General features: G+C 46.7%; 1 protein-coding gene across 1 annotated transcript; it reads left to right on the top strand.

Moving 5' to 3' along the window:
* The first annotated feature begins 16962 nt into the window (after positions 1 to 16962).
* On the top strand, positions 16963 to 35246 carry LOC134984859 (zinc finger protein 271-like). Its single transcript, XM_063950336.1, has 2 exons — positions 16963 to 17982; positions 32076 to 35246. Exons 1-2 carry the CDS (start codon positions 17010 to 17012, stop codon positions 34145 to 34147), a joined length of 3045 nt encoding a protein of 1014 aa, XP_063806406.1. The 5' UTR covers positions 16963 to 17009; the 3' UTR covers positions 34148 to 35246.
* The last annotated feature ends 36843 nt before the right edge of the window (positions 35247 to 72089 follow it).

A 72089-nucleotide genomic window follows, 5' to 3' on the forward strand; every position in this document is an offset into this window, starting at 1 on the left:
AGCTGTATCCGTGCGGCTGCAGCAAGCCGACAATTTATATCAGCCTTTCTCTCCAATTACCTGCGGACGGTGCACGTCTATAGAGAGGTGTTTTATCCACAGCGGTATCCGTGCAGCTGCAGCAAGCCGACAATTTATATCAGCCTCTCTCTCTCCAATTACCTGCGGACGGTGCACGTCTATAGAGAAGTGTTTTATCCACAGCGGTATCCATGTGGCTGCAGCAAGCCGACAATTTATATCAGCCTCTCTCCCTCCAATTACCTGCGGACGGTGCACGTCTATAGAGAGGTGTTTTATACACAGCGGTATCCGTGCAGCTGCAGCAAGCCGGCAATTTACATCAGCCTCTCTCTCTCCAATTACCTGCGGACAGTGCACGTCTATAGAGAGGTGTTTTATCCACAGCGGTATCCGTGCAGCTGCAGCAAGCCGACAATTTATATCAGCCTCTCTCTCTCCAATGACCTGTGGACAGTGCACGTCTATAGAGAGGTGTTTTATCCACAGCGGTATCCGTGCAGCTGCAGCAAGCTGACAATTTATATCAGCCTCTCTCTCCAATTACCTGCGGACGGTGCACGTCTATAGAGAGGTGTTTTATCCACAGCGGTATCCGTGCGGCTGCAGCAAGCCGACAATTTATATCAGCCTCTCTCTCTCCAATTACCTGCGGACGGTGCATGTCTATAGAGAGGTGTTTTATCCACAGCGGTATCCGTGCGGCTGCAGCAAGCCCACAATTTATATCAGCCTCTCTCCCTCCAATTACCTGCGGACGGTGCACGTCTATAGAGAGGTGTTTTATACACAGCGGTATCCGTGCGGCTGCAGCAAGCCGACAATTTATATTAGCCTCTCTCTCTCCAATTACCTGCGGACGGTGCACGTCTATAGAGAGGTGTTTTATCCACAGCGGTATCCGTGCGGCTGCAGCAAGCCAACAATTTATATCAGCCTCTCTCTCTCCAATTACCTGCGGACAGGGCACGTCTATAGAGAGGTGTTTTATCCACAGCGGTATCCGTGCGGCTGCAGCAAGCCGACAATTTATATCAGCCTCTCTCTCTACAATTACCTGCGGACGGTGCACGTCTATAGAGAGGTGTTTTATCCACAGCGGTATCCGTGCGGCTGCAGCAAGCCGACAAATTATATCAGCCTCTCTCTCTCCAATTACGTGCGGACAGTGCACGTCTATAGAGAGGTGTTTTATCCACAGCGGTATCCGTGCGGCTGCAGCAAGCCGACAATTTATATCAGCCTCTCTCTCCAATTACCTGTGGACAGTGCACGTCTATAGAGAGGTGTTTTATCCACAGCGGTATCCGTGCGGCTGCAGCAAGCCGACAATTTATATCAGACTCTCTCCCTCCAAATACCTGCGGACAGTGCACGTCTATAGAGAGGTGTTTTATCCACAGCGGTATCCGTGCAGCTGCAGCAAGCCGACAATTTATATCAGCCTCTCTCTCTCCAATCACCTGCGGACGGTGCACGTCTATAGAGAGGTGTTTTATCCACAGCGGTATCCGTGTGGCTGCAGCAAGCCGAAAATGTATATCAGCCTCTCTCTCCAATTACCTGCGGACGGTGCACGTCTATAGGAGAGGTGTTTTATCCACAGCGGTATCCGTGCGGCTGCAGCAAGCCGACAATTTATATCAGCCTCTCTCTCTCCAATTACCTGCGGACGGTGCACGTCTATAGAGATGTGTTTTATCCACAGCGGTATCCGTGCGGCTGCAGCAAGCCGACAATTTATATCAGCCTCTCTCTCACTCCAATTACCTGCGGACAGTGCACGTCTATAGAGAGGTGTTTTATCCACAGCGGTATCCGTGCGGCTGCAGCAAGCCGACAATTTATATCAGCCTCTCTCTCTCCAATTACCTGTGGACAGTGCACGTCTATAGAGAGGTGTTTTATCCACAGCGGTATCCGTGCGGCTGCAGCAAGCCGACAATTTATATCAGACTCTCTCCCTCCAATTACCTGCGGACAGTGCACGTCTATAGAGAGGTGTTTTATCCACAGCGGTATTCGTGCAGCTGCAGCAAGCCGATAATTTATATCAGCCTCTCTCTCTCCAATCACCTGCGGACGGTGCACGTCTATAGAGAGGTGTTTTATCCACAGCGGTTTCCGTGTGGCTGCAGCAAGCCGACAATTTATATCAGCCTCTCTCTCCAATTACCTGTGGACAGTGCACGTCTATAGAGAGGTGTTTTATCCACAGCGGTATCCGTGCAGCTGCAGCAAGCCGACAATTTATACCTCTCTCTCTCCAATCACCTGCGGACGGTGCACGTCTATAGAGAGGTGTTTTATCCACAGCGGTATCCGTGCAGCTGCAGCAAGCCGACAATTTATATCAGCCTCTCTCTCTCCAATTACCTGCGGACGGTGCACGTCTATAGAGAGGTGTTTTATCCACAGCGGTATCCGTGTGGCTGCAGCAAGTCGACAATTTATATCAGCCTCTCTCTCTCCAATTACCTGCGGACGGTGCACGTCTATAGAGAGGTGTTTTATCCACAGCTGTATCCGTGCGGCTGCAGCAAGCCGACAATTTATATCAGCCTTTTTCTCCAATTACCTGCGGACGGTGCACGTCTATAGAGAGGTGTTTTATCCACAGCGGTATCCGTGCAGCTGCAGCAAGCCGACAATTTATATCAGCCTCTCTCTCTCCAATTACCTGCGGACGGTGCACGTCTATAGAGAAGTGTTTTATCCACAGCGGTATCCATGTGGCTGCAGCAAGCCGACAATTTATATCAGCCTCTCTCCCTCCAATTACCTGCGGACGGTGCACGTCTATAGAGAGGTGTTTTATACACAGCGGTATCCGTGCAGCTGCAGCAAGCCGGCAATTTACATCAGCCTCTCTCTCTCCAATTACCTGCGGACAGTGCACGTCTATAGAGAGGTGTTTTATCCACAGCGGTATCCGTGCAGCTGCAGCAAGCCGACAATTTATATCAGCCTCTCTCTCTCCAATGACCTGTGGACAGTGCACGTCTATAGAGAGGTGTTTTATCCACAGCGGTATCCGTGCAGCTGCAGCAAGCTGACAATTTATATCAGCCTCTCTCTCCAATTACCTGCGGACGGTGCACGTCTATAGAGAGGTGTTTTATCCACAGCGGTATCCGTGCGGCTGCAGCAAGCCGACAATTTATATCAGCCTCTCTCTCTCCAATTACCTGCGGACGGTGCATGTCTATAGAGAGGTGTTTTATCCACAGCGGTATCCGTGCGGCTGCAGCAAGCCCACAATTTATATCAGCCTCTCTCCCTCCAATTACCTGCGGACGGTGCACGTCTATAGAGAGGTGTTTTATCCACAGCGGTATCCGTGCGGCTGCAGCAAGCCCACAATTTATATCAGCCTCTCTCTCTCCAATTACCTGCGGACGGTGCATGTCTATAGAGAGGTGTTTTATCCACAGCGGTATCCGTGCGGCTGCAGCAAGCCCACAATTTATATCAGCCTCTCTCCCTCCAATTACCTGCGGACGGTGCACGTCTATAGAGAGGTGTTTTATCCACAGCTGTATCCGTGCGGCTGCAGCAAGCCCACAATTTATATCAGCCTCTCTCCCTCCAATTACCTGCGGACGGTGCACGTCTATAGAGAGGTGTTTTATCCACAGCGGTATCCGTGCGGCTGCAGCAAGCCGACAATTTATATCAGCCTCTCTCCCTCCAATTCCCTGTGGACGGTGCACGTCTATAGAGAGGTGTTTTATCCACAGCGGTATCCGTGCGGCTGCAGCAAGCCCACAATTTATATCACCCTCTCTCCCTCCAATTACCTGCGGACGGTGCACGTCTATAGAGAGGTGTTTTATCCACAGCTGTATCCGTGTGTCTGCAGCAAACCGACAATTTATATCACCCTCTCTCCCTCCAATTACCTGCGGACGGTGCACGTCTATAGAGAGGTGTTTTATCCACAGCGGTATCCGTGCGGCTGCAGCAAGCCGTCAATTTATATCAGCCTCTCTCCCTCCAATTACCTGCGGACGGTGCACGTCTATAGAGAGGTGTTTTATCCACAGCGGTATCCGTGCGGCTGCAGCAAGCCGACAATTTATATCAGCCTCTCTCCCTCCAATTACCTGCGGACGGTGCACGTCTATAGAGAGGTGTTTTATCCACAGCTGTATCCGTGTGGCTGCAGCAAACCGACAATTTATATCACCCTCTCTCCCTCCAATTACCTGCGGACGGTGCACGTCTATAGAGAGGTGTTTTATCCACAGCGGTATCCGTGCGGCTGCAGCAAGCCCACAATTTATATCAGCCTCTCTCCCTCCAATTACCTGCGGACGGTGCACGTCTATAGAGAGGTGTTTTATCCACAGCGGTATCCGTGCGGCTGCAGCAAGCCCACAATTTATATCAGCCTCTCTCCCTCCAATTACCTGCGGACGGTGCACGTCTATAGAGAGGTGTTTTATCCACAGCGGTATCCGTGCGGCTGCAGCAAGCCGACAATTTATATCAGCCTCTCTCCCTCCAATTACCTGCGGACGGTGCACGTCTATAGAGAGGTGTTTTATCCACAGCGGTATCCGTGCGGCTGCAGCAAGCCGACAATTTATATCAGCCTCTCTCCCTCCAATTACCTGCGGACGGTGCACGTCTATAGAGAGGTGTTTTATCCACAGCGGTATCCGTGCGGCTGCAGCAAGCCGACAATTTATATCAGCCTCTCTCCCTCCAATTACCTGCGGACGGTGCACGTCTATAGAGAGGTGTGTTATCCACAGCAGTATCCGTGCAGCTGCAGCAAGCCGGCAATTTATATCAGCCTCTCTCTCTCCAATTACCTGCGGACGGTGCACGTCTATAGAGAGGTGTTTTATCCACAGCGGTATCCGTGCGGCTGCAGCAAGCCCACAATTTATATCAGCCTCTCTCCCTCCAATTACCTGCGGACGGTGCACGTCTATAGAGAGGTGTTTTATCCACAGCTGTATCCGTGCGGCTGCAGCAAGCCCACAATTTATATCAGCCTCTCTCCCTCCAATTACCTGCGGACGGTGCACGTCTATAGAGAGGTGTTTTATCCACAGCGTTATCCGTGCGGCTGCAGCAAGCCGACAATTTATATCAGCCTCTCTCCCTCCAATTCCCTGTGGACGGTGCACGTCTATAGAGAGGTGTTTTATCCACAGCGGTATCCGTGCGGCTGCAGCAAGCCCACAATTTATATCACCCTCTCTCCCTCCAATTACCTGCGGACGGTGCACGTCTATAGAGAGGTGTTTTATCCACAGCTGTATCCATGTGGCTGCAGCAAGCCGACAATTTATATCACCCTCTCTCCCTCCAATTACCTGCGGACGGTGCACGTCTATAGAGAGGTGTTTTATCCACAGCGGTTTCCGTGCGGCTGCAGCAAGCCGACAATTTATATCAGCCTCTCTCCCTCCAATTACCTGCGGACGGTGCACGTCTATAGAGAGGTGTTTTATCCACAGCGGTATCCGTGCGGCTGCAGCAAGCCGGCAATTTATATCAGCCTCTCTCCCTCCAATTACCTGCGGACGGTGCACGTCTATAGAGAGGTGTTTTATCCACAGCTGTATCCGTGCGGCTGCAGCAAGCCCACAATTTATATCAGCCTCTCTCCCTCCAATTACCTGCGGACGGTGCACGTCTATAGAGAGGTGTTTTATCCACAGCGGTATCCGTGCGGCTGCAGCAAGCCCACAATTTATATCACCCTCTCTCCCTCCAATTACCTGCGGACGGTGCACGTCTATAGAGAGGTGTTTTATCCACAGCGGTATCCGTGCGGCTGCAGCAAGCCGACAATTTATATCAGCCTCTCTCCCTCCAATTCCGTGGACGGTGCACGTCTATAGAGAGGTGTTTTATCCACAGCGGTATCCGTGCGGCTGCAGCAAGCCCACAATTTATATCAGCCTCTCTCCCTCCAATTACCTGCGGACGGTGCACGTCTATAGAGAGGTGTTTTATCCACAGCGGTATCCGTGCGGCTGCAGCAAGCCCACAATTTATATCAGCCTCTCTCCCTCCAATTACCTGCGGACGGTGCACGTCTATAGAGAGGTGTTTTATCCACAGCGGTATCCGTGCGGCTGCAGCAAGCCGACAATTTATATCAGCCTCTCTCCCTCCAATTAACTGCGGACGGTGCACGTCTATAGAGAGGTGTTTTATCCACAGCGGTATCCGTGCGGCTGCAGCAAGCCGGCAATTTATATCAGCCTCTCTCTCTCCAATTACCTGTGGACAGTGCACGTCCATAGAGAAGTGTTTTATCCACAGCGGTATCCGTGCGGCTGCAGCAAGCCCACAATTTATATCAGCCTCTCTCCCCCCAATTACCTGCGGACGGTGCACGTCTATAGAGAGGTGTTTTATCCACAGCGGTATCCGTGCGGCTGCAGCAAGCCCACAATTTATATCAGCCTCTCTCCCTCCAATTACCTGCGGACGGTGCACGTCTATAGAGAGGTGTTTTATCCACAGCGGTATCCGTGCGGCTGCAGCAAGCCGGCAATTTATATCACCCTCTCTCCCTCCAATTACCTGTGGACGGTGCACGTCTATAGAGAGGTGTGTTATCCACAGCGGTATCCGTGCAGCTGCAGCAAGCCGGCAATTTATATCAGCCTCTCTCTCTCCAATTACTTGCGGACGGTGCACGTCTATAGAGAGGTGTTTTATCCACAGCGGTATCCGTGCGGCTGCAGCAAGCCCACAATTTATATCAGCCTCTCTCCCTCCAATTACCTGCGGACGGTGCACGTCTATAGAGAGGTGTTTTATCCACAGCTGTATCCGTGCGGCTGCAGCAAGCCCACAATTTATATCAGCCTCTCTCCCTCCAATTACCTGCGGATGGTGCACGTCTATAGAGAGGTGTTTTATCCACAGCGGTATCCGTGCGGCTGCAGCAAGCCGACAATTTATATCAGCCTCTCTCCCTCCAATTCCCTGTGGACGGTGCACGTCTATAGAGAGGTGTTTTATCCACAGCGGTATCCGTGCGGCTGCAGCAAGCCCACAATTTATATCACCCTCTCTCCCTCCAATTACCTGCGGACGGTGCACGTCTATAGAGAAGTGTTTTATCCACAGCTGTATCCATGTGGCTGCAGCAAGCCGACAATTTATATCACCCTCTCTCCCTCCAATTACCTGCGGACGGTGCACGTCTATAGAGAGGTGTTTTATCCACAGCGGTATCCGTGCGGCTGCAGCAAGCCGACAATTTATATCAGCCTCTCTCCCTCCAATTACCTGCGGACGGTGCACGTCTATAGAGAGGTGTTTTATCCACAGCGGTATCCGTGCGGCTGCAGCAAGCCGGCAATTTATATCAGCCTCTCTCCCTCCAATTACCTGCGGACGGTGCACGTCTATAGAGAGGTGTTTTATCCACAGCTGTATCCGTGCGGCTGCAGCAAGCCCACAATTTATATCAGCCTCTCTCCCTCCAATTACCTGCGGACGGTGCACGTCTATAGAGAGGTGTTTTATCCACAGCGGTATCCGTGCGGCTGCAGCAAGCCGACAATTTATATCACCCTCTCTCCCTCCAATTACCTGCGGACGGTGCACGTCTATAGAGAGGTGTTTTATCCACAGCGGTATCCGTGCGGCTGCAGCAAGCCGACAATTTATATCAGCCTCTCTCCCTCCAATTACCTGCGGACGGTGCACGTCTATAGAGAGGTGTTTTATCCACAGCGGTATCCGTGCGGCTGCAGCAAGCCGGCAATTTATATCAGCCTCTCTCCCTCCAATTACCTGCGGACGGTGCACGTCTATAGAGAGGTGTTTTATCCACAGCTGTATCCGTGCGGCTGCAGCAAGCCCACAATTTATATCAGCCTCTCTCCCTCCAATTACCTGCGGACGGTGCACGTCTATAGAGAGGTGTTTTATCCACAGCGGTATCCGTGCGGCTGCAGCAAGCCGACAATTTATATCAGCCTCTCTCCCTCCAATTCCCTGTGGACGGTGCACGTCTATAGAGAGGTGTTTTATCCACAGCGGTATCCGTGCGGCTGCAGCAAGCCCACAATTTATATCACCCTCTCTCCCTCCAATTACCTGCGGACGGTGCACGTCTATAGAGAGGTGTTTTATCCACAGCGGTATCCGTGCGGCTGCAGCAAGCCGACAATTTATATCAGCCTCTCTCCCTCCAATTCCCTGTGGACGGTGCACGTCTATAGAGAGGTGTTTTATCCACAGCGGTATCCGTGCGGCTGCAGCAAGCCCACAATTTATATCACCCTCTCTCCCTCCAATTACCTGCGGACGGTGCACGTCTATAGAGAGGTGTTTTATCCACAGCTGTATCCGTGTGGCTGCAGCAAGCCGACAATTTATGTCACCCTCTCTCCCTCCAATTACCTGCGGACGGTGCACGTCTATAGAGAGGTGTTTTATCCACAGCGGTATCCGTGCGGCTGCAGCAAGCCGACAATTTATATCAGCCTCTCTCCCTCCAATTACCTGCGGACGGTGCACGTCTATAGAGAGGTGTTTTATCCACAGCGGTATCCGTGCGGCTGCAGCAAGCCGACAATTTATATCAGCCTCTCTCACTCCAATTACCTGCGGACGGTGCACGTCTATAGAGAGGTGTGTTATCCACAGCGGTATCCGTGCAGCTGCAGCAAGCCGGCAATTTATATCAGCCTCTCTCTCTCCAATTACCTGCGGACGGTGCACGTCTATAGAGAGGTGTTTTATCCACAGCGGTATCCGTGCGGCTGCAGCAAGCCGACAATTTATATCAGCCTCTCTCCCTCCAATTACCTGCGGACGGTGCACGTCTATAGAGAGGTGTTTTATCCACAGCGGTATCCGTGCGGCTGCAGCAAGCCGACAATTTATATCAGCCTCTCTCACTCCAATTACCTGCGGACGGTGCACGTCTATAGAGAGGTGTTTTATCCACAGCTGTATCCGTGCGGCTGCAGCAAGCCCACAATTTATATCAGCCTCTCTCCCTCCAATTACCTGCGGACGGTGCACGTCTATAGAGAGGTGTTTTATCCACAGCGGTATCCGTGCGGCTGCAGCAAGCCGACAATTTATATCAGCCTCTCTCCCTCCAATTCCCTGTGGACGGTGCACGTCTATAGAGAGGTGTTTTATCCACAGCGGTATCCGTGCGGCTGCAGCAAGCCCACAATTTATATCACCCTCTCTCCCTCCAATTACCTGCGGACGGTGCACGTCTATAGAGAGGTGTTTTATCCACAGCTGTATCCATGTGGCTGCAGCAAGCCGACAATTTATATCACCCTCTCTCCCTCCAATTACCTGCGGACGGTGCACGTCTATAGAGAGGTGTTTTATCCACAGCGGTATCCGTGCGGCTGCAGCAAGCCGACAATTTATATCAGCCTCTCTCCCTCCAATTACCTGCGGACGGTGCACGTCTATAGAGAGGTGTTTTATCCACAGCGGTATCCGTGCGGCTGCAGCAAGCCGGCAATTTATATCAGCCTCTCTCCCTCCAATTACCTGCGGACGGTGCACGTCTATAGAGAGGTGTTTTATCCACAGCTGTATCCGTGCGGCTGCAGCAAGCCCACAATTTATATCAGCCTCTCTCCCTCCAATTACCTGCGGACGGTGCACGTCTATAGAGAGGTGTTTTATCCACAGCGGTATCCGTGCGGCTGCAGCAAGCCGACAATTTATATCAGCCTCTCTCCCTCCAATTCCCTGTGGACGGTGCACATCTATAGAGAGGTGTTTTATCCACAGCGGTATCCGTGCGGCTGCAGCAAGCCGACAATTTATATCAGCCTCTCTCCCTCCAATTACCTGCGGACGGTGCACGTCTATAGAGAGGTGTTTTATCCACAGCGGTATCCGTGCGGCTGCAGCAAGCCGGCAATTTATATCAGCCTCTCTCTCTCCAATTACCTGCGGACGGTGCACGTCTATAGAGAGGTGTTTTATCCACAGCGGTATCCGTGTGGCTGCAGCAAGCCGACAATTTATATCAGCCTCTCTCCCTCCAAATACCTGCGGACAGTGCACGTTTATAGAGAGGTGTTTTATCCACAGCGGTATCCGTGCGGCTGCAGCAAGCCGACAATTTATATCAGCCTCTCTCCCTCCAATTACCTGCGGACGGTGCACGTCTATAGAGAGGTGTTTTATGCACAGCGGGATCCGTGCGGCTGCAGCAAGCCCACAATTTATATCAGCCTCTCTCCCCCCAATTAGCTGCGGACGGTGCACGTCTAAGGAGAGAAAGAGGTGATCTATATACAGTGGGTCCCTCGCGGCTAACAACACACCTGCCGCCCTACTTCTGAATTTGCAGCGGGCGACGCACGCCCCAGGGAGTGTGAGGAGACCTTCAGTTGCGGGATCCCTGTGGACATTCAGCTGGCACACAAGCCACACTCTCCAGCACCATCACAGATTGGGTACACAGTGGACTTATAAGCATTATGCCACAGTGATTTATGGTAGTTGCAACTACCCACTTTTTTTATTTTTTATATAGTATTTTATATATATATATATATATATAATGAGCATTTTTTAAAGATAGTGTTACTTACTATCTCTTTTTTAAAATAAAAATACATTTTGAGCCTTTTGACTCCTTTGGTAGTAAAATCTTTTCAGGGATTTCAATGTTCATAGTGTTATGAGCGCTTCTATTATTCCCCTTTCTTGAGTTTTTTTCATTCTTAGGAGTATCACACAACTCCTTATAGAAGTGTACGTGCACCTAACATTACCTGTATAATAATAACCATACACAAAAACCTGCTCCCCCAGTATTATACTAATAACAACAGGACACCCCATTCTGCTCTCCCTTTATAGTAATAATAACATGACACCACAAGCTGCTCCCTCTGCAAAAAAATAATAATATTAGGACACAACAGGCTGCTCCCCCTGTATAATAATAATAACAAGACACCACAGCCTGCTTCCCCTGTATAATAATAATGACAGGACACCACAGGCTGCTGCCCCTGTATAATAATAATAAGCGGACACCACTAGCTACTCCTTCTTTATAATATTAATAATAGGACAACAAAGGCTGCTCCCCTGTATAATAATAATAATAATAACAAAAACAACAACGGCACACCACAGGCTACTCCCCCTGTATAATAATAATAATAATAATAATAATAATACTTCCCCTGTATAATAATAACAGACCACAGGATGCTCCTATTGTATAATAATAATAATAATAATAACAATAACAACAGGACACCATAGGCTGCTCCCCCTGTATAATAATAACAATAATAATAATAGGACAACACAGGCTGCTCCCCCTGTATAATAATTGGACACCACAGGCTGCTCCCCCTGTATAATAATAATAATAATAATAATAACAACAACTGTACACCGCAGGCTACTCCCACTGTATAATAATAACAGGACACCACAGGCTGATCCTCCAGTATAATAATAATAATAATAATAATAACAACAGGACACCACAGGCTGCTCCCCCTGTAGAGTAGGATGCCACAGGCTGTTCCTCCTGTCTATTATGACAACGCAGGATGCTACCCCTGTATATTATGACAACACAGGCCACTCCCCCTGTACACTATGACAGCACAGGATGCTCCCCCTGTATACTATAACAGCACAGGATGCTCCCCCTGTATACTATGACAACACAGGCCGCTCCCCCTGTATACTATAACAGCACAGGATGCTCCCCCTGTATACTATGACAACACAGGCCGCTCCCCCTGTATACTATGACAGCACAGGATGCTCCCCCTGTATACTATGACAACACAGGCCGCTCCCCCTGTATACTATGACAACACAGGCCGCTCCTCCTGTATACTATAACAGCACAGGATGCTCCCCCTGTATACTATGACAACACAGGCCGCTCCCCCTGTATACTATGACAGCACAGGATGCTCCCCCTGTATACTATGACAACACAGGCCGCTCCCCCTGTATATTATGACAGCACAGGATGCTCCCCCTGTATACTATGACAGCACAGGATGCTACCCCTGTATATTATGACAACACAGGCCGCTCCCCCTGTATACTATGACAGCACATGCCGCTCCCCCTGTATATTATGACAACACAGGCCACTCCCCTTGTATACTATGACAGCACAGGGACAACACAGACCACTCACCCTGTATTCTATGACAGCACAGATCGCTCCCACTGGATATTATGACAACACAGGCTGCTCCTCCTGTATACTATGACAACACAGGCCGCTCCCCCTGTACAGCACAATGCCAGAGGACACAACACCTGTAATGTCCTGTGTATAGAATTACGTTAACGGTGGGGTCTGCACCACATGTATCACGGTAACTGCAAGGTCTGCGCCACCTGTATTATGGTAACGGCGAGGCCTGCGCCACCTGTATTACGGTAACGGCGGGGTCTGCACCACCTGTATTACTATAACGGCGGGGTCTGCGCCACCTGTATTACGGTAACGGCGAGGCCTGCGCCACCTGTATTACGGTAACGACAGGAGCTGCGCCACCTGTATTACGGTAACGGCGGGGTCTGCACCACCTGTATTACGGTAACGGCGGAGTCTTCGCCACCTGTATTACGGTAACGGCAGGGCCTACGCCACCTGTATTACGGTAACGGCGGGGTCTGGGCCACCTGTATTACGGTAACGGCGGAGTCTGCGCCACCTGTATTACACTAACGGCGGAGTCTTCGCCACCTGTATTACGGTAACGGCGGGGTCTGCGTCACCTGTATTACGGTAACACCGGGGTCTGCACCCCCTGTATTACGGTAACGGCGGGGTCTACGCCACCTGTATTACGGTAACGGCGGGGCCTGAGCCACCTGTATTACAGTAATAGGACACTAGAGTGTCAGCCACTTGTACAGGGATAATGCAGCACCAGAGGCTGCTCCAGCTGCACTATAACAAGGCACCAGAGGCTGCTCCCCCTGTAGTACAGAACCTGACACCAGAGCTGCTCAGCCTATAGAATAATAATAATAATATCATTACCTGCTGCCAGACACAGCAATGGCTGCTCTCTGCTCCTGCTGCCTTGTGGGAATGATAGAAGGAAGGCGGAGCTCAGACCAGGGGAAAATGGCCGCCGCTCCTGACGTCACTACACGGCCAGGAAACCTATTGCTGCTGCCGGACTGGTCTACAAGAAAATGGCCGCCGGCCTCCTGCACTGAGGACATGTATGGTAATAGTCATTACAGATGAAGGTATGTAGTAGAGGAGGGGCCAGTAACCAGGAAGCAGCTTTTGCCAATCATGCCCTACTTCCTGTCTGTGCGTTCCAGCTTACTTCCGTATTGTGCGTTCCACATGCAAGAAGTGAGTTTTCATCGACTGCTGCAGCCTCACAGTGTCCGTGGAGATCAGGTAATGGCGTCTTACTATACAGGGGGAGCAGCCTGTGGTGTCTTGTTGTTATTATTATTATTATACAGGAGGAGCAGCCTGTGGTGTCCAGTTATTATTATACAGGAGGAGCAGCTTTTGGTGTCCTGTTATTAAACAGGAGGAGCAGCCTGTGGTGTCCTGTTATTATAATTAATTGTAATTTTTTTTACAGGGGGAGCAGCCTGTGGTGTCTTGTTATTATTATTATACAGGAGGAGCAGCCTGTGGTCTGTTATTATTATATTATTATTATTATTATTATTATTTGTTATTATTATTATTATTATTATACAGGGGGAGCAGCATGTAGTGTCCTGTTGTTGTTGTAGTAGTTGTTGTTGTTGTTATTATTATCATTATTATCATTATTATACAGGGGAGCAGTCTCTAGTGTTCTGTTGTTATTATTTTTTTATTATTATTATACAGGGGGAGCAGATTTTAGTGTCCTGTTATTATTATTATTATTATTATTATTATACAGGGGAGCAGCCTGTAGTGTCCTATTATTATTATTATTATACAGGGGGAGCAGCATGTAGTGTCCTGTTGTTGTTGTTGTTATTATTATACAGGAGGAGCAGTCTCTTGTGTTCTGTTGTTGTTATTATTATTATTATTATTATTATTATCATTATTATTATTATTATTATACAGGGGAGCAGTCTCTAGTGTTCTGTTGTTGTTGTTGTTGTTATTATTATTATTATTATTATTATTATTATTATAATACAGGAGGATAAGCCTGTGGTGTCTTGTTATTATTTTTAGTATACAGAGGGAGCAGCAGCCTGTGGTGTCCTGTATTTATTATTATTATTATTATTATTATTATTATTATTATATAGGAGGAGCAGCTTGTGGTGTCCTGTTATTATTGTACAGGCTGAGTAGCCTGTGGTGTCCTGTTATTATTATACTGGCTGAGTACCCTGTGGTGTCCTTTTTTTTTATTATTATTATTATTATTATTATTATAACACAGGAGGAGCAACCTGTGGTGTCCTGTTAATAAAGACATATGTTATTATTTGTATACTGGATGCAGCCTTTAGTGTCGTTATTATTATTATTAATTTTATTATATGTAATTGTGGGGATTGAAAATATTGCTCAAATTCTAGGATATATTAAAGCAGAAACCATAATATCCCTGGCATGTGTAACAGATGATAATTGGAGCAGTGTGAAGCAAATGTATATCACACTCCTGGGAGTGTCACTGTGACATCACTTATATCTATAGTAATACAGGGACATGACTGGGGAGGTGAGGGGATCTGGGAGCGTCACAGTGACATCACTTATATCTACAGTAATAATACAGGGAAATGACTGGGTAGGTAAGAGGATCTGGGAGTATCACTGTGGCATCACTTATATCTAAATTAATAATACAAGGACATAACTGGGGAGGTGGGGGGATCTGGGAGTGTCATAGTGATGTCACTTATATCTATAGTAATAATACAGGGACATGACTGGGGAGGTGAGGGGGTCTGGGAGTGTCACAGTGACCTCATATGTATAGTATTAATACAGGGACATGACTGGGGAGGTGAGGGGATCTAGGAGCATCACTGTGACATCACTTATATCTATAGTAATAATACAGGTACATGATTGGAGATGTGAGAGAATCTGGGAGTGTCACAGTGACATACCATATATCTATAGTAATAATACAGGGACATGACTGGGAAGGTGATAGGATCTGGGAGCGTCACAGTGACTTCACTTATATCTATAGTGTTAATACAGGGACATGACTAAGGAGGTGAGGGGATCTGGGAGCGTCAGAGTGAGGTCACTAATTTCTATAGTAATAATACAGGGACAAGACTGGCGAGGTGAGGGGATCTGGGAGTGTATATATTGATATTTGATGTCTCCACCATTACACAGGATTACACAATAGTGAAGAAGACATCCAATAAGTGTGAGATAACCAGCAGCCATCCCCGTGTGTCAGGAGGACTGAGTAGAACACAGAGCCCCATCACGGTGCCTCCACCTCACTCACTGACACCTGAGAGACACAATGACCAGAAGATCCTGGAACTCACCAAAAAGATCATTCAGTTGCTGACTGGAGAGGTGACTGCTGGGAATGGGACATTATACAGTAACACCAGGGGACGTGTCTGAGTGATGACTGGAGAGGTGACTGCTGGGAATGGGGCATTATACAGTACACCAGGGGATGTGTCTGGGTGATGACTGGAGAGGTGACTGCTGGGAATGGGGTATTATACAGTATACCAGGGGGGCATGTCTGGGTGATGACTGGAGAGGTGACTGCTGGGAATGGGGCATTATACAGTAACACCAGGGGATGTGTCTGGGTGATGACTGGAGAGGTGACTGCTGGGAATGGGGCATTATACAGTAACACCAGGGGACGTGTCTGGGTGATGACTGGAGAGGTGACCGCTGGGAATGGGACATTATACAGTAGCACCAGGGGATGTGTCTGGTGATAACTGGAGAGGTGACTGCTGGGAATGGGGCATTATACAGTAACACCAGGGGACGTGTCTGGTGATAACTGGAGAGGTGACTGCTGGGAATGGGACATTATACAGTAACACCAGGGGATGTGTCTGGGTGATGACTGGAGAGGTGACTGCTGGGAATGGGACATTATACAGTAACACCAGGGCATGTGTCTGGGTGATGACTGGAGAGGTGACTGCTGGGAATGGGACATTATACAGTAACACCAGGGGATGTGTCTGGGTGATGACTGGAGAGGTGACTGCTGGGAATGGGACATTATACAGTAACACCAGGGGATGTGTCTGGGTGATGACTGGAGAGGTGACTGCTGGGAATGGGACATTATTCAGTAACACCAGGGGATGTGTCTGGGTGATGACTGGAGAGGTGACTGCTGGGAATGGAGCATTATACAGTAACACCAGGGGATATGTCTGGGTGATGACTGGAGAGGTGACTGCTGGGAATGGGGCATTATACAGTAACACCAGGGGAAGTGTCTGGGTGATGACTGTATCACTGTGTGTGTCAGGTGTCTATAAGGTGTCAGGATGTCACTGTCTATGTCTCCATACAGGAGGGGGAGTATATAGAGGAACACAGGGGTCTGTACAAGGACGTGATGATGGAGAATCACCAGCCCCTCACATCACTGGGTAAGAGGAGACTGTCATGTATTGTACAGGGGAGAGCAGGTATTGGGGCCCCCTATATACACACATCATCTGATAATCACATATATACACTGTACTCAGTCACTGTGTGTCTCCTACAGATGGACCCAGTAACAGAGATACCCCAGAGAGATGTCCCCGTCCCCTGTATTCCCAGGATTGTACAGAGGAGAATCACAGGATCCCACAGGAGGATCAGGTAAGTGGTATTTAGCGTCTCACCAATATACTAAAGTGACTGTCACTATATGATGTGTAGAGCAGCTGTGTGTATCAATATATTTGCATTGTTTAATCTATTACTGAAATCAACAATTATTACAGTCTTCTTTTATTGATGGTTTACATAGGGTGAAGCCCAATTAAATAATATTAAAGTCAAAGATACAGAGGGAGAAGAAGAGATGTATGTGACTGATATAAAGGCAGAAGATATAGAGGGAGAAGAAGAGACGTATGTAACTGATATGAAGTCAGAAGATATAGAGGGAGAAGAAGAGACGTATGTGACTGATATAAAGGTAGAAGATACAGAGGAAGAAGAAGAGACGTATGTGACTGATATAAAGGCAGAAGATATAGAGGGAGAAGAAGAGATGTATGTGACTGATATAAAGGCAGAAGATATAGAGGGAGAAGAAGAGATGTATGTGACTGATATAAAGGCAGAAGATATAGAGGGAGAAGAAGAGACGTATGTGACTGATATAAAGGCAGAAGATCTAGAGTTAGAAGAAGAGACGTATGTGACTGATATAAAGGCAGAAGATATAGAGGGAGAAGAAGAGACGTATGTGACTGATATAAAGGCAGAAGATATAGAGGGAGAAGTAGAGACGTATGTAACTGATATGAAGGCAGAAGATCTAGAGTTAGAAGAAGAGACGTATGTGACTGATATAAAGACAGAAGATATAGAGGGAGAAGAAGAGACGTATGTGACTGATATAAAGGCAGAAGATATAGAGGGAGAAGAAGAGACGTATGTGACTGATATGAAGGCAGAAGATACAGAGGGAGAAGAAGAGACGTATGTGACTGATATAAAGGCAGAAGATATAGAGGGAGAAGAAGAGACGTATGTGACTGATATAAAGGCAGAAGATATAGAGGGAGAAGAAAAGACGTATGTGACTGATATAAAGGCAGAAGATATAGAGGGAGAAGAAGAGACGTATGTGACTGATATAAAGGCAGAAGATATAGAGGGAGAAGAAGAGACGTATGTGACTGATATAAAGGTAGAAGATATAGAGGGAGAAGATGAGACGTATGTGACTGATATAAAGGCAGAAGATATAGAGGGAGAAGAAGAGACGTATGTGAGAGGTGATCAGCAGTGTAAGGAGGAGGAGATCCCTACAGATATCAGCACAGGTGAGTAATAAACACTTATTACAGAAAAGAGTCACATATTCTCCTTGCTCAGTCACTACAGCAATCTCTTATCCTACACCCTCCTCTGTCAGTACAAACTAATGAGGAATATTTATTTTCCCAGTGGGGAAGTCAGGAGCCATCAGCCCCTATTATACTCCTATTCTCCCCCTCACATCATGTCACTGTGTGCTACCAGCCCAGAGATCTGACCAGTCTCCTCCCCACACTCTCTGGTGTATCTCATACATCAGGAGCCATCAGCCTCTATTATACTCCTGCTCCCCCTCACATCATGTCACTGTGTATTACCAGCCCAGAGATCTGACCAGTCTCTTCCCCATACTCTCTGGTGTATCTCATACATCAGGAGCCATCAGCACCTATTATACTCCTGCTATCCCTTCACATCATGTCACTGTGTGTTACCAGCCCAGAAATCTGACCAGTCTTCTCCCCACACTCTCTGGTGTATCTCATACATCAGGAGCCATCAGCCCCTATTATTCTAGGCTGGGGATACTGGGATGGTCTTAGTACTATGGGGTATAGATCGGGTCTATTGGAGCCTGGCACTTTAAGAAATCATTAGTGTGTGCTGGCTCCTCCCCTCTATGTCCCTCCTACCAGACTACATTTAGAAAAATGTGCCCAAGGAGCCGGGTGCAATCTCTGGAGCTCCAGAGAGTTTTCTTCAGATTTTATTTTAATTTTTGTTTTCAGGAAGAACGGGTTGGCACCAGTCTGCCTGCGTCGTGAGACTTAGGGGGGGGACCGGTACCAACCTCTTGAAGGGTTAATAGTCCAGATCCCCGCTGACAGGACATAGCTCCTGAAAGGGGTTGTTTCGCTCACCCACAGCAGTGTGCGCTCTTCCTCACAGCATGCCGCCACCCCTAATTGAGTGGTGAGTGCTAAACCGGTTCAGATGGCGGCATTAGGGCAGCGGGCACAGTGCTGCTGTTGTCCCTCTATGCAAGCATGATGACACCCAGACGTGACTAAAATCTTTTAGTCTCGCTCCCACCTGCCTGATCTCCACGTTGAGAGGTCCACCATCATGCTGAATATTTGGAGGAAGCAGAACCTGGATTCTGTCCCTGGGAACCTGTTGGTGCAGGTTTTTTTGATCTTCCCCGACCTCCTGTAAAGAACGTGGGAGGTGGTTTGGATTTTTTAAATGTTGCGGTACAAAAGGACTGCAGTGTAGGTGTAGGATAAGATTTCCTAGCTGGGGCTGCTGCGGTGGGAAGAAATGTCGACTTACCCGCAGTCGCCGTGGAAATCCACGCATCCAATGCGTCCCCAAATAGTGCCTGACCTGTGAATGGCAGATTTTCCACACTTTTCTTTGATACTGCATTCGCAGTCCATTGGCGTAGCCAGAGTCCTCTGCGTGCCGAGACAGCCATGGAAGAAGCAGGCCAATGTCCTTCATGGCCTCCACCATGAAACTTGCAGAATCCTGTATGTGACGTAAAAACAAGTCAATGTCACTCCTATCCATAGTATCTAAGTCCTCTAGTAAGGTGCCTGACCACTTTACTATGGCTTTAGAAATCCACGCACAAGCAATAGTGGGCCTTAAAGCCACGCCTGTAGCAGTGTATAGTGATTTGCGCGTAGTCTTAATCTTGCGGTCAGCCGGCTCCTTTATGGTGGTTGAACCAGGGACAGGTAAAACCACCTTTTTAGAAAGCCTAGATACAGAAGCGTCTACTATAGGTGGGTTTTCCCACTTCTTCCTATCCTCTTCAGGGAAAGGGAAAGCAATGAGAATTCTTTTAAGGATCTGGAATTTTTTCTCTGGGTTTTCCCAGGATTTCTCATACGTCCTAGAGGATGCTGGGGACTCCGTAAGGACCATGGGGTATAGACGGGATCCGCAGGAGACATGGGCACACTATAAAGACTTAAACTGGGTGTGAACTGGCTCCTCCCTCTATGCCCCTCCTCCAGACTCCAGTTAGACTCTGTGCCCAGGTGAGACTGGTCACACACAGAGGAGCTCTACTGAGTTTCTCTGAAAGACTTTATGTTAGGTTTTTTATTTTCAGAGAGACCTGCTGGCTACAGGCTCCCTGCAGCGTGGGACTGAGGGGAGAGAAGCAGACCTACTTCTTCTGAGTTAAGGGCTCTGCTTCTTAGGCTACTGGACACCATTAGCTCCAGAGGGTTCGATCACTTGGTGCGCCTAGCTGCTTGTTCCCGGAGCCACGCCGTCACCCCCCTCACAGAAGCCAGAAGAAAGAAGCCAGGTGAGTATGAGAAGGAAAGAAGACTTTAGTGACGGCAGAAGACTTCAGTGTCCTGGAGGTAACACGCAGTGGTCGCGCTGCGCGCCATTGCTCCCACACACCAATGGCACTACAAGGGTGCAGGGCGCAGGTAGGGGGGCGCCCTGGGCAGCAATATACCTCACTAAAAAGCCTGGCATGACATGTATACAGTGCACGGACACTGTATACGAACCCCCGCCAGCATGAACCGTTAAAATAACAGCGGGGCTGAAGCGCGCCGATACGGGGCGTGGCTTAGCCCTCACAGCACGATACAGCGCCATTTTCTCCAACAGTCCCCGCCAAAAGCTCTGTGTACATAGCAGTGTAAAGGAAGTGGGGCACAGTGATTAGTGCAATATACAAGTATAGCACTATGTTACATAGCAGTGTAAAGGAAGTGGGGCACAGCGATTAGTGCAATATAGAAGTATAGCACTATGTTACATAGCAGTGTAAAGGAAGTGGGGCACAGCGATTAGTGCAATATAGAAGTATAGCACTATGTTACATAGCAGTGTAAAGGAAGTGGGGCACAGTGATTAGTGCAATATAGAAGTATAGCACTATGTTACATAGCAGTGTAAACAAAGTGGGGCACAGTGATTAGTGCAATATAGAAGTATAGCACTATGTTACATAGCAGTGTAAAGGAAGTGGGGCACAGTGATTAGTGCAATATAGAAGTATAGCACTATGTTACATAGCAGTGTAAAGGAAGTGGGGCACAGTGATTAGTGCAATATAGAAGTATAGCACTATGTTACATAGCAGTGTAAACAAAGTGGGGCACAGTGATTAGTGCAATATAGAAGTATAGCACTATGTTAGATCATGGCCGTGTAGTCAGTGTGTTGTGTATAAGTGTCTGTGTTTTCCCTGTCAGATACCCACTATAGCTTTTAGTACACGTCTTGACATGTGTGAGGGCTCTGTCGCAGACAGTTATGGGAATATCTCTGTCGGCATTGCCGACTCCTGTGGTACTTGATTGAGTAAATGAAGTGTCAGCAGGTCGGTAGTGGTATTCTTTCAAAGAGTAAACACGCTATGGGAGACACAGTAGTATGTGGGTGACCCTGTCGGCACCAACTGTCAATACTGGGTGTAAATTAACATGCTGTAACTAACTTATGCCTGTATATATATATATATATATATATATATGTGTGTGTATATGTATGGTACGGTTTCATGGGCCTGTAGCTCGAGCACAGACATGGTAGTATTTGTGGGGGTGTGATATTAAAATTATATATGTATATTTCCCTTGGACCCCTCGGGGTCGCAAGAATGTTATTTTGCCTGGTTCCTACTCCCTGCTGTCGACGAATACTAGGTTTTCTGTCGACCATAAGGTTTCCTGTCAGATCCACAACTGGGGCATTCAGTACATGGTCATACACATTCAGAACACATTGATGTCACTAGGGACCCGATGGTTCCGGACAATCCGCTTATACGTATGTATCTATATATATATATATATCTATCTATATATATATATATATATATATACAGGAATCAAACAAACGGCGGCACTCAGGAGACGAAGAAATGGTGAAACAAAACGGTGCTTTATCAGATAAAGCACCGTTTTGTTTCACCATCTCTTCGTCTCCTGGGTGCCGCCGTTTGTTTGATTCCTGTATGTGCACAGACCGCAGCGTCCACGAGGAGGGCACCGGAGCAAATACACAGGTGACTGTTACCAGTGGGAGTGCCGGACATCAGTATATATATATATATATATATATATATATATATGTAGGATATGTGTATTACAATATGTATATTCATATTACGGTTTCTAATGAATGCTGAAGTAATAGTAATCCTTCTCATGTGCTGGTCGCTCTGTTGATAAAGCTCTAGGACGGCCGTGACGAGTTGGTCTCAGATCCTCACAAGGAGTCCGAATGTTTATTCTTTTCCCGCCGCGGATAGAATACTGTAAAAGTCAACTCCTGGTCTGCACGGGCCCTGTCACAAAGCATCGTACGCAGGAAGCTACGTGATATTTTATTTCTATGCTTTGGAGTTATTTGCATTTCATGCACATGGGGGAGTGTTTATATTCGGAAAGACATCTGATAGAATTACCCTATAGAGAGAGGGGATGTTTCTTATGTTGGTTCCTCTCTATAACATGGCGGAAGGCTGGTGTGCGACTGTAGGAGGTGTGGCCGGGGGAATGCTGAGGCTGACTCCGAGAGATACTGCAGTGTTTCCCTGGGACGGTGTACCGCTGTTTGGGGAGGCCTCAGTCAATCTCGGCAGATACCACTGGTAAGTGTAACTTCGTGAGTTAGATTTCCTCACAACGGTTGGTGACGCATTCTGCTGTGGGATGCAGTCATTTCAACCGGTTCGATACCGTTCTTTTTTCCCTTTCTGTGCAGATAGTGGAAGGTGAAAAGTAAGAGTTCTGCAGCCGTGTTAGGTTCGCTGAAGCGGATGTCGTTTGCTGTTTCTACCACATCCACCGCATGTCGCTGGGTCTATCTGGCTGGAGCCCACTCCGGTGGAAACTCGTCCAATACTCTTCAGTCAGACCGGGAATGGACTTGGACCTATGAGTTAATTATAGAATCCAAAGGGGGACATACTGGCGTTTATAGATGGTTTCCCTCACTGATTTTTCAAATAGATCTTACCGTTCCCCTCTGGAAGGTGAGGTAGTATGCGACGCCATACCAGAGTTGCGTCAGGTTCAGGGCATTGTCCTGCCGTCCCTGTTTAAAAAAATAAAAAAAATAAAAGGAAAACAAAGATTTCTCCTTACGAAGTTGAACTACAGGATGGAATCTCTCAGGCCAGGGAGCTCCAGCACATAAAGGTAGTAAGGGGTTTAAATGCGTTTTTTTTTCTCCGCATTCAGCTTACCTGGGTTGATATCCAGGATTCTCTTTGCCATTTTTTTAAATTCAACACTTTTTATTGAAACCGTTTTCCTTTTTTGTACATTACACAATACATACTTATTTCCTAAAACTATAGCATTGCTGTCAGCAACAAAATCAAGCAGCATATATAATATCGCACACACATATTTATAAGTAAGCAATCGACGTTATCAAACGTATGAGGTAGTGTCTTAGGTGTGGTATTTTGTATATAACAAAATTGTGCAAGCAGTACCAACCCCTAGCCTCCTCCTACAACCCCGGGATGATTATGGTGAAGTTGAACTCACAACCGCAGGCATAGCAATGCGGGCCCTCTTAGCATATGGCGATGATAGCCACCTATCCCATATCGCATAATATTTAATAATGGCTTTCCTGGACAAATAGACAAATCTTTCATGTGCCACTGTAGTATTCACTAAGGCAATCCATGAGTCGATATCTGGGCCATCAGGTGCCATCCACGCCCGGGCTAAAGAAACCTGTGCAAGAGCACACAGGCTGATAACATAACGCCTGAAGGGGGCATCCAGCAACTCCCCATCCACCACCGCCAGTATACACCCAGGGGGGTCAGCACATCAGCAGGAACCCCAGTGGAGACCATAATCCTGAGTACTTCCTGCCAAAATGCATTAACTATCCTACAGGACCATATCATGTGCCAGAATGTACCTCCATCCAGAGCACACTTGGGACATCTAGAATCCACCCTTCCTCCGAATTTCATCAATCTTTCAGGAGTAATATAGATGCACCTGCTGGTACCGGACCGCTGTGGTCGCCAGCCTAGAGGCACCCAGCGCATCCTCCCAAGTGTCATTAGATATGGGCCCCAGATCGCATTCCCATCTAGATTTAAGAGAAAGTAGGGTCTCACAATGATATGCACGTAGTAAAGCAGAGTAAAATATGGAAATGGTACAGTTTTGAAGATTAATAAATAGTTCCCTCACTGGTGTGTCCCGGAGCATCAGCGGAGCGTTTGCAAACTGAACCTGACAAGCATGGCGGAGTTGTAGATATCGATAAAAGTAGAAGGATGGGATATTATAATCCTCCTGCAATTGTTGGAACGACTTAAAGATACCCATATGATACAATTGCCCAAGAGACTGCACTCCCCGGCGACACCAGACCTCCATTATCTGTAACGATGCAAGCTCGTTAAGAGAACGTGCGTAGGCCAGAGGCGTTTCCGGATCCCAACCCTCTCCCCGGAGCAGTCTATGCGTCTGTCTCCATACCATAATTGCTTGTTTGACAACGGGAAGGTCAAGTATTGCTACATTGTTACTCAATAGTAGTTGTAATGGGGTGCAATTCCGATCTGTTACATAGAGAATTCGGGAGATCAATTCATCTCTAGCAGGATCATGTAACCACTTACTAATATGCACCATTTGTGCCGCTAGATAATACAATCTGAATTTAAGGAGGCCCAGGCCCCCAGAGTCACGGGAGCGTGTGAGGGTGTCTAATTTTATTCTGACCCTGCGTTTGGACCATACGATAGAGGACAGAACACCATCTATTTTCCGAAAGGTTTTTAATGGGAGATAGACAGGGGAGTGCTGCAGTACATACAGCAACTTAGGCAGGGCCACCATTTTCACTCTATAAGAGGTTTTATGTTTAGGGAAAAGTATTGAGAAGGATTATTTGTGACCCAGATTCCTAAGTACTTGAATGAGTCCACCCAACGTAGAGGGAGGGCCACGGGCGGGACACCCGGACAAGTACCCCGAAAGGGCAATATGCAGGACTTATCCCAATTGATGGACAGGCCAGAGTATCCGCCATAGGTGTCAATAACACGCAACACATGTGGCATGGTATTGCGGTAGTCTGATATAAACAGCAGAATATCATCCGCGTATAAAGCAATCTTGTCCGTGGTGGAGCCCACCCGCAAGTCAGAACGCACCAAGCACGCCAAGGGTTCCACTGCCAAAGCAAAGAGGATAGGGGATAGTGGACAGCCCTGCCTTGTACCCCTGGCTAAGGGAAATGCAGATGAAATGAATCCATTTATCGAGACCCTAGCTGATGGGCCAGAGTAAAGTAACTTGACCCACCATATAAAGCGTGGTCCAATGCCGAAGCGGGCCATAGACCCCCACAAGAACGCCCACTCCACTGAATCAAAAGCTTTAGCAGCGTCAAGGGACACCACAACAGAAGTGTCGGCGTCCCCGCGAGGGCCCTGTAAGTGTGTGAACAAACGCCTAAGGTTAGTCAGAGTGGACCGCCCCGGCACAAAACCGGTCTGATCTGTGTGTATAATTTGGGTAATAACGGAGTTCAGTCTAATTGCCAGGATCTTTGCTAAGACCTTGACATCAGTTGTAAGTAGCGAGATAGGTCTATATGAATCTACCCGCTCTGGGTTCTTATCCGGCTTTAGTAGCACTATTATCAAAGCCTCAGTCATAGAATCCGGCAGCGACCCCAATTCCAACAGGTCATTGAACAGAGTGAGCAATTTAGGGCCATAAAAGTCAATATGTTTCTTATATAGCTCAATGCCTTGCCTCCAGGAAATGACTTTATGGCTATTTCAATTTCCGTCAATGACAAAGGGGAGTCCAGGAATTCAGCTGCCACATTAGAGAGCGAGGGCAATGGTATATCAGCAAGATACTCATTTATTTCCGTTAAATCCGCCGATAATCTTGTACTATACAGACTCTTATAATAAACAACAAATTGGTCCGCTATTTCCGGGGTTTTTACATAAGTTACACCATCGTCCCCGCCTATCGCAAGGACAGTATTGGAGAATTTATCTGCCGCCGCTAAATGTGCTAGATAAGTACCTGGTCTATCGCCCGTAGCATAATAAGAGTGTTGGGCATACAGTAACCGGTATTTGGCTTTATCAGACAGACAGTTTCTCCATTTGGACTGCGCAAGCAACCATGCGTCCTTGGAGGCAACCAATCCATCTTGCAAATATTGGATTTCTAGGGACCTGCAGGACGCCTCAAGCTCCATTTCCTGGAGCTTGTAGCCATTTTTTAAAGTAGCAACCCTTCTAATTAATGAACCTCGTATAAATGCTTTAAATGCGTCCCAGAGGATTGCTGGGCCAACAGTACCCCCGTTTAGCTCCAGGAACTCCCGCCATGCAAGCTCCGCTCCAGTGTCCATCTGTGAAAGCCAGAATGAGTTAAATTTCCAAAACAACTGCCCACGGGAACCTCCAGTATCCAGATTCAACAGTATTGGAGAGTGGTCAGAGATACCTCTAGTTGCATATTGGACATCATTAATTTTGGGAATCATACAGGGGGAGACCAGGGCTATATCAATCCTAGAAAAGGAGAAGTAGGAGAGAAGCAGGAGAACTGGCGAGCAGCCGGATGCCGTGCTCTCCAGACGTCCACCAGGCCCATACCCTCCACTAACCGAGCGAAGTTACCCGGGCGTGGACGAGGCACAGTGACATTGGTGCTAAATCTATCCACTCCAGGATCCATGACATTATTAAAATCCCCAATGCAAACAGTGGGAATGTTGGGGTAAAGGGACATAAAATCGGCAGCTTTGCGTAGAACCTCCGGGGAGTATGGTGGAGGAATATAAATAGCCAACAACAATAAAGACATGGAATTTATCTGACAGTTAAGAAAAATATATCTTCCCCACCGGTCCACCTGTACCTGGCCCACAACAAATGGAACAGATCTACGGATCATGATGGAGATGCCTCTGGAATGGGAAGTATGAGTGGAGTGGTACGACCACCCTATCCATGGCTTTTTAAGTGATAGAACTTTGTCTCCCTCCAGGTGCGTCTCCATAAGACAAATCACATCTGCGGAGTACTGCCTAATCTGTCGAAGCACCAGGGCCCTTTTCATTTTATCATTAATGCCCCGCACATTCCAGGATAAAAATTTTAGACTAAGTGATGCCATAATACATAGTAGCGCTAAGTGTTAAGTGTGTCCAAGACAGGGAAGGTATCCCAAATAGACAGGAAAGTAACTGCCCACAAAAAATGCCGCTAAATATGTCGCAACAGCAATGCATAAAAAACATCAACCCATCAAATCCACCCTTCCCCCCCATACAACCCCCCCACCCTGTATACCGGCCCGAACTGTGGCATACCTACCCCCAAAGTAACCTCCCAACAACTAAACAACTAGTAAAGAGGACAAAAAAAATATAGTGGCCAAGGGCAGGCATTGCTCCCCTACCATAACCTAACCCCCCCAGGGTCAAGGCAGCACCCAGCCCCCTGACCCAGCAGGGACCCAACAGCAAGTGCAACATTCAATATACTACCAGTAAAGGCCACCTGGAAGGAAAAAGTCAACAAACATTAATAATTAATTAATTAACTGTAGGCACAAAGTATGTGAGGACATATATCGCAGCTCATTCCGTGGGTAATCGTGACACTCAGTCATTTGCCAGAGCGCGCCCGGCCGGGAACTGCCAGTCAAGCCATGTCGCCGCCTCCCGCGGGGTCAGAAAGAATTTTGTCTCTCCTCCCGCGACCACCCGCAACTTCGAGGGAAAGAGCATAGCATAAGGGAGATTGAGCTCTCGAAGACGTCTCTTGATTGGAAGGAATTGGGATCTCTCCTTCTGGATGTCGACCGCAAAATCAGGAAACACCGAGATCCGGGTACCATTCCACTTGAGTGGGCCATTGGTGCGTGCTAGGGTTAGAACCATGTCCCGATCTTTGAAGTGTAGGAATTTAGTTATAAGTGTTCGGGGAGGAGCACCAGGCGGTAGTGGCCGCATAGGGATTCTATGTGCTCGTTCCACCGCATAGTGTGACGTAAAAGCATCCGTCCCAAAGAAATCTAGGAGCCACTTCTCCAAAAACCGCTCAGGTGCATCACCCTCTTCCTTCTCAGGTAGGCCCACAAACCGAATGTTATTCCGTCTCAGACGCCCCTCCAAATCGGTCAACTTTTTCTGCACCTCCGTCATCTGGGATTCAAGGGCAGTGGTGCGTCGGCCAAGCGGAGCCACAGTGTCCTCAACAGTAGAAATACGGGTTTCCGCCTCCCCCATACTCTCTCTAACGCGTTGTAGATCCAGATGGATTAAAGAGAGATCCGATTGTACTTGAGTGATCTTGTCGGCCAGCCTGCCTTCGCTGGCATTAACTGCATCCAGTACCCTTTGGAGAGCATCCTCTGTAGCTTCAGGGGGATTGGAGCCAGCACTTGTAGCCGGAGACGGAGGAGAGGAGCCATTCTATGACCCCCCCATTCTCTTATTTTGTGCAGGAGGATTCCTGGCATATTTTTCAAGCTTGGCTGCAGCCTGAGAAGTTTTCCCCATAACAATCTTTATATTCACCTCCAAGAGGAACTGCAGCACTATACGAGAGAGTTATGATAAGACAAGTAGACAGTCTTCCAGCCAGTGCTATATCAACAAATCAGGAATCACACAATGGTGGGCCAGCAGCCTCCAGCCGGAGATATATAATGAAAAAAGAAAAAGTCACAGCCCTATATTTCAGGTAGTAAATATGCAGCAGGGGAGTATTGAGGAGATAATGACTGGGGTGAGAGCTTAATTCCCTGTCTCCCTAGCCCCACATGCAGCTCTGGAGGGGGGAGAAGAGACGGGGGGGCCTCTGTACAGCCCAATATGAGTGACACCCCACAGTGGAGCACCTCCGACTCCTGGACAGCCGCCAGCCCCAGCAGTAGTTCTCACTGAAAGCACCTGGGAGGTACTTTATATGGGGCCTGAGTTGTGGAGCTTTATTGTTTCAAGGCTGCAGCAGCAGCAGCGTGGCCCCTCCGGCAACAGTAGCAGGCAGGAGGTACCCGACACAGGGAGAAGCGGGGGGGGGCACGCCCAGCCCAGCAGTAGGTCAGGGGGTGCAGTCCCCCGGCCGCCGACCGGAAGCAGCGCGGGCAGCCGCGGCCGGAGCAGGGGAGACCGCACTCAGGCAGCAGGACCAAGCGGCAGCAGAAGAGAGGAGGGCAGAGGGCACACACGGCCGCAGATCACTCCCCGGGAGCCCGAGGCAGCGTTCCAATCCCCGCCGCCACGGACACCGCGTCCCACGTGGCGCAGCAGAGCCCAGGCCGAGTCCGTCACGGCGGCCAGTCACACAGCTAGGGCAGCAGACCAGGGACAGACACACTCCGATGGGTCCACCACAAGGCTAGGCAAGTCCAGGGCACCCACGAACCCCGGGGGGAAGCCATCCGGATATATAAAAGGATGTTGAGGCAGGAGAGCTCAGCACAGTACGTGCTACTCCATGCCCATCGTAGCCACGCCCCGATTGTCTATGCCATTTCACTGGAGTGATGGCAGTAGGATGGTATTCTTTCAACAGTGAGAGCCATTGTTATTCTGTACTGGGACACACTCCTGATTAAGGCGAGGTCAAGACACAAGTGGTGCAAATCGTTGTTTCTCTCTGACTGTTCTTCAACACAGGGGAAGGCTGTTGATCCCAATGACGCAGACGTCGGAGGTGGGTACCAGAGTAGATACTGAACGGTCGAAGTTCTGTGTGTTCCTGTGGAAAGAGATCTGAGGATCCAGAGTCGGATCAGGTTTACAGTGACAATCCATCAATATGTTCCGTTGATGAAGAAGATGGTGCAGCCTAAGAGGCTTTTTCGGTGAGCAGGTCAAATGCCAGAGTGGTTTTCACGGGGCCAGTTGGAAATGTGGTCCGGATCTCACCTGCACATGCACCAGAATATAATCCTAATGGCCAGGATATCACTCCTGTGGTGTCTGCTCAGTTCTCACCTCCTAGAGGGACGAAGGTTCGGAATACAGGATGAGATCCTGGTCTCCATGCATGCAGATCTCCGAGACTGGAGAGGAGTCCGTGCAAGGGAAATATTTCCAGAGGAAAAGGTCAAGCTGGGAAGTTTGTCTGCAATAACCTTTCTTGAATTAAGAGCTATTTTCAATGAACATATGCTTCGTGATCTGCCCGTGTTAATTCTGTCGGACGACTTGACAGCAGTGGTGTAAGTAAGCCGCTAGGGCGGAACAAGGAGCAAAGCGGCAAAGGCAGAAGCCGAAAAAGTTTTCAGCTGGGTGGAAAGACTGGTAAACGCTATATTAGCAGTCTTCGTTCTGGATGTGAACGACGGAGAAATAGATTCCTTTGGCGGGTTTTCCGTTACCAAATTCGGTAGAGGCCTATTCCACTAGGAAGGTGGGTTCTTCTTGGGCGGCTGCCCGAGGGGTCTCGGCACTACAGCTGTGCTGAGCTGCTACTTGGTCGGGGTCAAATACCTTTGCAATGTTCTGTAAGTTTGATACCCTGGCTGAGGAGGACCTCCTGTTTGCTCAATTCAGTGCTGCAGAGTCATCCGCACTCTCCCGCCCGTTCGGGAGCTTTGGTATAATCCCCATGGTCCTTACGGAGTCCCAGCATCCTCAAGGACGTTAGAGAAAATAAGATTTTACTTACCGGTAAATCTATTTCTCGTAGTCCGTAGAGGATGCTGGGCGCCCGTCCCAAGTGCGGACTTCTTCTGCAAGACTTGTATATAGTTATTGCTTACATAAGGGTTATGTTATAGTTTATCGGTTGAACCGAGTCTATGTTGTTGTTCATATGGTTAACTGTGTAGTTTATCACAAGTTATACAGTGTGATTGGTGTGGCTGGTATAAATCTCGCCCTTAGATTTACAAACTGAGGTCTGGAGGAGGGGCATAGAGGGAGGAGCCAGTGCACACCCAGAATCCAAAGCTTTCTTAAAGTGCCCTATCTCCTGCGGAGCCCGTCTATACCCCATGGTCCTTATGGAGTCCCCAGCATCCTCTACGGACTAGGAGAAAAAGATTTACCGGTAGGTTTAAAATCTTATTTTTATATACTAACAGGGGTGACAGGTGTGGTACAGCCCTGCAAAGGCGGATCCAATCTCTTTCTCATCAGACTCTGCTGTCTTCCCTGCACTCTCACTCAGATGTTCACTGCTGCCAGTAGCACACGTATGAAAAGCAGAAGTATGGCGGCAGCTGTATAGATTCTGATATGTAATTCTCTGTATCATACTTACCGTACACACATCATCCTTAATACTAGTGAGAGAATAGAGGTAAAACACTGATGATTGGGGTGTAACAGTGGATTATAACCTAGCAGATGATGATTACAGGGTATTATATGGTGTATTGCATGTAAAAGACCTTGTTCCACACCTACTCTGCTGTAGCAATATTCGTTATATAAGGGAGAGTAACACCTGTACAGGCTTACCAGTGTATGAGCACACACATAAAGCATACCTCCCAACATAACCCTCTCCAGGAGGGACACAATGCTCTGCTCCTGGACTTTTCCTTAATGTATGATTGCTGGCACCTGTATTGAACAGGTAATGGATAAGAAAGGTGTTTCAGCACAGGTGATGGCAATCATAAATTAAGAGAGAAGTCCAGGAGTAGAGCATTGTGTCCCTCCTGGAGAGGGTCATGTTGGGAGGTATGCATAAAGGAATGCTACCTTACCAATGCTTCCAGGAGTAACGTTAGGAGACATGTCTCTGATCCATCAGCTCATATGACTGATGTTATTGTTCATCTAGAATCTCCAATTCATACGATATGTTCCCCATCCATTGTTTTACATTGGTGCTGACATAGGACTTGGCGAGTGACTACATCTCCATTTATACTTCATGGTTAGTTACCAGTACAAGAGAGAGATATCTAAGTCTTATTATAATACATTTGTTATTGTGAGTGTTCTCAGGAGGGTGGACACAATGATAGTATGAGACACAATATTATAAAGCCTTCATTAAAAGTTATGTTTTATTATATACACACATTTACAATTAAGTGTCCCAGAGAGTCGTCTTCTCCTATTGTTTACAAGATTAATATTGTTACAGGAAATGTCACATTTCCATAATGTATTTTATTTCCAGCAGATGGACACACAAGCAGGAATATCTCAGAAGGACATCTAATGTTATCCCCGGATTGTGACATAAAAGATAATGACAGCAGACAGGATTCTCCAGGATATAACCCCATTACCCCAATTATACATCCAGGTCTATCCGCTGATTCCTCTGATCCTGAGAAATGTTCTCCTGATCACTCTGATTTTGGTGCATCTGTTACAGCTCTGAGAGTAGATACAGTGTTTCCCTGTTCTATAGATGCCAAATGTTTTACACAGAACACAAAGCTTATTACCCATCAGCCAGCTAAGGCAGGGGTGAGGCCATTTCCATGTTCTGAGTGTGGGAAATGTTTTACATACAAATCAGCTCTTGTTACACATCAGAGAAGACACACAGGTGAGAAGCCATTTCCATGTTCTGACTGTGGAAAATGTTTTGCATGGAAATCACAACTTGTTACACATCAGCAAAGTCACACAGGTGAGCAACCATTTCCATGTTCTGAGTGTGGGAAATGTTTTGCATGGAAATCACAACTTGTTACACATCAACAAAGTCACACAGGTGAGAAGCCATTTTCATGTCCTGAGTGTGGGAAATGTTTTGCACAGAAATCAGATCTTGTTAGTCATAACAGAAGTCACACAGGTGAGAGGCCATTTCCATGTTCTGAGTGTGGATTTTTTTTTGCACAAAAATCACATCTTGTTAAACATCAGAGAAGTCACACAGGTGAAAAACCATTTTCTTGCACTGAGTGTGGGAAATGTTTTTCACAGAAATCAGATCTTGTTAGACATCAGCGAAGTCACACAGGTGAGAATCCATTTCCATGCTCTGAGTGTGGGAAAGGTTTTGCACACACATCAGCTCTTCTTATACATCACAGAAGTCACACAGGTGAGAAGCCATTTCCATGTTCTGAGTGTGGGAAATGTTTTGCACAAAAATCAGATCTTGTTAAACATCAGAGAAGTCACACAGGTGAGAAGCCTCTTTCTTGCTCTGAGTGTGGGAAATGTTTTACACGGAAATCACAACTTGTTATACATCAGAGAAGTCACACAGGTGAGAATCCATTTCCATGCCATGAATGTGGGAAATGTTTTGCACACAAATCGGATCTTATTAGTCATAACAGAAGTCACACAGGTGAGAATCCAATTACTTGCTCTGAGTGTGGGAAATGTTTTACGTGGAAATCACAACTTGTTATACATCAGAGAAGTCACACAGGTGAGAAGCCATTTCCATGTTCTGAGTGTGGGAAATGTTTTGCACACAAATCAGATCTTGTGAAACATCAGAGAAGTCACACAGGTGCAAAGCCATTTTCGTGCTCTGAGTGTGGGAAATGTTTTACACAGAAATCACATCTTGTTAGACATCAGCAAAGTCACACAGGTGAGAATCCATTTCCATGCTCTGAGTGTGGGAAAGGTTTTGGACACAAATCAGCTCTTGTTATACATCACAGAAGTCACACAGGTGAGAAGCCATTTCCATGTTCTGAGTGTGGGAAATGTTTTGGACAAAAATCAGATCTTGTTAAACATCAGAGAAGTCACACAGGTGAGAAGCCTCTTTCTTGCTCTGAGTGTGGGAAATGTTTTACATGGAAATCACAACTTGTTATACATCAGAGAAGTCACACAGGTGAGAATCCATTTCCATGCCCTCAATGTGGGAAATGTTTTGCATACAAATCAGATCATATTAGTCATAACAGAAGTCACACAGGTGAGAATCCAATTACTTGCTCTGAGTGTGGGAAATGTTTTACATGGAAATCACAACTTGTTATACATCAGAGAAGTCACACAGGTGAGAAGCCATTTCCATGTTCTGAGTGTGGGAAATGTTTTGCACACAAATCAGATCTTGTTAAACATCAGAGAAGTCACACAGGTGCAAAGCCATTTTCTTGCTCTGAGTGTGGGAAATGTTTTGCACACAAATCAGCTCTTGTTATACATCACAGAAGTCACACAGGTGAGAAGCCATTTCCATGTTCTGAGTGTGGGAATTGTTTTACACGGAAATCACAACTTGTTACACATCAGAGAAGTCACACAGATGAGAAGCCATTTTAATCTTCTGGAGTATACTTATCATTGCCATGCGTTGTTCTTCAAGGTTCTTATCCTATCTCCTATGCTTTTTGAAATAATACATGCTACCGCAGGGTGAAATAATCAGATGTCATGCCCTCATCTACCTCTGCTATACAGATCTGTCTTTTGCTCCGGGTACTGAGAACCCAGTACCAATCCTAAATGTCTAGCTGATCTCCAAGTGTGGGTGATGCCAGTTGGCTGTGACTCAGTCCTGGTGAAACAGGTCCTTATGATAGAAGCTCACCAACAAAGGGCAGGGCTACAGCTCAACTTTGCGAACCAACCAGGCTTGCGCTTGGGGGTTCAGAGTTACAAAATGCTGATAATGGGGGTCATTCCGAGTTTGTTCGTTGCCGATTTTCGCTATGCTGTGATTAGTTGCAAATTGCGCATGCGGAAGGCACGCAGGGCGCATGCGCTTAGTTATTTAACACAAAACTTAGCAGTTTTGCTGTGGCTTCTGCAGCGCTTTTCAGTCGCACTGGTGTTCGGTAAATGATTGACATGAAATGGGCGTTTCTGGGCGGTGCAAGTCTGCGTTTGCAAAAAAACACAGGCGTTTCAGGGAAAAACGCGGGCCAAACGCAGGGTGTGTTTGTGACGTCAAACCAGGAACTAAACAGACTGAGCTGATCGCAATTCGTGAGTAGGTCCGCAGCTACTCAGAAACTGCAAATAATTATTTAGTAGCAACTCTGATAATCTTTCTTCCGCAATTCTGATAAGCTAAGATACACTCCCAGAGGGCGGCAGCCTTGCATGACCATGGTATCAGAAGCAGCTTCTGCCTCCGTACTGCCCTGGTTTCTTCCATCTGTTGATGAAGGACTTAGCAGTACCATAAATTCCCAATCAGTGCTTAGATGTCGGGGAGACAGAATGGGGGGCAGTAGTGCAGTAGCGGGGGGCTGCTGGAGGCAGTGTCTAAGTGGGTAATATTGTCCCCAAGCAGTGCTGAGCAGAGAGACAGGGCAGGAGGCAGTAGTGGGAGCTGCTGGAGGCAGTGTCTATGTGGGTAAACATCCGCAAGCAGGGCTGAGGTGTCAGAGTGGGGAGACAGGGCAGGTGGCAGTAGTAGGGTGAGACAGGGTGGGTGGCAGTAGTGGGGGGAGACAGGGTGGTGGCAGTAGTGGGGGGAGACAGGGCAGTGGCAGTAGTGGTGGGGAGACAGGTTGGTGGCAGTAGTATGGGGAGACAGGGTGGGTGGCAGTAGTGGGGGAGACAGGGTGGATGGCAGTAGTGGGGGGAGACAGGACGGATGGCCGCAGTGCAGTACCAGTGGCTGCTGGAGGCAGTAAAGAGGTGTATGGGTCTCGCACAGAACCAGTTGATAATTAGACTTGATGATTATGCTTCCTTATTTCTAATTATTCCCTTGTATGTGTTACTGTTATTTGCTGTGTCAGCCTTTATGTGTGTTCTGTGTAATAAACCTGAAAGTAGTGCTGCTACCGATCTCATATCATTTGTAGTAACTTGGAAAAATGAGATATGAGGTGCACTCTGGAAGCTTATAGGGGGTTAATCAGAGATGATCGCAGATATGACATCACACAGCCCCTGGACAATGGTCCTGGCCCGCCCGCGTTCACCCCTCAGGGATGTGACCGCAATGTGTGTGTTTGTGTGGCCGCTATGCATGTGCATTTTGCCACCACGAGTAAACGGCTGTGGGCCGCTATTGCGGCTGGATCTGAATGACCCCCATAGGCTGTTGTGCAGAGTAAAGTATTTTTTAAGTTTAAAATATAGACAAAAATATGTGTATTAAAGATATGAAATAAAGTCATTTAAAATCAAAAGATTTCCAGTGCAATTTTGCCTATGTCCGATGTTGACAGCGCATTTGAATAGTTCGATGATATTACGGGGGGTCTCTGTGTAATTAAATATCTTTATCATTTGTTGGTTTTAAATAAATGTCTATTCAAATATACAATAGGGTTGTATTTAAAAAAAAAAAAAACTTACCTGACCCTTGCCTGCAAATGTACATGTATGAAGGTATGCAGTCCCTTCTACTTACATTTGGGAGGTCCGGTTGTTTTGGGGGAATTAGCAGCAAATAGTAAATGATACATTGGCTCCATAACGTCTCGCTGACCCTCCGATTTTTACTAAAATATGTTAAACAAAATAACATTTGCATTAACAACCATTTGTCACAACTGAGGGCTGAGGCTGACCTGGGGAAGCCTCAGATGTAGGGTCTGATGTGTAAGTGAACCGGGAAGGTCGTATTGAGTTCTTTGACATACAGGAGTACTATTAACCATTGCCCAAAGGCGTGACCACGACAATGAAGTTGTAAAAGGTAAAGTCAGTTTTATTGAACACAGCTTAAAGACACCTTTGATATGCAAAACATCACAGGAGATGTACAATGGTAAGTTACAGGTCAGTTCCCAGAAGTGCAGGGTAATTAGTGCTGTGGCTTGCAGAACAGATATTACAGAGTCCTTGCTAGAACTGGAGATGGTAAGTCCGTATGCCACAGCTAACCGCTGAGGAGAGGTATGAACTGGTACTGCCCAGCAGATGGTGCACAGAGGCTGGAGCAACACGCATGCACAGGAGTAGATGGTACTTGGTAATTTGCAGAGAGTGCTGGATGGAACCGGTATGAATGAAAAGGTGTGCAGAACTCACCACTGTAGATTTAGAGTTTGGCAGAACTCACCACTGTAGATATAGAGTTTGATGGTGAGCATCGATGGACGCTGTGGATCAATGGTAGGATGGTCACTGATGCAGGCGATATAGGAATACCGCTGAAGTTGAAGAAAACCAAAGATACTGTGGAGCACCGCTTAGCAGAATACCAGCGACTCAGGAGCACTGTGGAAAGCTGGTAGGCCATGGTAAGTACACTGTGGAGTATGGGGAGCGGTGCTGCAGAAAGGTGAAGTTGTCAACGATACCAGGACACCGCTGGAGGCTGGAAGCGAAGCAGGACCAACACTGGAAGCAGGAAGCCAGTGTCTGATTTTGGAGAGTGATCAGGAGCAATGCTGGAACACTGCAGAAGTCAGGCTACACCGCAGGATGGAAACAGGTGCGGGTCTGTTAGTGGAACTGGATCACAGGAGCTGGAATACCTGGAGATACAAGCAGAAGAATCCACAGGCAGGAGAGACATGTGTACAGGTTAGACAACCAAAGCACTGATGAGTAGGCAGCCTTGATGCAGGATATTTATACCAGCTGGGAAGCAGGTATTGGCTGGGTAATCAGGGAGAGTCCAGAGTGCAGCTGATAGGCTGTAAAGCAGGGGTGGGGAACCTCAGGCCCGAGGGCTGTATAAGGCCCTCATAGCCACTTGATCCGGCCCAGCCAGGCTCACCTAAACGAGAGGAGATGCCGAGCGCCCGCTGAGATTTTACCACCCATATGCCCCGGCTTCTGGCTCAGGTAGTGCACATATGTGGCTGTGCGGCGCTATGGGAGAGACGTCATGACATCTCTCCCATAGTTCCGAGGAGAGGGAGGGCAGCGGTTCGGAAGCAGGAGCAGGGCTGGTGATCATTGTGGTTTTTTTTTCCTTTTAACGTGTGCGTGTGTAAGCGGCGCTACTAGGGGGCATATTTAATGTGGCATAACTACAGGGGGCATATTTAATGGGGCATAACTACAGGGGGCATATCTAATGGGGCATATTTAATGGGCCAAAACAACTGACAGTGGGCATATCTAATGGGTCATAACAACTGACTGGAGGCAAATCTAATCGGGCATAACAAATTACTAGGGGCATAACAACTACTGACTGGGGGCAGGCTAATTTTTAAGTTGATAATTTTTGTATGGCCCCCGAAGGATTTTATAAATATCCAAATGGCCCTTGGTAGAAAAAAGGTTCCCCATCCCTGCTGTAAAGCAACATGTGATGAATCCAAACATGGCTGCGCCCATGTTTGAATCTGGAGGGAGAGTCTGTTTGAAGTTTAGCATGTGAGAGACTGAGGCCATGTTACACAGCGTGCTGCACGCAGACAGCGCAGGTGGAATCCAGGATTGGCACGCTGGGCCAGTATCAGGAGACACTTGGAAGGTAAGAAATGGTGATAAATTACCCGGATCGTGACATCATTAATTGAACAAGAAAAACAAAGCAAGTTTAAGAAACCCAAAACTTTATGTATAAATAATAGAAGAAGATCACCAATTCTGGTCTTCATTCATTGACTCTATCAGGAGATCAAGAGCCTTTGTAGCAAGGACTATGCCACCAGTGACCAGTAGAGGAATCAGGCGTATCCCACAGAATATCAGCGCTGCCACCATACATTGGGGAGAGAAGAGAAAGTGCAGATTTCTGAACAGTGCTCTTAGAAGGAACATAAGAAGTGCATAGATCACAATGATCAGAAGTCCGGGACAATGAGGTCAAGAAACCAACGCTGTGGTACTAATGACCTCAATACAGGTCACTTGGAGCGAGAGACTAGGGTAAGGCCAACAACAATGTTTCAAACAACTAAAAAAAAGTTTGAAAAAAATTTAATTATAAATTTTTAAAAATGAGGATCATCCAGTACAGAGGACTGTGTACTCAGCATGTCTAAGTACATACCACTGGATGAAGCACTGGAATGGGAGGAGGGGGTGGGCTGTATGGGTCCCAGCAGAAAACAGCTCATCTGTTGAGGGTTTCCCGGCACATAATGCATGGGTTGGTGATGTGGGTGGGGGCACACTTGGGAGACAGCGCCTGGCAGGTGGTGTTATCTCACACGCCTCATTAAGAGATTCTTTATTTGCACGTGAGGTAGCATCAAGAACCAGATGCTTGAAGATCTTCTTTTGATCCTCATTCATCAGTCGCATCTCCGCTGCGATGTAATTGCCAAAAGTTTGCTCCAAGTCCGGGGGCCTATTAACTTCCTCGGTGTGAGTAAAAAACTGTTGTGAGCTGGGCAGGGCAGAAGTGGGTTTCTGGATGACCACTGCTGTTTTTCGGGGGTCATGGCTGTGGGGTTGGGTCATCCACTTTAGTTGTCTCGCTCATGGAAGGCTCCACTTCCAGCTCCGGTGTAATATCTTGCAATATAAAAGAAAAATGAACTCCATGTAAAAATGTGTGTGTACAATACAATACAAATGTGTGTGTACTTACCAGATCCAGACTCTCCGATGCCTCCTCTTCCACAAGAGTGGGAGAATCAGGATCCAGACTACACTGTGACCTTATCCTTGGCTCTTGCTCCAAAGTGATTTTCATGAGGTCATAATACCACAGCGAAATTCACAAAAATAGTGGATACAGATAAGTCACAAGCGCTCTGAATGAAGAATACTTCCCTCTTATAAGACGGAAGCAATGTAGGTGAGATGAAGATGTTCCTTCTTTGTGCTAGATTTCAATCTTGGGTAAGATCATCAACGCTCAAAGGAAACATAAAACAGAACAAAAACACATCATGGTGTAATACGTCCACAATAGAGATTGATGTGACTCCAAAAAATGTGTTGAATGAAGTGAATCAGGAGTTTCTAGATGGCGTACCGTACTCACTCAGTGGAAATGGTAAATAAACATAATGGTATATTTATGTGGAACCCACTCTTGAATGGATATATCCTAGTTTAGGAGTGAAAAATCCCAAATGATGTAGTTGTGGGTATATACATGTGCGTACCCAAACTCAGACTATCAGTGTAGATGAAAACACATAAAGGTATCTTTCAACTGAAATCAGCTAGTGATGGTTTTTCAATAAGGATGTGCGTATTTAGGCCCTCATTCCGAGTTGTTCGCTCGGTATTTTTCATCGCATCGCAGTGAAAATCCGCTTAGTACGCATGCGCAATATTCGCACTGCGACTGCGCCAAGTAACTTTACTATGAAGAAAGTATTTTTACTCACGGCATTTTCTTCGCTCCGGCGAACGTAATGTGATTGACAGGAAATGGGTGTTACTGGGCGGAAACACGGCGTTTCAGGGGCGTGTGGCTGAAAACGCTACCGTTTCCGGAAAAAACGCAGGAGTGGCCGGAGAAACGGTGGGAGTGCCTGGGCGAACGCTGGGTGTGTTTGTGACGTCAACCAGGAACGAAAAGCACTGAACTGATCGCACAGGCAGAGTAAGTCTGAAGCTACTCTGAAACTGCTAACTCGTTTGTAATCGCAATATTGCGCCTACGTCGGTCGCAATTTTAAGAAGCTAAGATTCACTCCCAGTAGGCGGCGGCTTAGCGTGTGTAACTCTGCTACATTCGCCTTGCGAGCGAACAACTCGGAATGAGGGCCTTAAGCTGTTACACTCACTTCAAGGTTTCTTTATACCAGAGACAGGAAAAAGAACCAAATACCAGATTCCAAGTCCATAGAAAAGGGGGTTACAGTTTATTAAAAATCAGCACAAAGTAAAAAAACATCCATGGAAAAGTTAAAAAACATAGGCCCTCATTCCGAGTCGTTCGCTCGGTAAATTTCATCGCATCGATTTTCCGCTTAGTGCGCATGCGCAATGTCCGCAGTGCGACTGCGCCAAGTAAATTTGCTATGAAGTTAGGATTTTTACTCACGGCTTTTTCTTCGCTCAGGCGATCGTAGTGTGATTGACAGGAAATGGGTGTTTCTGGGCGGAAACTGGCCGTTTTATGGGCGTGTGGGAAAAAACGCTACCGTTTCCGGAAAAAACGCAGGAGTGGCTGGAGAAACGGGGGAGTGTAAGGGCAAACGCTGGGAGAGTTTGTGACGTCAAACCAGGAACGACAAGCACTGAACTGATCGCAGATGCCGAGTAAGTCTGAATCTACTCTGAAACTGCTAAGAAGTTTGTAATCGCAATATTGCGAATACATCGTTCGCAATTTTAAAATGCTAAGATTCACTCCCAGTAGGCGGCGGCTTAGCGTGAGCAACTCTGCTAAAATCGCCTTGCGAGCGAACAACTCGGAATGACCTCCATAGAGAACATGTACTTGGCTAGGTGGTTGGTGAGTGGGCAGTCCGGAACACCCAACACCCCCTTTTTCCATCTTTTTACACCTGTGGTTATTTTTTGTGCTGAGTACATGTCCTCTATGTTTTTTACTTTTCTATGGAGAAATTTTCTTCAGTTTTGTTTTAAGCCTTGTTATTTTAGGTATACTGTCTGGGCAACAGTATACCTGCACCGTGGGAGTTACGGGGGACGGTTACCTGCCTCTGTAAGGTGTCAGAGCCACTTCCCCTCAGCACAGCCACCGCCCTGAGAGTCAGCACGCCGCACACCCCTAACGCTGCCTGAAGATAACAAAAGTGGTGAACAACATGGCGGCGACCAGGACCCTCCACGGGGTTACCCGCTTCAGCCCCCTGCACAGAACTGGCAGCGATTGTACAAACTAGCTAATCTGTGAGGTTTGCACACTGTGGGAGGCATTTTGGCGCCTTCCTCTGCATAACAGCAGCTTCAAGGACACGCAGCTCCTCCAGAGATCCGGGAGACACTGGAAACTGGTACAGGGGTGTACTAGCAGGGGGAGAGCCGTTATTGCACACAATATAGTGTCTTTAAAAAGACACACAATCCGGATTACTGGTATATAGATATATTTCAGCTTGCAGTTGTTACTACAAGCGGGGGGGGGGGGGGGGGCGTGCTGTTCTTCTCTCACTCTGAGTCTCCATCGCACATGCAGTGAGGCATGCTGGTTATACTTGTCTGTGAGTTTTGTGTGTGAGTGTTCTCTGTCAATATAGTTATACATACTGTATGCAAAGTTTGTAATACCAGATTCTCCCCTTCTACCACTGGGTCCCTATTGTGTGACCATTGCAGTCAGTCTTCTCAGGTCAGTGTGGAGACTAGGGGGGAGAGTCAGGAGCCTTCTTGGCTCGTGCCATTAAGACTATGATGGTTGACATGTCATCCCAGCTTGATGCTAATAAGCAAACAACACTACAACTGCAACAGGCTGTTGTAGACCTTGCAGCAAAGGCTGATGACAGATATCCTTCCCTCCATAGTTCAGGGGCACTTAAGTGTGGGCTGCGTGCTCTTCTAGCAGATGAGGAGGATATTCTGGGGGAGGAATTGGAACCTGATATAGAAGATTCCACTCCTGCAGAGGATATTGAACCCCTAATTCTTGCTATCAGAGATGTACTAAAAGCTCCTTTAGAAGAGGCTGCTTCAACCTAGTCATTTTTTCTTGGGCAGAAAAAAGTTAACATCACCTTCCCCGATTCTCCAGAATTAGATGAGGTTTTTAAACAAGCCTGGAAAAATCCTGAAAATAGATATCAGGTTACTAGAAAGATTTTATGTTCTTTCCCATTCACACCAGAGGGTAGAAATTATTGGGAAGAACCTCCAGCTGTTGACGTTTCTGTCCCCTGACTCTCTAAGAAGGCAGTGTTATCGGCGCCATGGTCTTTTCAGCTCAAGGACCTTGGGGATAGGAAAATAGAAACTACGCTACAATCTATTTACACAGCGGCTGGCGTATCACAAAGACATCCATTTTCCCTTCCACAAGGATATTTCCTATACAGGTTGAGAATCCCTTATCCAAAATGCTTGGGACCAGAGGTATTTTGGATATCGGATTTTTCCGTATTTTGGAATAATTGCATCCCATAATGAGATGTCATGGTGATGGGACCTAAATCTAAGCACAGAATACATGTATGTTACATATACACCTTATACACACAGCCTGAAGGTCATTTTAGCCAATATTTTTAATAACTTTTTGCATTAAACAAAATGTGTGTACATTCACACAATTCATTTATGTTTCATATACACCTTATACACACAGCCTGAAGGTCTTATAATACAATATGTTTAATAACTTTGTACATTAAACAAAGTTCGTGTACATTGAGCAATCAGAAAACAAAGGTTTCACTATCTCACTCTCACTGAGAATATTCTGTATTTCAGAATATTCCATATTTTGGAATATTTGGATATGGGATACTTAACCTGTATCATATATGTGACTTCTATGTGGAATTACAACATATGTAGTGCAATGTGTGCAGAAAATCTAGACACTGGCTCCATCACTTAGTAAGTATCCGATATCCTGGTATACCTGACCTGTATATTTACAAAGTACATAGAATAACAGATTATAATTGATAATATTACTATCACAATAAACTTTGATATATCAATTATCTGTTCTTCTGATTTTGCAATATTGTGGATTTTCATACTAGTACTTTGTCCATACGGAACCAGCTTTTGTGACTTTCCTGTGGGATTTACAACATAAATGGGCTGTGACTGTGGTTCTGTATGATTACTTTGCCTGTCGGTTTCTTTCTATTTGCTATTGCAATCTAGACGACGTATTGTCATGTATAACTTGGTCTGAGAACATTCACATTTCCAGGAACCTTGCTTATAGGTAGTAACCCTTACCCTTTCCTTATCACAGCTTCTGGTACTACGTGCTGTGGACGGTTCCCCAGACTTATTAGTTCTGCATTTATCAGACCAAGGAACATTACAGTTTTGACAATCTCTCTTGGTACATTTCCATCCTGTTACTTTTGTCTTACACACTGTGGAAATAAATCGTAATGTTAATATCATGCTTGAAATTCATAATAACAGGAAACGGCTTTTGATCACGTTTAAAAAATCAAAGAAAACTCCATTCACATATATACATCTACATAAATACACATACATACCCATACAAATACTTGTAGGAAAAATAATCTTTAAAAAAAAGTAAAAATAATCTTAAAAAAGAGTAAGTAATTTAATACTGTACTGTAAAACGCTGCGCAAACAAAATAAAACATATAACTTGCATATAAAGTTGTGACAAATATGTTTCTGAAATAAGTTTTTTTTAAGTATATGTTCCAAGAGTCAAATAACTCCCAGTCACTGTCTGAAGGGAAGATGTGTGTAAGTAATATGACCTTTGTATCCTCTACATACAGCACCTCAGGAGCTTCACTAGGTCATCCGTGACTTACAGCGTGAGAGAAAGAAAATACTAGTATTAGAGACACCGCTCCATTGCTGCGTAACGGTGTTACAGAAACTTCTAGTATCTCAGATAATAACACAGTACAGTAGTAATGAGTAAAATCTGAGGAATTTCTAGAAGCATAATATAAGCACAGTACTACAGTATACTACTGATACATTAATGTATGTATAGGGCATTATTATCTCTAATATGTGTCGGCGGCATTGCTCCTGCTGTTTCATGGGAGAAAGGACTATGTGTCGGCGGCATTGCTCCTGCTGTTTCATTGGAGAAAGGACTATGTGTCTGTGTGGCTGCTCCTGCTGATTCATGGGAGAAAGGACTATGTGTCGGCGGGGTTGCTCCTGCTGTTTCATAGCAGAAAGGACTATGTGTCGGTGGGGCTGCTCCTGCTGCTTCATGGGAGAAAGGACTATGTGTCTGTGGGGCTGCTCCTGCTGTTTCATGGGAGAAAGGACTATGTGTCGGTGGGGCTGCTCCTGCTGTTTCATGGGAGAAAGGACTATGTGTCTGTGGGGCTGCTCCTGCTGATTCATGGGAGAAAGGACTATGTGTCGGCGGCATTGCTCCTGCTGTTTCATTGGAGAAAGGACTATGTGTCTGTGTGGCTGCTCCTGCTGATTCATGGGAGAAAGGACTATGTGTCGGTGGGGCTGCTCCTGCTGCTTCATGGGAGAAAGGACTATGTGTCAGTGGGGCTGCTCCTGCTGTTTCATGGGAGAAAGTACTATGTGTCTGTGTGGCTGCTCCTGCTGTTTCATGGGAGAAAGGACTATGTGTTGGTGGGGCTGCTCCTGCTGCTTCATGGGAGAAAGGACTATGTGTCTGTGTGGCTGCTCCTGCTGTTTCATGGGAGAAAGGACTATGTGTCAGTGGGGCTGCTCCTGCTGCTTCATGGGAGAAAGGACTATGTGTCGGTGGGGCTGCTCCTGCTGTTTCATGGGAGAAAGGACTATGTGTCTGTGTGGCTGCTCCTGCTGTTTCATGGGAGAAAGGACTATGTGTCGGTGGGGCTGCTCCTGCTGTTTCATGGGAGAAAGGACTATGTGTCGGTGGGGCTGCTCCTGCTGTATCATGGGAGAAAGGACTATGTGTCGGTGGGGCTGCTCCTGCTGCTTCATGGGAGAAAGGACTATGTGTCGGTGGGGCTGCTCCTGCTGTTTCATGGGAGAAAGGACTATGTGTCTGTGGGGCTGCTCCTGCTGTTTCATGGGAGAAAGGACTATGTGTCGGTGGGGCTGCTCCTGCTGTTTCATGGGAGAAAGGACTATGTGTCGGTGGGGCTGCTCCTGCTGTTTCATGGGAGAAAGGACTATGTGTCGGCGGCATTGCTCCTGCTGTTTCATGGGAGAAAGGACTATGTGTCTGTGTGGCTGCTCCTGCTGTTTCATGGGAGAAAGGACTATGTGTCTGTGTGGCTGCTCCTGCTGTTTCATGGGAGAAAGGACTATGTGTCGGTGGGGCTGCTCCTGCTGTTTCATGGGAGAAAGGACTATGTGTCTGTGTGGCTGCTCCTGCTGTTTCATGGGAGAAAGGACTATGTGTCGGCGGCATTGCTCCTGCTGTTTCATGGGAGAAAGGACTATGTGTCTGTGTGGCTGCTCCTGCTGTTTCATGGGAGAAAGGACTATGTGTCGGCGGCATTGCTCCTGCTGTTTCATGGGAGAAAGGACTATGTGTCTGTGTGGCTGCTCCTGCTGCTTCATGGGAGAAAGGACTATGTGTCGGTGGGGCTGCTCCTGCTGTTTCATGGGAGAAAGGACTATGTGTCGGTGGGGCTGCTCCTGCTGCTTCATGGGAGAAAGGACTATGTGTCGGTGGGGCTGCTCCTGCTGCTTCATGGGAGAAAGGACTATGTGTCGGTGGGGCTGCTCCTGCTGCTTCATGGGAGAAAGGACTATGTGTCTGTGGATATGCTCCTGCTGTATCATGGGAGAAAGGACTATGTGTCGGTGAGGCTGCTCCTGCTGTTTCATGGGAGAAAGGACTATGTGTCGGTGGGGCTGCTCCTGCTGTTTCATGGGAGAAAGGACTATGTGTCGGTGGGGCTGCTCCTGCTGTATCATGGGAGAAAGGACTATGTGTCGGTGGGGCTGCTCCTGCTGCTTCATGGGAGAAAGGACTATGTGTCGGTGGGGCTGCTCCTGCTGCTTCATGGGAGAAAGGACTATGTGTCGGTGGGGCTGCTCCTGCTGCTTCATGGGAGAAAGGACTATGTGTCTGTGGGGCTGATCCTGCTGTTTCATGGGAGAAAGGACTATGTGTCGGTGGGGCTGCTCCTGCTGTTTCATGGGAGAAAGGACTATGTGTCGGTGGGGCTGCTCCTGCTGCTTCATGGGAGAAAGGACTATGTGTCGGTGGGGCTGCTCCTGCTGTTTCATGGGAGAAAGGACTATGTGTCGGTGGGGCTGCTCCTGCTGCTTCATGGGAGAAAGGACTATGTGTCTGTGGGGCTGATCCTGCTGTTTCATGGGAGAAAGGACTATGTGTCGGTGGGGCTGCTCCTGCTGTTTCATGGGAGAAAGGACTATGTGTCGGTGGGGCTGCTCCTGCTGCTTCATGGGAGAAAGGACTATGTGTCGGTGGGGCTGCTCCTGCTGTATCATGGGAGAAAGGACTATGTGTCGGTGGGGCTGCTCCTGTTGTTTCATGGGAGAAAGGACTATGTGTCTGTGGGGCTGCTCCTGCTGCTTCATGGGAGAAAGGACTATGTGTCGGTGGGGCTGCTCCTGCTGTTTCATGGGAGAAAGGACTATGTGTCTGTGTGGCTGCTCCTGCTGTTTCATTGGAGAAAGTACTATGTGTCTGTGTGGCTGCTCCTGCTGCTTCATGGGAGAAAGGACTATGTGTCTGTGTGGCTGCTCCTGCTGCTTCATGGGAGAAAGGACTATGTGTCGGTGGGGCTGCTCCTGCTGTTTCATGGGAGAAAGGACTATGTATCGGTGGGGCTGCTCCTGCTGTTTCATGGGAGAAAGGACTATGTGTCGGTGGGGCTGCTCCTGCTGTTTCATGGGAGAAAGGACTATGTGTCTGTGGGGCTGCTCCTGCTGTTTCATTGGAGAAAGGACTATGTGTCGGTGGGGCTGCTCCTGCTGTTTCATGGGAGAAAGGACTATGTGACGGTGGGGCTGCTCCTGCTGCTTCATGGGAGAAAGGACTATGTGTCGGTGGGGCTGCTCCTGCTGCTTCATGGGAGAAAGGACTATGTGTCGGTGGGGCTGCTCCTTCTGCTTCATGGGTGAAAGGACTATGTGTCTGTGGGGCTGCTCCTGCTGCTTCATGGGAGAAAGGACTATGTGTCGGTGGAGCTGCTCCTGCTGTTACATGGGAGAAAGGACTATGTGTCTGTGGGGCTGCTCCTGCTGTTTCATGGGAGAAAGGACTGTGTGTCTGTGTGGCTGCTCCTGCTGCTTCATGGGAGAAAGGACTATGTGTCGGTGGGGCTGCTCCTGCTGTTTCATGGGAGAAAGGACTATGTGTCGGTGGGGCTGCTCCTGCTGTTTCATGGGAGAAAGGACTATGTGTCGGTGGGGCTGCTCCTTCTGCTTCATGGGTGAAAGGACTATGTGTCTGTGGGGCTGCTCCTGCTGCTTCATGGGAGAAAGGACTATGTGTCGGTGGAGCTGCTCCTGCTGTTACATGGGAGAAAGGACTATGTGTCTGTGGGGCTGCTCCTGCTGTTTCATGGGAGAAAGGACTGTGTGTCTGTGTGGCTGCTCCTGCTGCTTCATGGGAGAAAGTACTATGTGTCGGTGGGGCTGCTCCTGCTGCTTCATGGGAGAAAGGACTATGTGTCTGTGTGGCTGCTCCTGCTGCTTCATGGGAGAAAGGACTATGTGTCGGTGGGGCTGCTCCTGCTGTTTCATGGGAGAAAGGACTATGTATCGGTGGGGCTGCTCCTGCTGTTTCATGGGAGAAAGGACTATGTGTCGGTGGGGCTGCTCCTGCTGTTTCATGGGAGAAAGGACTATGTGTCTGTGGGGCTGCTCCTGCTGTTTCATTGGAGAAAGGACTATGTGTCGGTGGGGCTGCTCCTGCTGTTTCATGGGAGAAAGGACTATGTGACGGTGGGGCTGCTCCTGCTGCTTCATGGGAGAAAGGACTATGTGTCGGTGGGGCTGCTCCTGCTGCTTCATGGGAGAAAGGACTATGTGTCGGTGGGGCTGCTCCTTCTGCTTCATGGGTGAAAGGACTATGTGTCTGTGGGGCTGCTCCTGCTGCTTCATGGGAGAAAGGACTATGTGTCTGTGGGGCTGCTCCTGCTGCTTCATGGGAGAAAGGACTATGTGTCGGTGGGGCTGCTCCTGCTGCTTCATGGGAGAAAGGACTATGTGTCGGTGGGGCTGCTCCTTCTGCTTCATGGGTGAAAGGACTATGTGTCGGTGGGGCTGCTCCTGCTGTTTCATGGGAGAAAGGACTATATGTCGGTGGGGCTGCTCCTGCTGTTTCATGGGAGAAAGGACTATGTGTCGGTGGGGCTGCTCCTGCTGTTTCATGGGAGAAAGGACTATGTGTCTGTGGGGCTGCTCCTGCTGTTTCATGGGAGAAAGGACTATGTGTCGGTGGGGCAGCTCCTGCTGTTTCATGGGAGAAAGGACTATGTGTCGGCGGCATTGCTCCTGCTGTTTCATGGGAGAAAGGACTATGTGTCTGTGTGGCTGCTCCTGCTGTTTCATGGGAGAAAGGACTATGTGTCGGTGGGGCTGCTCCTGCTGTTTCATGGGAGAAAGGACTATGTGTCGGTGGGGCTGCTCCTGCTGTTTCATGGGAGAAAGTACTATGTGTCTGTGTGGCTGCTCCTGCTGTTTCATGGGAGAAAGGACTATGTGTCGGTGGGGCTGCTCCTGCTGTTTCATGGGAGAAAGGACTATGTGTCGGTGGGGCTGCTCCTGCTGCTGTATCATGGGAGAAAGGACTATGTGTCTGTGTGGCTGCTCCTGCTGCTTCATGGGAGAAAGGACTATGTGTCTGTGGGGCTGATCCTGCTGTTTCATGGGAGAAAGGACTATGTGTCGGTGGGGCTGCTCCTGCTGCTTCATGGGAGAAAGGACTATGTGTCAGTGGGGCTGCTCCTGCTGTTTCATGGGAGAAAGGACTATGTGTCTGTGGGGCTGCTCCTGCTGTTTCATGGGAGAAAGGACTATGTGTCAGTGGGGCTGCTCCTTCTGCTTCATGGGAGAAAGGACTATGTGTCTGTGGGGCTGCTCCTGCAGTTTCATGGGAGAAAGGACTATGTGTCGGTGGGGCTGCTCCTGCTGCTTCATGGGAGAAAGGACTATGTGTCGGTGGGGCTGCTCCTGCTGCTTCATGGGTGAAAGGACTATGTGTCGGTGGGGCTGCTCCTGCTGTTTCATGGGAGAAAGGACTATGTGTCGGTGGGGCTGCTCCTGCTGCTTCATGGGAGAAAGGACTATGTGTCGGCGGGGTTGCCCGCTCTATAGCATGTGGGGTCATGTTATGGATGATTATGTGCTGGCAGAACAGCACATTCTCCTCAGTATGGGAGATGTCATTAGGTGGATCTAACATTGAATTTGCACAATTGTTTAATTTAAGCTCCTATAATCAAACCTGGGACGTTCTCGTAGGGATCTTATTGACCTAGCAATATTTTCTGGAGTATTGGTAACATTAACACATGTATTATTATTATTTCCATTACAGTGTTACTATAATCATTGACAGTCTTTATTTTCCAGTTATACATTTCTTTTCCACAAGTCTAAAATCTGTAAATGCTTTATTCTATCATTTTGTTTTATTTCTTTTCTTTATCTGTCTCTCAAGGCACTTCAGTATCATGGGTTCAAAACTACCCATCTCAGGAAACTTTAATTCCTCATCCTTGGTGATGTCATTCAACTTCGTCACATACTTCACACACACTTGTCCATAAAAATCAATCATACAACTAACAGTGGTTCCCATAATAATCTTAGATGAGTCACTGCCCATTTTCAACAATAACAAAACAATATATTCTCTTTACACAACAATGGGGGTCATTCCGAGTTGTTCGCTCGCTAGCTGCTTTTAGCAGCATTACACACGCTAGGCCGCCGCCCTCTGGGAATGTATCTTAGTTTAGCAGAATAGCGAATGAAAGATTAGCAGAACTGCTACTAAATAATTCTTAGCAGTTTCTGAGTAGCTCAAGACCTACTCACAGATTGAGATCAGCTCAGTCCGTTTAGTTCCTGGTTTGACATCACAAACACGCCCTCCGTTCGGCCAGCCACTCCCCCGTTTCTCCAGATACTCCTGTGTTTTTCCCTGACACGCCTGCGTTTTTTAGCACACTCCCGTAAAACGTTCAGTTACCACCCAGAAACGCCCCTTTCCTGTCAATCGTGTACCGATCAGCAGAGCGACTGAAAAGCGCCGCAGAATCCACAGCAAATCTGCTACGTTTTTAGTTAAATAACTAAGCACATGCGCCCTGCGTGCCTTGTGCATGTGCAATTAGCAACAAATCGCAGCATAGCGAAAATCGGCAACGAGCGAACAACTCGGAATGACCCCCAATGTCTGTTGCCGAGGGTTACAATTTATAGCCTGGACTGTTCTCTGTGGCCACAAAGAATCTCAATGAGACTTCTTACAGCGTCTTCTGTATAATTTAGAATGCCAAGACCATAAGTTATATATTTGGCAAGTGATTCCTTTATCCGCCCCCACCTTTCGGGGGATAGTATACTCCTATATTACTTGAATACGTCCTTCAAGCATTCACAAAGTTTACACAACTTCTTATCAATGTACTTCTACTTTAGATAACACACTTGCATCAGTTTGGATAGAGGTACTTTTTAGTTTCTCTTTCTCTCAATTCTTTGTTTATAATATAAATACGTACAGTGCCATGCTAGACAGAGAATAGAAAGTAACTGCGGTACTTAAACGTATCATCATTTGTTATTTAATATTTAATTATGCATGAATATAGATCACAAGAACTCACCAACCAGCCGAGTTCACTAGAGCTAGCTTCCCAGCAACCACAGAAGACTTTTGCAGATGCAGAGCAGATTAAGAGTACACAGAATCTCCTATATAATAGCCCTATTCTGTGACCTTGTGATTCATTTGCTAACGCTGGGCGGAGTCACAACACTGGGCGGAGTTAGTCAAATGAGTCACAGAGATCTGGCCAAATCTACATGAGACTAGGAGCAGAAGCAGATAGCATGGGCATTGGGCATGTCACAGGCAGGGGTGCAGACCTCCCAGCTTTCTGCAGGAGCTTTATCCAGGCAGAAGGAGGGAAACACACTCGGCGAAAAGGGGGCGTGGCTTCACAGGAGGGTCCCCGTTTTCGTCAGTGAGGTGGCATGCCCAGCGCTCTGTGAGCTGCTGGCATGCTCCCAGGGGCTGATTATGAGTCCGGGGGGCCCAGGGCACTTGAGACAGGGGAGCCCTATCTCATTACTGTGCCTGCTGTGGGGTTGGTGGCGTGGCCTAATTGCACCCACGCCCCCTTATGCAAATTCCGATTTTTATTTTTATTTTTTTAATGGGATTTTGGCCCCTCAGCTAGGGCTAAATCCAGAGGAGGTGGTCGCTCCCCCCTACACACCCGCACAGGCAGAAGAAAGCAGGGAGACTGCTGCCTCCCTGCAACACCACAGACCTGCCAATATGCAGCAGCGTGTGCTGACTGTAGGACAATGCTGCCGTTGTTGCTGGCAGGACGGGGGGAGCTTCAGAGCTGGGACAGAGCTACTCCAGCCTGGGGCCCCCTAAAACTGTGGGGCCAACGGTACGTACCCCCTGCCCCCACCTTAATCCGGCTCTGCTGCTGGAACCCCCCCATTAATCCGTACCCCCTGATGCCCCCTCTCCCTCTGTCTCCACTATTCACCGCTGCTCTGCTAAGCAGAACAGCGAGTACAGGAGATTTCCAACTGCCCCTCCCCCCCCCACCGCGGGACACTTTGACCCGCGGGTGGGACAGCGGGACAGACCCCCAAAAATGGGACTGTCCCGCGAAAATTGGGACATTTGGGAGGTATGGGGGTGTGTGAGGGGTATGTCATACAGACAGACGGGCACCGGCTCACTGTGTGCTTGACCCCCACATCGGCATACTCAGCAGGGTCTCTCTGGTGCGGAGGAGCGTCACTTTCTGGCACACTCCACGCTTCTTAGCTGCAGTTTAGTGGGGCACCTGCCACTGTGCAGGTTCCATACTGCCTGTTATCTCCAGCCCCGGCAACCCCACCGCTAGCTGCAGCGCTGCCACCCGCAGTGGAGTGCGCCCAGCTCCTTCACACACTTTAGCCGGCGGGTAGCGCTGCAGAAATCCGAGCTGCTTGCAGGCTCTGACCCCCTCCTCCCTCCAGCCGCAGCGTCTCCTGGGAGTTAACCAGTCACTCCCAGTCTCCCCTTACCACAGTGCCCGGAAGCCGTGAGGTCCGCGCCGCGTGCATGCTATGACCCCCTCCTCCCTCCAGCCGCAGCATCTCCTGGGGGCTAACCAGTCATTTCCAGTCTCACTTTACCACAGTGCCCGGCAGCCGCGAGGTCTGCGGTGTGTGACTGAGGAGGGGGGGAGGGATGCGGACGGGCAGAGGAAGCAGGACTCCAGCCTGAGAGAGTCAGCCATGCCAAGTCTCCAGCAGCAGCAGATCCCAACAGGTTGGAGTGGAACAGCAGCAGCCAGCAGCAGTGACTCCGGTAAGACACATCTGTCTGTCACCACTGTTTTGTCCCTAATACCAATCTCTCCCGTGCCCTGTGTTCTGTCATGTCCCTGTCACCCCTGGCCTTGCCCTGCCACCCTTATTCTGGCCCTTTCACCCTTATCCTGGCCCTTTCACCCTTATCCTGGCCCTGTCACCCTTATGCTTGCCCTGTCACCCCTGTGCTTGCCCTGTGAACCCTATACTGGCCCCGTCACCCCTGTCCTGGTCCTGCCGCCCCTACCCTGGCCCTGTCACCCCTATCCTGTCCCTATCATTTCTGTCCTGGCCCCATCACCCCTTTCCTGGCCCCGTCACCCCTGTCCTAGCCCCGTCACCCCTGTCCTTCCTGGCACCGTCACCCCTGTCCTGGCACCGTCACCCCTGTCCTGGCCCCGTCAACCCTGTACTGACCCTTAGGGTCAAATCCCCAAAGAGAGGGGAAAGGAAAAAAGAAATCAGTTATTTGTGCGGTGCACACAGCCCAATATACAATGTATTTTAAAACAAATTCTTTATTATATATTCATTAAAATCCCTGTATTATTCTCAAATGTAGGTGAAATGCCACACTCAATGTTTAATAATTCTACATATAATCACATTGGTTTATCAGACTAGTATTGTCCTTTATTTAGAATCAAGCGAAGTAGTTAAAAGATAATAAGGAAAGTGAAAAAGAATGAAAATAAGTGAATAAAGATTAAAAACAAAACTAGTGTGTCAGATACATTGTGTATAATTGTTATCAAATAATCCTAATATGTATGGACCGTACTAGTTATCTCTGTATTTTACTTAGATTAGATGTTCTCACTGAGAGAGCTAAAGGTAATCAAATTAAGTGAAACTCTTAGTAGAATATATCCCAAGAATACTATATGATGTATTAATAATAACTTCAACTGAAGATAATTACTGTATTCCAATAATTGTCGGGATTTTCCAAAGGATCCTACAAACTATGCCTGCGGTTATATATTGCTGATAATAAACAAGTGTATTCTGCTACTATAGATTACACATATATGGTATAAACTCCAGATCACTTAATGTATCATCTAGAGTTGTTGCGCTGCCCACTCCTCATATTATATAGGCACGGGTGCCGTGGCAGTACAGGCAGTACAGATTGGCTGGTCTGCTGTAAGATAATCTTAATGTGATGTCATATATAATTTGTCCCACATATTATATAGCCATATATCAAAATGTCATTTCATTAATCATAGCCACATAAACTATAATGTCCTGGCGTGATGAGTCCTAGTAATCAGATATTTCCGTACAATATTCAGCTCTAAGAAACACAGATATGATCAATTATCACAGTTATTGGGGCTTATAAGGACGCCTTCTTGGTCCTGTAATTAGTGCTTGTATCGCTGTGTTATAATAGAGCCTGCAGGTGCCCTAAATAGATCTTATATTAGTCTCTTGTAGCCATTCTGGTATAATCCAGAATGTCACACTCAGAATGATATATAGAATATTTTATTAAAGTTTCAGTATACAGTCTACGGTTATAAGTGGTACATCCGTGATGAGATTATTGATTACTGCTGCCAATGCTGTGCAGCTCACAGTGTGATCACTGATTTCTCTCTTCAGATGAATCCGTATGTTTCTGCACCTAGACGGGCCGTTAGGCCACTTGTCAGGTATACTTTTAAGTACTGGCTATGATGGTTTATATGACATGTTATACACAGATAGAGCATTAAACAAATGAGTATTAATTGCCGCAGCTGCTGCCGCACACTTCAAAGTGTAGTCGTAAATTTCTCACATCTAATATTCTCCTATGTTATACATCTAGATCAGCTCGCTTAACATACCATTTAGTGTTTACTGTAGTAGTTTCTATATCATATAGTACATAAGTAGGGTATCAGATGAATAGAGTTATTAATGACTGCAGCCACTGCCGTGAGATTGACAGTGCCGTCACTGATTTCTTGCTTCTAATCACCCCGTATGTTTTGCTATCAGACGGGCAGTTACGCCGCTCGTCTGAAGCAGTATTAACAGGCTAGTTATAGTAGTTCCTATGTACTACGGTACAAATATATACATATATTAGTAGGACATTAGTATTAGCATTTGTATTATGCACATAAGACACATTAGCTCTAGGCCAATGCACATTTCGCTCATAGGCTTCCTCAGGGCACTATAGTAATAGGCGCCCGCCGGACATGACATACTTATAGGGAACTGTGAATAGACATGGACCAATTGCTTTCAAGACTTTTGTTTTTTAAAAGGAAAAAACGTTATTCCTCATTAGCTGTGTAGGCTCCTGTCTGCAATGATCGTGAACGATAGCACCTGCTATCTATAAAGCGGAATAATAGGATTACGATGTCAGTCCTATATTCTTATGTTAAACCAATCGTACTCCCTTTCAAAGCGGGGGGACACAGTAATTAAATTAGTAATATCATTCCTGCAGTTTTGAGTGTCCGTCCATTTACTGTATATACTTAATTAAATAAATTGTTCATATATCAAGGTATGATGGTCTACGATGTAGATATCTAGTTCTATATATATTATAACCCATCTATCTCTTATTCAGGAAATAATACGTATTTAATGAATATAATTATAAATATACCAGAGTATGATCTTAAATATCAGTTTAGTAGCTCTATATAAGTGATCTATCCACTTATATAGTGAAAATCTATATGTTATTATACATGATTTTTATTGTTAAATTAATCTCTACATCATATATAAATGATCCTATATGTGTCAATAAATGGTAAATTCGATAATGTCCATGAATCTTTAATTAATGCGATCCAGGTTCCATATATGGTCCCTGCACTGTAGGATCTCGCAAGCCCATGTATATATAATTCACCGCCAATTAATGATAAAATATATCAAAAATATGGATTAAGGATATAGGAACAATTAGTACATTGCCTACATATATTATCCATAAACGGCTCTATATATAGGTTGACAGTGTCATCATCAACTCTGTGAAAAATATTAATGAGCAGCATAAGTGAACGTGATTATGAAACAAATGTGAAACGTGAAATAATTAAATAAAACCCACACAGTGACACAAAGACCTGCTCACTGTCCTATCAATCCGTGATAATATTTATAATTAAATTACACGTGAATCCATACCTAAATTCTGATGACCTTCTACGTTCTAATGTTACCACTAAACACATGTTTAGTGACACAAATTTCATATGTGATAAACGCGTGAATTGACATGTGCATAGTGCATCTTCAATTCACGCTTTTCAAAGTATAATTGTGCACTAAAAAATTTTTAATAAAGTGTTCATTGTGAACGTGCATGTCAGCCTATATGGCCTATTCTTATGTTCTATGTGAGAACCATTCTTGTGATATACAAAAAATAAAAGAATAGAATAAAAACTCTCTTACGTTACATGGTGCTTATAAAAGTCTATGTTATCATTAAATATATTTATAGTGTAAACTATTATATCCATAAATATATCATATAAATCTGATATATTGACAGTAGTGCTATACATAGCTTAAAAATTCCTACTTTGCAAAAAATAAATGCAATGAATTAATAACACATATAGTTCAATGTTGGTCATACTCTGCTACTGATGTACAGATTAATAATATGCTCGTAATTTATTCACAACCAAATTCATGAATAGGGAGCTAAGTCTTGGATTGTGTAGGTAGAATTATTAGAGGATAAGTATATATAATTCATTATAAGCATACAAAAAATCCTCAGTTAGACTACATCTGATCCCACTCCATAGTGGCAATACGATCTAAATTAGCAGCCGAGTAGTCCCATTCATCGATATCAATTCTCAAATAATTTATAGTGGATAAAATTGAATACCGTGGCTTGTAATTCCCACATGGATATATATTTTTCCAAGAGCATGATTATATATATTGTATTGGATCAAATTCTGCCACTTGAGGTACATGATTCTAAGAAGAAAACAGATTAATCCCCAGATATATGAGTCTTATTGTATTAGGAGAGGGATTTTTAATTTTTAACATTTTAAGTATATATTGTACTTCTCCATGCATCAGTTATACGCTTCTATGCGTGCTTGAACATCACAAAGACGGATTAGCAGTTCGTAGATTCATAAAAGGTAAATATTCATAGTATATGAGTTAGTATATTACATGCAAAGAATCCAGTCTTTATTGAGGTACACTGACCCCTCCTTTGATAGGGAGATATATTATTGTGTTTTATTATTGTGACCCAATGTCATGATGTTTGTTGATCTTATAATTAGATCACAGCATAGTGATCCATTGGGTTGTACTGACATTTCTGCCATATAGAGGAGATATCATATGAATGCTGAGTAGTGTATCTCCTCATTAAGTCCCGAGGGAGTCAAAGTGTCCAGCAAAAAAATATATCTGGACTCTTTTTTTAGGAGTTCTTTCACAATATTGCCTCCTCTGATTCCTAACTCAATATGCTCCAGTCCATATATTTTCATCTTTTTATGGTCACTCTCATGGAACCGCAAGAAGTGCCTTGCCACACTGGTAAGTTTTTTTGAGTTAATATTATCACGGATTGATAGGACAGTGAGCAGGTCTTTGTGTCACTGTGTGGGTTTTATTTAATTATTTCACGTTTCACATTTGTTTCATAATCACGTTCACTTATGCTGCTCATTAATATTTCTCACAGAGTTGATGAAGACACTGTCAACCTATATATAGAGCCGTTTATGGATAATATATGTAGGCAATGTACTAATTGTTCCTATATCCTTAATCCATATTTTTGATATATTTTATCATTAATTGGCGGTGAATTATATATACATGGGCTTGCGAGATCCTACATTGCAGGGACCATATATGGAACCTGGATCGCATTATTTAAAGATTCATGGACATAATCGAATTTACCATTTATTGACACATATAGGATCATTTATATATGATGTAGAGATTAATATAACAATAAAAATCATGTATAATAACATATAGATTTTCACTATATAAGTGGATAGATCACTTATATAGAGCTACTAAATTGATATTTAAGATCATACTCTGGTATATTTATAATTATATTCATTAAATACGTATTATTTCCTGAATAAGAGATAGATGGGTTATAATATATATAGAACTAGATATCTACATCGTAGACCATCATACCTTGATATATGAACAATTTATTTAATTAAGTATATACAGTAAATGGACGGACACTCAAAACTGCAGGAATGATATTACTAATTTAATTACTGTGTCCCCCCGCTTTGAAAGGGAGTACGATTGGTTTAACATAAGAATATAGGACTGACATCGTAATCCTATTATTCCGCTTTATAGATAGCAGGTGCTATCGTTCACGATCATTGCAGACAGGAGCCTACACAGCTAATGAGGAATAACGTTTTTTCCTTTTAAAAAACAAAAGTCTTGAAAGCAATTGGTCCATGTCTATTCACGGTTCCCTATAAGTATGTCATGTCCGGCGGGCGCCTATTACTATAGTGCCCTGAGGAAGCCTATGAGCGAAATGTGCATTGGCCTAGAGCTAATGTGTCTTATGTGCATAATACAAATGCTAATACTAATGTCCTACTAATATATGTATATATTTGTACCGTAGTACATAGGAACTACTATAACTAGCCTGATAATACTGCTTCAGACCAGCGGCGTAACTGCCCGTCTGATAGCAAAACATACGGGGTGATTAGAAGCAAGAAATCAGTGACGGCACTGTCAATCTCACGGCAGTGGCTGCAGTCATTAATAACTCTATTCATCTGATACCCTACTTATGTACTATATGATATAGAAACTACTACAGTAAACACTAAATGGTATGTTAAGCGAGCTGATCTAGATGTATAACATAGGAGAATATTAGATGTGAGAAATTTACGACTACACTTTGAAGTGTGCGGCAGCAGCTGCGGCAATTAATACTCATTTGTTTAATGCTCTATCTGTGTATAACATGTCATATAAACCATCATAGCCAGTACTTAAAAGTATACCCGACAAGTGGCCTAACGGCCCGTCTAGGTGCAGAAACATGCGGATTCATCTGAAGAGAGAAATCAGTGATCACACTGTGAGCTGTGCAGCATTGGCAGCAGTAATCAATAATCTCATCACGGATGTACCACTTATAACCGTAGACTGTATACTGAAACTTTAATAAAATATTCTATATATCATTCTGAGTGTGACATTCTGGATTATACCAGAATGGCTACAAGAGACTAATATAAGATCTATTTAGGGCACCTGCAGGCTCTATTATAACACAGCGATACAAGCACTAATTACAGGACCAAGAAGGCGTCCTTATAAGCCCCAATAACTGTGATAATTGATCATATCTGTGTTTCTTAGAGCTGAATATTGTACGGAAATATCTGATTACTAGGACTCATCACGCCAGGACATTATAGTTTATGTGGCTATGATTAATGAAATGACATTTTGATATATGGCTATATAATATGTGGGCCAAATTATATATGACATCACATTAAGATTATCTTACAGCAGATCAGCCAATCTGTACTGCCTGTACTGCCACGGCACCCGTGCCTATATAATATGAGGAGTGGGCAGCGCAACAACTCTAGATGATACATTAAGTGATCTGGAGTTTATACCATATATGTGTAATCTATAGTAGCAGAATACACTTGTTTATTATCAGCAATATATAACCGCAGGCATAGTTTGTAGGATCCTTTGGAAAATCCCGACAATTATTGGAATACAGTAATTATCTTCAGTTGAAGCTATTATTAATACATCATATAGTATTCTTGGGATATATTCTACTAAGAGTTTCACTTAATTTGATTACCTTTAGCTCTCTCAGTGAGAACATCTAATCTAAGTAAAATACAGAGATAACTAGTACGGTCCATACATATTAGGATTATTTGATAACAATTATACACAATGTATCTGACACACTAGTTTTGTTTTTAATCTTTATTCACTTATTTTCATTCTTTTTCACTTTCCTTACTATCTTTTAACTACTTCGCTTGATTCTAAATAAAGGACAATACTAGTCTGATAAACCAATGTGATTATATGTAGAATTATTAAACATTGAGTGTGGCATTTCACCTACATTTGAGAATAATACAGGGATTTTAATGAATATATAATAAAGAATTTGTTTTAAAATACATTGTATATTGGGCTGTGTGCACCGCACAAATAACTGATTTCTTTTTTCCTTTCCCCTCTCTTTGGGGATTTGACCCTAAGGGTCAGTACAGGGTTGACGGGGCCAGGACAGGGGTGACGGTGCCAGGACAGGGGTGACGGTGCCAGGAAGGACAGGGGTGACGGGGCTAGGACAGGGGTGACGGGGCCAGGAAAGGGGTGATGGGGCCAGGACAGAAATGATAGGGACAGGATAGGGGTGACAGGGCCAGGGTAGGGGCGTCAGGACCAGGACAGGGGTGACGGGGCCAGTATAGGGTTCACAGGGCAAGCACAGGGGTGACAGGGCCAGCATAAGGGTGACAGGGCCAGGATAAGGGTGAAAGGGCCAGGATAAGGGTGAAAGGGCCAGGATAAGGGTGGCAGGGCAAGGCCAGGGGTGACAGGGACATGACAGAACACAGGGCACGGGAGAGATTGGTATTAGGGACAGAACAGTGGTGACAGACAGATCTGTCTTACCGGAGTCACTGCTGCTGGCTGCTGCTGTTCCACTCCAACCTGTTGGGATCTGCTGCTGCTGGAGACTTGGCATGGCTGACTCTCTCAGGCTGGAGTCCTGCTTCCTCTGCCCGTCCGCATCCCTCCCCCCCTCCTCAGTCACACACCGCAGACCTCGCGGCTGCCGGGCACTGTGGTAAGGTGAGACTGGAAATGACTGGTTAGCCCCCAGGAGACGCTGCGGCTGGAGGGAGGAGGGGGTCATAGCATGCACGCGGCGCGGACCTCACGGCTTCCGGGCACTGTGGTAAGGGGAGACTGGGAGTGACTGGTTAGCTCCCAGGAGACGCTGCGGCTGGAGGGAGGAGGGGGGTCAGAGCCTGCAAGCAGCTCGGATTTCTGCAGCGCTACCCGCCAGCTAAAGTGTGTGAATGAGCTGGGCGCACTCCACTGTGGGTGGCAGCGCTGCAGCTAGCGGTGGGGTTGCCGGGGCTGGAGATAACAGAGGCAGTATGGAACCTGCACAGCGGCAGGTGCCCCACTAAACTGCAGCTAAGAAGCGTGGAGTGTGCCAGAAAGTGACGCTCCTCCGCACCAGAGAGACCCTGCTGAGTATGCCGATGTGGGGGGTCAAGCACACAGTGAGCCGGTGCCCGTCTGTCTGTATGACATACCCCTCACACACCCCCATACCTCCCAAAGGTCCCAATTTTCGCGGGACAGTCCCATTTTTGGGGGTCTGTCCCGCTGTCCCACCCGCGGGTCAAAGTGTCCCGCGGTGGGGGGGGGGGGGAGGGGCAGTTGGAAATCTCCTGTACTCGCTGTTCTGCTTAGCAGAGCAGCGGTGAATAGTGGAGACAGAGGGAGAGGGGGCATCAGGGGGTACGGATTAAGGGGGGGTTCCAGCAGCAGAGCTGTATTAAGGTGGGGGCAGGGGGTACGTACCGTTGGCCCCACAGTTTTAGTGGGCCCCCAGGCTGGAGTAGCTCTGTCCCAGCTCTGAAGCTTCCCCCGTCCTGCCAGCAACAACGGCAGCATTGTCCTACAGTCAGCACACGCTGCTGCATATTGGCAGGTCTGTGGTGTTGCAGGGAGGCAGCAGTCTCCCTGCTTTCTTCTGCCTGTGCGGGTGTGTAGGGGGAGCGACCACCTCCTCTGGATTTAGCCCTAGCTGAGGGGCCAAAATCCCATTAAAAAAATAAAAATAAAAATCGGAATTTGCATAAGGGGGCGTGGGCGCAATTAGGCCACGCCACCAACCCCACAGCAGGCACAGTAATGAGATAGGGCTCCCCTGTCTCAAGTGCCCTGGGCCCCCCGGACTCATAATCAGCCCCTGGGAGCATGCCAGCAGCTCACAGAGCGCTGGGCATGCCCCCTCACTGACGAAAACGGGGACCCTCCCGTGAAGCCACGCCCCCTTTTTGCCGAGTGTGTTTCCCTCCTTCTGCCTGGATAAAGCTCCTGCAGAAAGCTGGGAGGTCTGCACCCCTGCCTGTGCCATGCCCAATGCCCATGCTATCTGCTTCTGCTCCTAGTCTCCTGTAGATTTGGCCAGATCTCTGTGACTCATTTGACTAACTCCGCCCAGTGTTGTGACTCCGCCCAGCGTTAGCAAATGAATCACAAGGTCACAGAATAGGGCTATTATATAGGAGATTCTGTGTACTCTTAATCTGCTCTGCATCTGCAAAAGTCTTCTGTGGTTGCTGGGAAGCTAGCTCTAGTGAACTCGGCTGGTTGGTGACTTCTTGTGATCTATGTTCATGCATAATTAAATATTAAATAACAAATGATGATACGTTTAAGTACCGCAGTTACTTTCTATTCTCTGTCTAGCGTGGCACTGTACGTATTTATATTATAAACAAAGAATTGAGAGAAAGAGAAACTAAAAAGTACCTCTATCCAAACTGATGCAAGTGTGTTATCTAAAGTAGAAGTACATTGATAAGAAGTTGTGTAAACTTTGTGAATGCTTGAAGGACGTATTCAAGTAATATAGGAGTATACTATCCCCCGAAAGGTGGGGGCGGATAAAGGAATCACTTGCCAAATATATAACTTATGGTCTTGGCATTCTAAATTATACAGAAGACGCTGTAAGAAGTCTCATTGAGATTCTTTGTGGCCACAGAGAACAGTCCAGGCTATAAATTGTAACCCTCGGCAACAGACATTGGGGGTCATTCCGAGTTGTTCGCTCGTTGCCGATTTTCGCTATGCTGCGATTTGTTGCTAATTGCACATGCGCAAGGCACGCAGGGCGCATGTGCTTAGTTATTTAACTAAAAACGTAGCAGATTTGCTGTGGATTCTGCGGCGCTTTTCAGTCGCTCTGCTGATCGGTACACGATTGACAGGAAAGGGGCGTTTCTGGGTGGTAACTGAACGTTTTACGGGAGTGTGCTAAAAAACGCAGGCGTGCCAGGGAAAAACACAGAAGTGTCTGGAGAAACGGGGGAGTGGCTGGCCGAACGGAGGGCGTGTTTGTGATGTCAAACCAGGAACTAAACGGACTGAGCTGATCTCAATCTGTGAGTAGGTCTTGAGCTACTAAGAAACTGCAAATAATTATTTAGTAGCAGTTCTGCTAATCTTTCATTCGCTATTCTGCTAAACTAAGATACATTCCCAGAGGGCGGCGGCCTAGCGTGTGTAATGCTGCTAAAAGCAGCTAGCGAGCGAACAACTCGGAATGACCCCCATTGTTGTGTAAAGAGAATATATTGTTTTGTTATTGTTGAAAATGGGAAGTGACTCATCTAAGATTATTATGGGAACCACTGTTAGTTGTATGATTGATTTTTATGGACAAGTGTGTGTGAAGTATGTGACGAAGTTGAATGACATCACCAAGGATGAGGAATTAAAGTTTCCTGAGACGGGTAGTTTTGAACCCATGATACTGAAGTGCCTTGAGAGACAGATAAAGAAAAGAAATAAAACAAAATGATAGAATAAAGCATTTACAGATTTTAGACTTGTGGAAAAGAAATGTATAACTGGAAAATAAAGACTGTCAATGATTATAGTAACACTGTAATGGAAATAATAATAATACATGTGTTAATGTTACCAATACTCCAGAAAATATTGCTAGGTCAATAAGATCCCTACGAGAACGTCCCAGGTTTGATTATAGGAGCTTAAATTACACGGGAAAGCAAATAATGTAAATAATTGTGGTAATAATGTAATAGAAAATCCGCCACCATATAATACCAATTGTGCAAATTCAATGTTAGATCCACCTAATGACATCTCCCATACTGAGGAGAATGTGCTGTTCTGCCAGCACATAATCATCCATAACATGACCCCACATGCTATAGAGCGGGCAACCCCGCCGACACATAGTCCTTTCTCCCATGAAGCAGCAGGAGCAGCCCCACCGACACATAGTCCTTTCACCCATGAAGCAGCAGGAGCAGCCCCACCGACACATAGTCCTTTCTCCCATGAAGCAGCAGGAGCAGCCCCACCGACACATAGTCCTTTCACCCATGAAGCAGCAGGAGCAGCCCCACCGACACATAGTCCTTTCTCCCATGAAGCAGCAGGAGCAGCCCCACCGACACATAGTCCTTTCTCCCATGAAACAGCAGGAGCAGCCCCACAGACACATAGTCCTTTCTCCCATGAAGCAGCAGGAGCAGCCCCACAGACACATAGTCCTTTCTCCCATGAAACAGCAGGAGCAGCCCCACTGACACATAGTCCTTTCTCCCATGAAGCAGCAGGAGCAGCCCCACCGACACATAGTCCTTTCTCCCATGAAGCAGCAGGAGCAGCCCCACCGACACATAGTCCTTTCTCCCATGATACAGCAGGAGCAGCCCCACCGACACACAGTCCTTTCTCCCATGATACAGCAGGAGCAGCCCCACTGACACATAGTCCTTTCTCCCATGAAGCAGCAGGAGCAGCCCCACCGACACATAGTCCTTTCTCCCATGAAGCAGCAGGAGCAGCCCCACCGACACATAGTCCTTTCTCCCATGAAACAGCAGGAGCAGCCCCACAGACACATAGTCCTTTCTCCCATGAAGCAGCAGGAGCAGCCCCACCGACACATAGTCCTTTCTCCCATGATACAGCAGGAGCAGCCCCACCGACACATAGTCCTTTCTCCCATGAAACAGCAGGAGCAGCCCCACCAACACATAGTCCTTTCTCCCATGAAACAGCAGGAGCAGCCACACAGACACATAGTCCTTTCTCCCATGAAACAGCAAGAGCAGCCCCACCGACACATAGTCCTTTCTCCCATGAAACAGCAGGAGCAGCCCCACCGACACACAGTCCTTTCTCCCATGAAACAGCAGGAGCAGCCACACAGACACATAGTCCTTTCTCCCATGAAACAGCAGGAGCAGCCCCACAGACACATAGTCCTTTCTCCCATGAAGCAGCAGGAGCAGCCACACAGACACATAGTCCTTTCTCCCATGAAACAGCAGGAGCAGCCCCACCGACACATAGTCCTTTCTCCCATGAAACAGCAGGCGCAGCCCCACAGACACATAGTCCTTTCTCCCATGAAGCAGCAGGAGCAGCCCCGCAGACACATAGTCCTTTCTCCCATGAAGCAGCAGGAGCAGCCCCACCGACACATAGTCCTTTCTCCCATGAAACAGCAGGAGCTGCCCCACCAACACATAGTCCTTTCTCCCATGAAACAGCAGGAGCAGCCCCACAGACACATAGTCCTTTCTCCCATGAAACAGCAGGAGCAGCCACACAGACACATAGTCCTTTCTCCCATGAAGCAGCAGGAGCAGCCCCGCAGACACATAGTCCTTTCTCCCATGAAGCAGCAGGAGCAGCCCCACCGACACATAGTCCTTTCTCCCATGAAACAGCAGGAGCAGCCCCACAGACACATAGTCCTTTCTCCCATGAAACAGCAGGAGCAGCCCCACCGACACATAGTCCTTTCTCCCATGAAGCAGCAGGAGCAGCCCCACCGACACATAGTCCTTTCTCCCATGAAGCAGCAGGAGCAGCCCCACAGACACATAGTCCTTTCTCCCATGAAACAGCAGGAGCAGCCACACAGACACATAGTCCTTTCTCCCATGAACCAGCAGGAGCAGCCCCACCGACACATAGTCCTTTCTCCCATGAAGCAGCAGGAGCAGCCCCGCAGACACATAGTCCTTTCTCCCATGAAGCAGCAGGAGCAGCCCCACCGACACATAGTCCTTTCTCCCATGAAGCAGCAGGAGCAGCCCCACAGACACATAGTCCTTTCTCCCATGAAACAGCAGGAGCAGCCACACAGACACATAGTCCTTTCTCCCATGAACCAGCAGGAGCAGCCCCACCGACACATAGTCCTTTCTCCCATGAAGCAGCAGGAGCAGCCCCACCGACACATAGTCCTTTCTCCCATGAAGCAGCAGGAGCAGCCACACAGACACATAGTCCTTTCTCCCATGAAACAGCAGGAGCAGCCCCACCGACACATAGTCCTTTCTCCCATGAACCAGCAGGAGCAGCCCCACCGACACATAGTCCTTTCTCCCATGAAACAGCAGGAGCAATGCCGCCGACACATAGTCCTTTCTCCCATGAAACAGCAGGAGCAGCCCCACCGACACATAGTCCTTTCTCCCATGAAACAGCAGGAGCAATGCCGCCGACACATAGTCCTTTCTCCCATGAAACAGCAGGAGCAGCCACACAGACACATAGTCCTTTCTCCCATGAAACAGCAGGAGCAGCCACACAGACACATAGTCCTTTCTCCCATGAAGCAGCAGGAGCAGCCACACAGACACATAGTCCTTTCTCCCATGACACAGCAGGAGCAGCCACACAGACACATAGTCCTTTCTCCCATGAAGCAGCAGGAGCAGCCACACAGACACATAGTCCTTTCTCCCATGAAACAGCAGGAGCAATGCCGCCGACACATAGTACTTTCTCCCATGATACAGCAGGAGCAGCCCCACCGACACATAGTCCTTTCTCCCATGACGCAGCAGGAGCAGCCCCACCGACACATAGTCCTTTCTCCCATGAAACAGCAGGAGCAGCCCCACCGACACATAGTCCTTTCTCCCATGACGCAGCAGGAGCAGCCCCACCGACACATAGTCCTTTCTCCCATGAAGCAGCAGGAGCAGCCCCACAGACACATAGTCCTTTCTCCCATGAAACAGCAGGAGCAGCCCCACCGACACATAGTCCTTTCTCCCATGAAACAGCAGGAGCAGCCCCACCGACACATAGTCCTTTCTCCCATGAAACAGCAGGAGCAGCCACACAGACACATAGTCCTTTCTCCCATGAAACAGCAGGAGCAGCCACACAGACACATAGTCCTTTCTCCCATGAAACAGCAGGAGCAGCCACACAGACACATAGTCCTTTCTCCCATGAAACAGCAGGAGCAGCCCCACCGACACATAGTCCTTTCTCCCATGAAACAGCAGGAGCAGCCCCACCGACACATAGTCCTTTCTCCCATGAAACAGCAGGAGCAGCCACACAGACACATAGTCCTTTCTCCCATGAAACAGCAGGAGCAGCCACACAGACACATAGTCCTTTCTCCCATGAAACAGCAGGAGCAGCCCCACAGACACATAGTCCTTTCTCCCATGAAACAGCAGGAGCAGCCCCACCGACACATAGTCCTTTCTCCCATGAAGCAGCAGGAGCAGCCCCACAGACACATAGTCCTTTCTCCCATGAAGCAGCAGGAGCAGCCCCACCGACACATAGTCCTTTCTCCCATGAAACAGCAGGAGCAGCCACACAGACACATAGTCCTTTCTCCCATGAAACAGCAGGAGCAGCCCCAGAGACACATAGTCCTTTCTCCCATGAAGCAGCAGGAGCAGCCCCACCGACACATAGTCCTTTCTCCCATGAAACAGCAGGAGCAGCCCCACCGACACATAGTCCTTTCTCCCATGAAACAGCAGGAGCAATGCCGCCGACACATAGTCCTTTCTCCCATGAAACAGCAGGAGCAGCCCCACCGACACATAGTCCTTTCTCCCATGATACAGCAGGAGCAGCCCCACTGACACATAGTCCTTTCTCCCATGAAACAGCAGGAGCAATGCCGCCGACACATAGTCCTTTCTCCCATGAAACAGCAGGAGCAGCCCCACCGACACATAGTCCTTTCTCCCATGATACAGCAGGAGCAGCCCCACTGACACATAGTCCTTTCTCCCATGATACAGCAGGAGCAATGCCGCCGACACATAGTCCTTTCTCCCATGAAACAGCAGGAGCAATGCCGCCGACACATATTAGAGATAATAATGCCCTATACATACATTAATGTATCAGTAGTATACTGTAGTACTATGCTTATATTATGCTTCTAGACATTCCTCAGATTTTACTCATTACTACTGTACTGTGTTATTATCTGAGATACTAGAAGTTTCTGTAACACCGTTACGCAGCAATGGAGCGGTGTCTCTAAGACTAGTATTTTCTCTCTCTCACGCTGTAAGTCACGGATGACCTAATGAAGCTCCTGAGGTGCTGTATGTAGAGGATACAAAGGTCATATTACTTACACACATCTTCCCTTCAGACAGTGACTGGGAGTTATTTGACTCTTGGAACATATACTTAAAAAAACTTATTTCAGAAACATATTTGTCACAACTTTATATGCAAGTTATATGTTTTATTTTGTTTGCACAGCGTATTACAGTACAGTATTAAATTACTTACTCTTTTTTAAGATTATTTTTACTTTTTTTTAAAGATTATTTTTCCTACAAGTATTTGTATGGATGGGTATGTATGTGTATTTATGTAGATGTATATATGTGAATGGAGTTTTCTTTGATTTTTTAAACGTGATCAAAAGCCGTTTCCTGTTATTATGAATTTCAAGCATGATATTAACATTACGATTTATTTCCACAGTGTGTAAGACAAAAGTAACAGGATGGAAATGTACCAAGAGAGATTGTCAAAGCTGTAATGTTCCTTGGTCTGAAAAATGCAGAACTAATAAGTCTGGGGAACCGTCCACAGCACGTAGTACTAGATGCTGTGATAAGGAAAGGTTAAGGGTTACTCCCTATAAGCAAGGTTCCTGGAAATGTCAATGTTCTCAGACCAAGTTACACATGACAATACGTCGTCTAGATTGTAATAGCAAAAAGAAAGAAACCGACAGGCAAAGTAATCATACAGAACCACAGCTACAGCCCGTTTATATTGTAAATCCCACAGGAAAGTCACAAAAGTTGGTTCCGTATGGACAAAGTACTAGTATGAAAATCCAGAATATTGCAAAATCAGAAGAACAGATAAATGATATCAAAGTTTATTGTGATAGTAATATTATCAATTATAATCTGTTATTCTATGTACTTTGTAAATATACAGGTAAGGTATACCAGGATATCGGATACTTACTAAGTGATGGAGCCAGTGTCTAGATTTTCTGCACACATTGCACTGCATATGTTGTAATTCCACATACTAGTCACATATATGATACAGGTTGAGTATCCCATATCCAAATATTCCAAAATATGGAATATTCTGAAATACAGAATATTTTCAGTGACAGTGAGATAGTGAAACCTTTGTTTTCTGATTGCTCAATGTACACGAACTTTGTTTAATATACAAAGTTATTAAACATATTGTATTATAAGACCTTCAGGCTGTGTGTATAAGGTGTATATGAAACATAAATGAATTGTGTGAATGTACCCACATTTTGTTTAATGCAAAAAGTTATTAAAAATATTGGCTAAAATGACCTTCAGGCTGTGTGTATAAGGTGTATATGAAACATAAATGCATTCTGTGCTTAGACTTGGGTCCCATCGCCATGATATCTCATTTTGGTATGCAATTATTCCAAAATACAGAAAAATCCCATATCCAAAATACCTCTGGTCCCAAGCATTTTGGATAAGGGAGACTCAACCTGTATAGGAAATATCCTTGTGGTAGGGAAAATGGATGTGTCTTTGTGATATGCCAGCCGCTGTGTAAATAGATTGTAGCGTAGTTTCTATTTTCCTATCCCCAGGGTCCTTGAGCTGAAAAGACCATGGGGCTGGTAACACCGCCTTCTTAGAGGTAGGGGACAGAAACATCAACAGCTGGGGGTTCTTCCCAATAATTTATACCCTCTGGTGTGAATGGGAAAGAACATAAAATCTTTCTAGTAACCTGATATCTATTTTCAGGATTTTTCCAGGCTTGTTTAAAAACCTCATCTAATTCTGGAGAATCGGGGAAGGTGATGTTAACTTTTTTCTGCCCAAGAAAAAATGACTAGGTTGAAGCAGCCTCTTCTAAAGGGGCTTTTAGTACATCTCTGATAGCAAGAATTAGGGGTTCAAATTAGAGATGAGCGCCGGAAATTTTTCGGGTTTTGTGTTTTGGTTTTGGGTTCGGTTCCGCGGCCGTGTTTTGGGTTCGACCGCGTTTTGGCAAAACCTCACCGAATTTTTTTTGTCGGATTCGGGTGTGTTTTGGATTCGGGTGTTTTTTAAAAAAAACCCTAAAAAACAGCTTAAATCATAGAATTTGGGGGTAATTTTGATCCCAAAGTATTATTAACCTCAAAAAACATAATTTACACTCATTTTCAGCCTATTCTGAACACATCACACCTCACAATATTATTTTTAGTCCTAAAATTTGCACCGAGGTCGCTGTGTGAGTAAGATAAGCGACCCTAGTGGCCGACACAAACACCGGGCCCATCTAGGAGTGGCACTGCAGTGTCACGCAGGATGGCCCTTCCAAAAAACCCTCCCCAAACAGCACATGACGCAAAGAAAAAAAGAGGCGCAATGAGGTAGCTGACTGTGTGAGTAAGATTAGCGACCCTAGTGGCCGACACAAACACCGGGCACATCTAGGAGTGGCACTGCAGTGTCACGCAGGATGTCCCTTCCAAAAAACCCTCCCCAAACAGCACATGACGCAAAGAAAAAAAGAGGCGCAATGAGGTAGCTGTGTGAGTAAGATTAGCGACCCTAGTGGCCGACACAAACACCGGGCCCATCTAGGAGTGGCACTGCAGTGTCACGCAGGATGTCCCTTCCAAAAAACCCTCCCCAATCAGCACATGATGCAAAGAAAAAGAAAAGAAAAAAGAGGTGCAAGATGGAATTATCCTTGGGCCCTCCCACCCACCCTTATGTTGTATAAACAAAACAGGACATGCACACTTTAACCAACCCATCATTTCAGTGACAGGGTCTGCCACACGACTGTGACTGATATGACGGGTTGGTTTGGACCCCCCCCAAAAAAGAAGCAATTAATCTCTCCTTGCACAAACTGGCTCTACAGAGGCAAGATGTCCACCTCATCTTCACCCTCCGATATATCACCGTGTACATCCCCCTCCTCACAGATTATCAATTCGTCCCCACTGGAATCCACCATCTCAGCTCCCTGTGTACTTTGTGGAGGCAATTGCTGCTGGTCAATGTCTCCGCGGAGGAATTGATTATAATTCATTTTAATGAACATCATCTTCTCCACATTTTCTGGATGTAACCTCGTACGCCGATTGCTGACAAGGTGAGCGGCGGCACTAAACACTCTTTCGGAGTACACACTTGTGGGAGGGCAACTTAGGTAGAATAAAGCCAGTTTGTGCAAGGGCCTCCAAATTGCCTCTTTTTCCTGCCAGTATAAGTACGGACTGTGTGACGTGCCTACTTGGATGCGGTCACTCATATAATCCTCCACCATTCTATCAATGTTGAGAGAATCATATGCAGTGACAGTAGACGACATGTCCGTAATCGTTGTCAGGTCCTTCAGTCCGGACCAGATGTCAGCATCAGCAGTCGCTCCAGACTGCCCTGCATCACCGCCAGCGGGTGGGCTCGGAATTCTGAGCCTTTTCCTCGCACCCCCAGTTGCGGGAGAATGTGAAGGAGGAGATGTTGACAGGTCGCGTTCCGCTTGACTTGACAATTTTGTCACCAGCAGGTCTTTCAACCCCAGCAGACCTGTGTCTGCCGGAAAGAGAGATCCAAGGTAGGCTTTAAATCTAGGATCGAGCACGGTGGCCAAAATGTAGTGCTCTGATTTCAACAGATTGACCACCCGTGAATCCTTGTTAAGCGAATTAAGGGCTGCATCCACAAGTCCCACATGCCTAGCGGAATCGCTCCGTGTTAGCTCCTTCTTCAATGCCTCCAGCTTCTTCTGCAAAAGCCTGATGAGGGGAATGACCTGACTCAGGCTGGCAGTGTCTGAACTGACTTCACGTGTGGCAAGTTCAAAGGGCATCAGAACCTTGCACAACGTTGAAATCATTCTCCACTGCACTTGAGACAGGTGCATTCCATCTCCTATATCGTGCTCAATTGTATAGGCTTGAATGGCCTTTTGCTGCTCCTCCAACCTCTGAAGCATATAGAGGGTTGAATTCCACCTCGTTACCACTTCTTGCTTCAGATGATGGCAGGGCAGGTTCAGTAGTTTTTGGTGGTGCTCCAGTCTTCTGTACGTGGTGCCTGTACGCCGAAAGTGTCCCGCAATTTTTCTGGCCACCGACAGCATCTCTTGCACGCCCCTGTCGTTTTTTAAAAAATTCTGCACCACCAAATTCAAGGTATGTGCAAAACATGGG

Source organism: Pseudophryne corroboree, assembly GCF_028390025.1.
Source record: "Pseudophryne corroboree isolate aPseCor3 chromosome 3 unlocalized genomic scaffold, aPseCor3.hap2 SUPER_3_unloc_89, whole genome shotgun sequence".
NCBI classification, from domain to species: domain Eukaryota; kingdom Metazoa; phylum Chordata; class Amphibia; order Anura; family Myobatrachidae; genus Pseudophryne; species Pseudophryne corroboree.

Excerpts from the sequence above, each read along its gene's own strand:
- LOC134984859 (XM_063950336.1), top strand. The coding sequence starts at position 17,010 with ATGTATGTGACTGATATAAAGGCAGAAGATATAGAGGGAGAAGAAGAG. Across the intron at positions 17,983-32,075 it reads CCCTACAGATATCAGCACAG|ATGGACACACAAGCAGGAAT; the intron begins GTGAGTAATAAA and ends TATTTCCAGCAG.